Genomic DNA, 63,689 nt, shown 5'->3' with positions numbered 1-63,689 from the left:
ACTTTATCCATTAAACGGCATAACCTTTGGGCTGCATTGCGCAGACCAAAGGGCATGACGGTAAAATGGTAAAGCGGTCGTCCCGGCACTGTGAATGCAGTTTTCTCTCTACTTGAAGGATCCAGTGGAATTTGCCAGAACGCATCCTTCAGGTCGACACTAGAAATAAAATAGCGTTAGTGCATTAAGTTTGCGAGCGTCCAGGCACAAACGGTTCTTTTCGCCCCTTCGGACTAGAGTAACCGGATGACTCCATGGACTCTCGCTCTCTTCAATCACACCTAGCTCTATCATCCTATCCAATTCCGCATACATAAGTTTCTGCACAGCCGGGGAAACGGGATAATGCCTATCTTTCACCGGGGTTGCATCGCGGGTGTCGATTGAATGGACCTCAGCTTTAGTCTTTCCCAAGCCATACTTGGTAAAGCAAGGAAATTTGTCCTTCACTATTTGCAAACGAACTCGTTGCTCCTCGGACAAAGAATGGCTGTTAACATCACTGATCTCTGGCTCACCACAGAGACTCACTTCCTGGAGTGACAAACCGTCCACCTGAGCAAACATTTGGAAACGTTTCATGAAGTCTACCCCCAGAAACAACTCACGGCTCAGAGAAGGAACAAGATAGAATATGATAGGATGCTCCTGCTTTCTAAATTTTACATTAGTCGTCACCCTGCCAACTATTTCATGTGGGCTTCCATCTGCTGTTTTAATAAAAGAATGGAAATGCTTAATTTCCAATCCCGCTCTCTCCACAAAGCTAAGGCAATTTTTCCCCAGACAGGAAACGGAGGCTCCGCTATCTAGCAATCCCTCTATTTCTTCACCATTGATATGCAGTTTGGTATATAAACGATTATCTTCGCCTTCAAATAGGGTAGCCGAGGCTATTTCCTGACGAATGCGTCTTCTCCTCTTATATCGCTCTCTAGCCTTCTTAATTTTATTGGAAACTTGACCAAAAATTCTTTCTCTCGCCTCGCAATATTCTCTTACTCTGATATGAAGTGGTTTCAACTCTCTCAATCTCGGTTTTACTTCTGACTTTCTACTTTCTTGCTCTACATTCTTCAAAATAGAAACTTTAATACTGGAACTACTACTACTCTGCTCTGGGCTTAAACTGGGGTTGACCTCACCTGCCCAGACTGAGGTGGGTTCCTGTGCCGGTTTCCCTGACACTTCGGACAATCGGGGACGGTAACACCTTCTTGGCCACACCTATAGCAGAAAATCTTTCGAGGCTCCCGGCACTCCATCCAGCTATGACCCATAACACCGCAGTTCCAACATTTATACTTGGATGTCATGGTCACGGCATCAACTTCAATATCGCCTCGAGGTTCCTCTTCCATCTGCCATTCAAGCTCATGCACTTTCTGTGGTGTGTTGTAGCGTTGCTGTCTTTGGGTCCATACCAGATTTTCGGCTTTCTTCACCTGCCTATAAAAATCACCCAAGCTATTTATCTGAGCCGAGAAGATCATTTGGGCTAAAGACGGCTTAAGGTTGCCTCTCATTATTTCCACTATCTCGTGCTCCCTGTATGGCGACTTTTGCTGTGTCCGTAGCCGCAGTACATCATTATAAAAATCTTCAAAATTCTCATGTGGTAGTTGACGCCGATTTAAAATCTGCATTTGAAGCTGGAATTCATTTTCAAATCTTTGGTATTGCGCCAACAAAGCACTTTCCAACTCCTTCCATGTGCGAAACTGGACCAATTTCCGGTGGTTCCAATACCAATCGAGAGCTGGTTTTTCCAAAAGTTGGTGAAATTTGGTGATCAATACTTCATCAGGGCAATTATAATCTTTTTTAAGTTCACCCACTCTGAAGATGAATTCTTGGACGCTCATGGTTTTGTCGGTACCATCAAAAGATACTCCCCATTTCGCCAAATTAAAACGCCCCGAGATTTCTGAGATGATATTGCTGGGATGTGGACTGGTATGTGTCTCGTGTGGCTCTGTCCGCATGCCTCTGCTGTAGATATTAGGCAACCTCTCGACCGGCAGTATTGTGTGAGTTTGGACTCCGGCGACTGGTGGTGGTACCGATAAGCTGGTTGGTGGTTGTGCTGGTGCACCACTTGATGCGAACCCTGGTGGCGGTTGGTTAAAAGGACCAAGTGATAACGGTCTAGGATCGTGAATCGGTGGTGGATTTACTCGCTCCGGATATTTTAGTGTGTAACCCCTTGCTAAATTAGGCTGCTGAGACGTTAAGCCTGACGCCAATGCATGTGAAGACAGAATGACTGACTCCCGGGATGTGCGCGCGGGTGCTTGTGGTGCCGCTGCTGGCATCGCCAAGCCGGCTTGTGAAAATACTTGATTAGTGCCGTCATTGTCTCCCAACAACGAACGCTTGGCCGCTTCAGCAATTCGAGGTATCAGAGCTCTCAATCTTTCTTCTTCCTGTTGACGATACTGCAATTGGGACAGGGCGATGGCAGAATTAATAATTTCCCTGACTCCTGCGCTGACTGCTGGATCTGCTGGCGGGACAACTGGTCTATTCTGCAACCCGGTCAAAACACTATAGTTTGGCGAGGCAACGCTTCCATGTGACCAAAAAGACGTGTTAAACGAGTTAGCGGCCTCTTGCATGCTTAATGGAACTGGTGGCGGTGCCGATGAATTGGACATTGATGATGAAACACCTTGAGCTGGGACGTCCCCATGTGCTAAATGTGCGATATGAGAAGCAATGGGACCACTATGCGCGGCAGTTGTAACCTGTTGTGCGTTAGAAGGTGCGCTGTGAACCGCGGTAACAACACTGCTTACGGCTGTAGATTCGGAAGTGGTTACCACCCCATTTTGCCCTAATATCGGTCTACCTGCCAAACCTGCACTCGCAGCTCTAGTAAGAGGCATATTGCTTTTTGATATAACCAAATTAGTAAACAAAAAAAATTCAGAAAAAGCGATAAAAAATCAAAAAGAAATCTGTCAAAAGAATTTGCTCGAAAGTAAACCACACGATGGTTTGAATTAAAGAAAAAAAAAATAAAAACAATTGTGGTAAGTAAACTAAAAAAATAAATTCAATGTAATTCAGTTCTTTCACAATTAATTCACACTTTTCACTTTTACAAATTCTATTATCCGGCAGAATAATTTTGATGAAAATAAACTGGAAAAATTCAAATAATGTTAGGTGGTGGATTTCTGGTCAAAATAGTGGTAAGTCAAGGTCAAATAAACTGTTTCTGTATGAATTTTAATATGTTTCACTTTTTACAGGGATTTGGTGAGCTACACTGGCAAAACTAGAATTGAAATGGACTGAAAAATTAAAATGGAATAGGCGGCTTACTCAGACCTCCCTTAAAAGATTCCATGACAATACGACCAATGGTCGGAAGCCAAAATTGTCGCAGGACCGAATGGAAACTCTAGGTAAGTCTGAGATCAGCTACCAAATTCCGGGTACTGAAATTAAATATAGACAGAAACTAAAATCTAAAAAACCCAAATTAACAAATTCGTTTGAGAATAACAATTCATATTTGCGTAGCAGCGCGTCACCTGCCTTCTTATAGGCTGCTTGGACGGGTCTCCACAAATGAGAACTGATAAACCAGACGAATTTCTTCAACGATATAACTTTAAGAAATCTGAAATTTTAACTTTACTAAAATATGAAAGTTTATTAAAAAGCTAGTGCCATTAGAAGTATTAAACTAGAACGACTAAGCCACTAGAAAAAAAATAATAAAAATCATATTTTTCCCAAATATAAATGATGTTTACCTGAGTCTTCGATGAAGCAACGCGTCAGGACTCTTAATTAAACCTAGACGGGACTCATAAAAGATTCATGGTAAACACATTTACACAATACGACTAAAAATTATTAAAAGCTAACATGTCTCGTGCCCCACGTTGGGCGCCATTTTGTAACAACCGTGTTCAAGAAAAACGAAATGAAATCGCTGTGTTGACCATTAAGTGGCGTTGCCGGTATGCTGGCGTTTAGCGCGGCTATGGCTCGTCGGATTGGGGGTTGGTTCTTGCCACTTGCAGATCTTTTCGGTTGAACAAACAAAAAAAATCATACCGGACTTCAAACTAAATCAAAAAGGGGGTAAAAAGAAGCCTGAAACATGTCAACAAAAAAAATTAAATAGAAGAAAACGTTCACCTAACTGCAACCAAATCCCAAAATAACATTAGTTTTCTTCACAGAAACAGTGCTCCTGGCGGCTGACCAGCCAGGAGATAGCCCTCCCTCCGAGAACACCTCTCGCCATGACGTCTACTCATACTGGACGTCCCAGATCTGACCCTTGACTTACCATATTTTATCCCATCTTTACCACCCGCCTAAAATATCCCTCACACTAAATACATTTCAATCTATTTACAGAAAATCATATCATTAATTACCATCTTTTTTTCTCCACTATTTTCAGGGTAATCTTCCCCAAAGCTCGCGTATGGTATGTTCGTAAGTATATAGTAGCCTTTTTTTTAATACATTCCAGTATTTTTTTATATTTTCTTGTTTCTTTTTGTTTATATTTCAAATATATAGAAAGGGGCAACCAAGGCGTATCTGCCTTTACACATTGAAGGCTGTCTATGTTGGTGGTCCCTAATCCTGGCCTGAGCTCAACCCCGAATTAGAACGAAAAAAACAACAGGTGACCACAATTGATATATATAAAGTAAATGCACTTGTTCACCCTTTAATTTTGTTCAATTTTTTTTTTATAGCAAGATTAGCTTTGGAATATATTAAATTCGAAGCTGGTCGTCCGTCTGTCCGTCCAGAGTTCAAAGTTGGTAGTCGCTTTGGCAAGATACCTGGGCATGCCGGACTGGTCATGCCATAAAGTGATGATTCTCCCTCGTTGGATTGGATGCGCGATGCTGTGGCTCCGGATATTTCCTTTTTTAATTTTATTTTAAGCAAAATTGTTTTTTTTTCCAAATGTTCATGCACTTTCAGTTGGTTTCTGTTTGTATTGTATTGCTGTTTTGTGTTGTCTTTCAAGTTCAAAAACAATATTCCACAATAAAAAAGTTCGAATTGGAATTTAAAAACGATGTATTTTCTTCACTCTATCAGGGCCACACAACCAATCTTCATCAAAGGTCAAATCAAAAAAGGAACGAAATTTATCCATTTAATCAGGAAGAAAGGCTCCTGTCATCATATTTTTTCTTTTGTTTATAATTTATTCCATTTCTCTCAGTCGTGTTTTGTTTGACATTATTCACAAACATATGGTTTGACTATTGTGAATGATCGTAAATATGCATGCTTCTTCTTATTTTCAATAGCAAACAGAGGCGCACCCCACAATATATATGTGTAACACATATGAAAATGCTGGGAATAGCGAGTTATTCCTTGATGAAAGATGTGCTTCCTCAAACTTTCCCAGCAGGCAGATTGAGTAAATTGAATACTGGAGCACATTTAATTTCAATTTCAAATTGTATCCGTTCCCATTTTTCCTGTTGGGTCATTTTTAAAAACATAATTTGTCAAATTAATATTGACACTAGTATTACGTTGGATTCAAATCAGCTGGGATTTGCTGTTACCTTTTATAATTGTACCATGCTTTCTACTCAAGACACTCGAAAAGTTACTAGACTTCATAATTAGGAATACCCTAAATTCGAACGAGCCTTCAACAATGTGAAGCTGGAAGATATCAATTCTGCTCTCGAATGTTCATGTGTATCTTCTTCAATAATGGAATGCATTGATAGAATGCTGGAAAGCGCAATTATAAATTCATCTATTGAAGAGAGTAACGTGGCTGTACGCAACGGTTGTACTCCAGAGGTCAACAAGCGTACACTGCTGGCCAAAATAAGTAGCGATCAGCGTCGATCCTAATTACCGGAGCTGAGAAGTACGTCAATATGGCCTTGAATGAATACAAAATCCCCATTTTAGCCGGCTACAGAAAGAAATCAAAAATTCCAGAAGAGCTGAATCGTTTTGTGTGTGAACTCATCTTTGACATAAGTTGCATTCATGACCTACCATTGTACTTCCAATACGAATTTAGATAATTACTACAATGGTTTACGTTCTTCAGTTGTGATGGTTGAAGGGTGGACTTTGGGGAGTATATATAATACAGTCGTGGGTAATAAATATAGCATTTCCACATTAAATGAAACCTTTTACAAATTAAATGAACCCTTTTCCAAATTAAATGAAACCTTTTCCAAATTAAATGAACCCTTTTTCAAATTAAATGAAACCTTTTCCAAATTAAATGAAACCTTTTCCACTTGAAATGAAACCTTTTACAAATAGAATGAAACCTTTTTCAATTGAAATGAAACCTTTTACAAATAGAATGAAACTTTTTCCAAATTAAATGAAACCTTTATTCTTACCTAAGGAAATATAATATTTGCACTAATTTTAAACCAATATTTGAAAATTAAATCAAAGAATATTAACAAATATAGTTGTATGGCTATGTAATTAACATAAATATTCTTTAATTCGGTGTGATTTCATTTAATATCTTTACTACATAAAACTAAATATATAGTAATACAAACTGGGGTATTTCTTGACATTTTAATAAATAAATATTTAAGAACAAGAATTGAATACCCGGTCCTAAATGCGAAATACATATTTGACTTAATAAATTGTTGATGATAAGATAACTGCTTATCTTAATGAAGGGGTTCCCGACTTGCAGCTTGTGGGATTTTCAAAACCATGTCCATAACGTAGTTAGAACAATCTTGCCGAGTAAGCTTTTGAATACTTCGCTCGATTACATCAACAATGTTATGTTCCATTGAAACGTCACACAGCTCAGCTCTTGCACATAATTTTATTTTTGAAAATGCATTTTCAATTGGATTTAGCATTGGAGAATAAGGCGGTAAGAATTTAAGGTTGCATCTTTTGGATTCGATCAAATTTTTTATGTCATGTCGCTTGTATATTTGAGCGTTATTTTCCAACTCTGGATTGATTTTCTCAAAAAAAAATATCTATAAATAATTTAAATCTGTCTGCATTGACACTGGAATTAGAAACGATTGTGTGACATTACCTCCTCTGACCGTAGGCAACACAATGTGTGCTCTTGTTCCTTGTCTTGAACGGGCTTGGGTTCTTCGTATGTGAAGATTAAATCCACACTCATCAATGAATATTAATTTTTCTCCTTGTTGGGGTATCCATTTTGTAAAGTCTTGAGCATATTTTTGTCTCAAGCCTAATGTTCTGGAGTCATTCTTTCGTTCTATTTCGATAGAGGCCATCTTCAACGTAATTTTTAATTTCCGTAATCCATATTCTATGCAGCTTGTGGAAATATTTATATCATTTTCTCTCAACAGTTTAGTTTTTATGGCTTTGAGGGTAATTCTACATAGAACTCGATCAGACTTAAAACTTGTGATGTCAACAACTTAATTCTATTTCCTCCACGCTTATTTTCCTTCAATGTTCCAAAATTTTGTTTGTATCTTCTTATAAATGTTTTTTCGGAATTTAGGTTTATGCAGGTTAAATTTGCAGCCTCGGAAATGGTTCTCCCCTCTTCATAGAATTTAAATAATAACAATTTCATGTATTTTGTTATTTTGTTATACTGACCCAATTTGTTTCGGGGTCTTGTAGATGTAGCTTCGGTAGGTTCTGGAGCATTTCCACTTGCAATACTTGGCGAGGATATTGATTCTTCCTCAGGTTCCCAATTATCAGAGCTTCCCGAGCTAAAATCAAGTTCGCATTTATTTTAAACGTTGCTATTTTTAAATACAGTGAACTCTCGATAATGTGAACATCCAAAAAAGTAAACTCTCGACAATGTGAAGTAATTACAAACAAAATTTTGGAACATTGAAGGAAAATAGGCGTGGAGGAAATAGAACTAAGTTGTTGACACCACAAGTTTTAAGTCTGATCGAGTTGTATATAGAAAGTCAACCTGGAATTACCCTCAAAGCCATAAAAACTAAACTGTTGAGAGAAAATGATATAAATATTTCCACAAGCTGCATAGAAAATGGATTACGACTTTACAAAATGGCTACCCCAACAAGGAGAAAAATTACACAAATACACAAGCGACATGACATAAAAAATTTGATCGAATCCAAAAGATGCAACCTTAAATTCTTACCGACTTATTCTCCAATGCTAAATCCAATCGAAAATGCATTTTCAAAAATAAAATTATGTCCAAGAGCTGAGCTGTGTGACGTTTTAATGGAACATAACATTGTTGATGTAATCGAGCGAAGTATTCAAAAGCTTACTCGGCAAGATTGTTCTAACTACGTTATGGACATGGTTTTGAAAATCCCACAAGCTGCAAGTCGGGAACCCCTTCATTAAGATAAGCAGTTACCTTATCATCAACAATTTATTAAGTCAAATATGTATTTCGCATTTAGGACCGGGTATTCAATTCTTGTTCTTAAATATTTATTTATTAAAATGTCAAGAAATACCCCAGTTTGTATTACTATTTATTTAGTTTTATGTAGTAAAGATATTAAATGTAATCACACCGAATTAAAGAATATTTATGTTAATTACATAGCCATACAACTATATTTGTTATTATTCTTTGATTTCATTTTCAAATATTGGCTTAAAATTACTGCAAATATTATATTTCCTTGGATGAGAATAAAGGTTTCATTTAATTTGGAAAAAGTTTCATTCTATTTGTAAAAGGTTTCATTTCAATTGGAAAAGGTTTCATTTAATTTGGAAAAAGTTTCATTCTAATTGGAAAGGGTTTCATTTAATTTGGAAAAGGTTTCATTTAATTTGGAAAAGGTTTCATTTAATTTGGAAAAGGGTTCATTTAATTTGTAAAAGGTTTCATTTAATGTGGAAATGCTATATATGGCAATGGCTCAATTAAAGGAAAGATGTGGAAGCGATAGAAATATAAATTTGATAGATTTTCATTCATGTTTTTCAATTTTTATTTTGAGGATTCGAAAATATTCCATTTTCAAAATAAAAATAATTTATAATTTGATGATAATTTGTTTCTTTGTTTACATTTTTCTGTCAAATGAGTTGACACTAGTAGAACTTATAACAACAAATTTCCATGTGGTTGTTGTATCGTTTTTTATACAACAACACTTGCTGTTACCTTTTATTATTATACCATGGCCATGGTCGTTCCCAAGGTAGATATACAAGGTAGCCGCATCGGCGAATTTCTACAACAAACATCGGTTGTTGTATTTTGATATGTCAAAAATATTTTGCAAAAACAAACAGATTGACAAGATTTTTTTACAAAAATTCTTGTAGAAAATGTTAATAAAAGTAGTGCCAAAAAAGCTTTTCGAAATTCGGAGATTTTCATTTATAATTTTGTTTTTTAATTTTTTGGTTCAACATTACAACAACATTTTTGACATTTATTTGTCCAACAGCTGGGCCGATGCGGCTACCTTATTAAATATACCTTGGTCGTTCCAAGGCCCATTTTTAAAAATTCCAAGCAAAAATCGATAAACTAACATCTCAAATTCTCTAATCGATTTATCGAAAGTCGATTTACTTATCCCTAATCATAATTTGCCTCAACCTCATTCGTAAACAACACGGTTTCCATTTAGTCTCTATCCCACCTCATTAACTTTCGGTTATACCATTTTGAGTTCATCTTTATCGGCCATTTTGTCTTCTCCTCCCATTCGTTAGCAGGTGGAACGTTTTTCAATTTTTTCAGTCGTCGTTTTTATTTTAGCTCCGTTCCAAAACCTAAAAGAATCTACTAATTTTACAAGTTTTGCAACTTTTTACTCGAAAACCGTTCCTGAACCCATAAAACTGGTAAAGCATTGAATCAAATTTAAGAGAGCACAAAACAAAATGGCTTTCTCTTTGTAAACTTTTTGTTATGTTGATTTTGAAGTATTGCCATCTAATTTTGGCATATTTACTAGATTTGCGTTCCCGAACTTTTCAAATTATTTTGTACTCTGAGACTTGAAATGTTTCCCTTTTACTAGCTTTACTATTAAACAAGTGAAAAAGCGTTAAGTTCGGCCGGGCCGAACTTTGGATACCCTCCACCACAGGTATACTGACAGGTATTTGAAATGAAAAAGTGGACCGATATTTATAATTTTAAATAGAGATATTTGGTACCCAATATGAACCCACTGTACCAAATTTCAGCGAATTCGGTTGAAAATCGCGCTTAAGAACCTCAAAATACCGAAAATTTGGGGTGCCCATATATGGGGGCTACCAGAAAAAATTGACCTATATTTAAATTTTTTTGTGGAGAGATTTGGTACCTGCTAAGAACTCAAAATACTAAATTACAGCCAATTCGGTGAAAAATACGATAAAAACCCAAAAAATACTGAAAATTAGGAGGTACCGTTATATGGGGGCTACAAGAAAAAGTGGACCTATATTTATAATTTTTTGTGGATACATTTACTACAAATTCGCTTGAAAAACGCGCTCAAGAACCCCAAAATACCGAAAATTGGGGGGTACCCTTATATGGGAGCTATGCCTAAACGTGGACCGATATATCCCATCTTCGAACTTGACCTGCCTGCAGACAAAAGACAACCCTATGCAAAATTTCAGCACCCTATCTCAATTCCTTCAGAAGATGTGATTACAACAGACGGACATGGCTAGATCGTCTTAGAATTTTACCCTGATCAAGAATATATATACTTTATAGGGTCGGAAATGAATATTTCGATGAGTTACAAACGGAATGACAAAATTAATATACCCTCCATACTATGGTGGAGGGTATAAAAAGTACTGGAACAGACCATTTGTTGGCGAAGGTTTGCGTACGACGTCGCTTGAGTCTTGGCAGAACGACGATTAACAAGCGAATTTTATGAAGGCTGGAGTCTTGTTCTTTTGAATCTCTCTCTCTCTCTCTCTTGTATTATTTTTTTTTCGTTTTTCCAAGGTATATTTAATAAGGTAGCCGCATCGGCCCAGCTGTTGGACAAATAAATGTCAAAAATGTTGTTGTAATGTTGAACCAAAAAATTAAAAAACAAAATTATAAATGAAAATCTCCGAATTTCGAAAAGCTTTTTTGGCACTACTTTTATTAACATTTTCTACAAGAATTTTTGTAAAAAAATCTTGTCAATCTGTTTGTTTTTGCAAAATATTTTTGACATATCAAAATACAACAACCGATGTTTGTTGTAGAAATTCGCCGATGCGGCTACCTTGTATATCTACCTTGCGTTTTTCCATATATAGTTCCTTTGCTCCATATAGTTCCTTTGCTCTTTATAGTTCCTATGCTCCAAATAGTTCCTTTGCTCCATACAGTTCCTTTGCTTCAAATAGTTCAAAAAAGGAACTGGATCAGAGAAAGGAATTATATTAATTAAAGAACTGGAACTAGTTCCGTTCGTTCCTTTCTCGGAATAGTTCCAATGAACTAGTTCGTTCCGGAACTACCCAACTCTACTATTTATTTCTCTTGCAATTCAAAACAAAACAATAACACTACACGTTTTTTATTTTTCTAACAAAAATTAAAATTTAATTTCAACAATATGGTCCAAGGCAAATTCAAAAAGGCTAAGCTTCCAGCGAGTATCCAGAAGAAACAGAAACAAAAGAACAGTGCCGCTTTTACAAGGAGATCAAGTAATTCTTTTTTTTGTAAACATAAAGAACTGAATTGATTTCATATTTTTTGCTTACAGATGCACCAATTCAGGCCAAGAAATCCAAATTCAATGAACATCAAAAAATTAAGCAGGCAATTTCGAAAACCCTTAACAAATCCGTAGAAGAGGAGATGCGTTCACGTGCCGCCGAGGGACAACTAAAATTGAGTAAAGCCCAGGAAGCGGTTGCCAAACACAATAAAACCGTAGAGCCATCAACATAAAAGGGATGTGTATGTTGATTGTTATTATTGCGTCTTATGGATCTTTGTAGTTAATTTGTTATTGTAAAATATACATTTTCTATCGAAAGATTTCGAAAGTAATGTAAAATAAAATTAAGCTAATAGTTTTCTCTCCATACTATGGCAAAGTATATAATAATGAATTTGTACATCTGAAGGAATTGCTGGAATCACAGAAGATTAATAATTTTAACAAACCAACGTTATGGAACTTACAATTGCGCTATGGAACTTACAATTAGAAGCTCACAATAGTCTACTCCAATGTCATTCAAATAAGATGTGACAGACCTGATCTTGCAGAGCCATGAGGTAGATCCACATCGTAAACCTTGCGGTCAGATGGATTTTGAAGTTCGGCACACCGGATACTCAAACCATCGCAGTACACCTTATTGCATTTGCTTTGAATTCCCTGTTCGGAATAATTATATTGAAATGCTAAAAGTCGAAGATAGGAGATATGTAGTCACTTTCAATCAATTATTCATTCATTCACGTTTTCCAATCGTGTTAAATATACGACCATGCCAAGAGTGTTATGTTTACTAAGATCCCGTTACTTTAAACCTCGCAGCACATTCTGTTGTTTAGATGTGAAACCCGTTTCTTTAAACCTCACAGCACATTCTGTTGTTTAGATGTGAAACAATTCATCCAGTGGCTGGCGATTAAGAATTACTTCCAAAGCAGCTTCCTGTGTATTTCTGAAAGCCTCAACTATAAGGAGCTTTGCCCATCACTGCACATTATTTAGTTTGGACTAGAGAGTTCATTTGAACTTGCAAATAATACGGTTAGTATAGAGAGAACAACCGTAACGTCCATCTAAGGTGCGATCTCCAGTTTTAATCTACAGCTCTTACCTATGGAGTTCTTGCATGAGTAAAGTGGCACTAGAACTCTCGTAGTACTTTCCTCTATATTAATTTTCCATGTTTATTTGTGGTCAAAGACTGTTCCTAGGTATTTAGTTTCCAGTTAGAGCTGCATACAAGAAGAGCAGAGGGAATTTTTGGGATCTTACGTTTCCTAGTGAAGACCATTGACTTCGGCACAGTTTGATAAAATTACTAAAGCAACCTGCATTTTATCTGATAAGGTTGGCAGAAATTGGCCACTTATTATGAAAACAACAGATGATCAATCTTCACAAGGACTTCATTTATTCCGAGGAGCCAGAGCAAGGAAGAGAGAGAGCAGCTCTCTCATCATCAAAACAAACATGCTTTTTTGGTGGCCAAATCATTTCATTCCGTTCGTAATTGTGGTTGCTTAATCGACCAGAAAAAAATTCTTGGTCCTAAATATTAATCGATCATTACAGGAAAAATGTATGTGTCGCCTTTGGTCAGAGCGGAACCTGCATGGTATTTTTTATTGATCACCAAAGTTGATCATCAGAGACCATTGCAGAATAAGGTCTCTTTTTGTATACCCTTCAGTACACTGTGGTACAGGGTATTCTCAGGAGCCAAAGCACCACAAAACAAACATGCTTATTTGGTGGCCAAATCCTTTCATTCCGGTCGTAATTGTGGTCACTGAATCGACAGAAAAAAAATTTTGGTCCTAAATATTTATCGATCAGTTCGTCTTCGGACGGCTCAAAAGAAGGACGCGATTAAAAAAGTTTAAAAAGATTAATACGCCCACGGGCTTAAAAATAGAATTTTACAAAATGGCGATTTGTTAAGTCGTCGCTTAATACGGATGCATGTAAATTTTGATTGATCACCAAAGACCGTTGCAGAATCAGGTCTCTATTTTATACCCTTCACTACAGGGTAGTAAGCCCTTTGAATATATTTGTAACAGGCAAAAGGAAACGAAAGAGACCCATGTTTTCTTTTTAAAATATCCATAGAATTACTTTCTGAGTCTATTAATGATTGTCCGTTTGACAGATTAAGATTTTGGGTTCAGATTTAGCTCCGATATATTTGTTCATCCGATTTTATATAAATTGTGCACTAAACTTCCTATATATACTTTCGACCGATTTTATTTTTATGGACCAAAGTCTCCATATTTCTTTCAATTTACACGAAATTGTGCATAGAGTATTTAATTGAGCCATGAATAATGTGTGATAAGATTCGTTGAAACCGGTTCAGATTTAGATATAGGCTCCCATATATGATCTTCCGATTTTATGTAAATAGTGCACTAAACTCCCAATGTTTGTCCTATTAAAACGAAATTTGGAATACCATACTATAATATAATATACTATAGTAAATGGTGTACTAAACACCAATATTTTGTCCGATCAGACGAAATTTGGATTATCGAACTGAATCGAGTCTAAATTTATTTTCAGGTTCAGATTTAGAATTGGCTCCTATATACTCGTTCGTCCGATTTTCTGTAAAATGGTGCACATGTCAATACGTTTGTTCGATTTCATATAACGACTCTATTCAACCGAATTGACATGAAATCTTGCATATATCAGAATAGCATGTATTTAAATAAATTAAAGTAGGTTTATATATCTATATAGATCACTAATTTAATTTTGTCCGATTTCAAATCAGTGCTGCGTTTATTCTATCGACAGTTTATTGTACATATACGACAGAAATTATTAGATAAGGATGTTTATCGTCATATATCTTACTGCCACTAAGAATTCAGCAGTCTATGCGGCGATAAAAAAGAGACGAAAACGATCGAACATCAAATGTTTGCTAGATATGAGATAAACACTCTAACCTTTTCAACCACAAATGATTAAGAGAGGTCTATCTTGGCCATAAACTCTCCGCCATAAGATGGAGTGAATATTAAATTGTTTGAGACCCCATGAATTATATATATTCCTGATCCGAATAAACCTCAATGTGGATTAAACAACGTCCGTCTGTTAAAATCACCATATTCGTATAGCGCCATATAACGCTACCACCCAATATTCGGTACCTTGAGGATTTTGTGCTTGAGACCCCATGGATTATATATATTCTTGATCCGAATAAATCTCAATGTGGATTAAACAACGTCCGTCTGTTGAAATCACTATATATCTCAAAATTGGATGTATCACTTTTTCGTATAGCGCCATATAACGCTACCATCCAATATTCGGTACCTTGAGGATTTTGTGCACGTTTTACGGTATGGTATTTTATTCCAATTTTAAAACCTAAATTTGAATATTTCATTTCCTGTGGACATAACAAAACCAATTTATAAAAGTCCCGTTGGATTTTAAGTATATTCAATGTCCACCTCATGGAGGACGGTATAAAAAGTTCGGCCGGACAAAACTTAAATACTTTTTCACTTATATTTGAAATTATCAATGACTGTTGTTATAATTCAGAATATACGTTTTATCGTCATACGTTATACGCTATCAGCTATATTTAAGCCAAACCTTTGATATTACTTTTCCTGCTATTTTGTTAAAAAGAGATAGCAAAGAACAAAGCAATTACCAACTACAAAAGGTATGTATTGACAACAGTTAGAGGAAAAGAGACAACAATAGTGCGATTTCAATTCATCGATTAGTAATAACAAGAAAATCAAATTGCTAAATACCAAATACTCAGTGCGGCTAAGTTACATGCAACGCTTTTCTGGCGTCTCAGCTGATTAACCATTTATTAAATAAATGAATAAAAAATCACTATTTAATAAAAATAACAGTGTAATTGTAATTAATTAATACTACTCGAACACTATATACTATATTGTTAGTATGCAATTTTGTTTTCTTACCATTTTATCTCAATTCTAATCCACATCAACGTTCCCACGCTCCAAACGCTTGCCGTGTACCCATTCGGCAGTTTCTCTACCGAATACTTTATAATCAATTTGTTAGTTTCCCCAAAATATTAGCACTGCTGATGGAAATAAAAAAAGTTACTGAAGGTTAACGTGTAGAATTATTTATTTATATGAATTGCCGTATATACATATATAGAAGAATACCAGGAGCCCCTGATTATTGACATTTTTTGCATAAACTCAACGGATTTTTATAGGTTTGTTGAATGAGATATTGATACTCCCCCTCATTAGCCTACCAATCAATGATATTGACAACACTTTTCTTAACTGTGAAATAGTTGTGTCACCACAAACATATTCATCGTCGTCGTAGTCGTCGTTGTTCGAGAGGGTCCGAGAAAATCAGTTTTTTGTAATTCAACGAGATCGAGCGATTTGGGAAAAACTTTTCTTCGTTGTGGAAGAGAGAAATCCCAAGACAAGTACAACAATCCGATCAAAAGGAAAACACACATCTTTGCGAATTTAGCGAAACGAGCTCTGGAAAAGGAGAAGAAAAAATCGAAAGAAGAAGAAGACTTTTTTAGAGTAAGAAGAAAACTGTTGATTGATTGCTGGCTTGCTTGCTTTTGTGGCAGAGTAACCAATCAACCATCAATTCATCCATTCGTTGTCGCCGTCGTCGTCGTTGTCGCCCAAAGCAGCAACAACAACAACCACAGCAAAAGCAACGTCAGTAACTCTTTCGCTCTTTCATAGACTTTCATCCCGAGAAGTTGTGCTGCCCGCCCTACTTCCTGGAAAATTTCGACTATGAATAATCTAAACAACACTGATGAGATTGTGGAGTGCCCACTGTGCATGGAGCCATTGGAGGTTGATGATCTCAACTTCTTTCCCTGCACTTGTGGCTATCAAATATGCAGATTCTGCTGGCACAGAATACGTACCGATGAAAATCAGCTGTGTCCCGCATGCCGCAAGGAATACCCCGAGAATCCAGCTGATTTCAAGCCCCTCAGCCAGGAGGAAATGGTTGCCTTTAAATTCCAAAAACGCCAACGCGACCAGAAGCGCAAGCAGGAGATCACCGAAAATCGCAAACATCTGGCCAATGTGCGTGTCGTGCAAAAGAACTTGGTATTTGTGGTGGGCTTGCCACCCAGGCTGGCGGATGCTGAGATCCTCAAGAAGCACGAGTATTTCGGCAAATATGGTAAGATTCATAAAGTAGTTATTAATCCTAGCACAACGTATGCGGGCGTGCAGGGTCCCTCGGCGTCAGCCTATGTGACTTATGTGAACAATCCGGATGCTCTGAGGGCCATACAGAGCGTCAATAACATAATGATCGATGGCCGTCTGATAAAGACTAGTTTGGGCACCACCAAGTACTGTAGCCATTTCATGAAGAATCAACAATGCCCCAAGAGCGATTGTATGTATCTACATGAATTGGGCGATCCGGAAGCTAGCTTTACCAAGGAGGAAATGCACCAGGGTAAACACCAGGACTATGAGAAACGTCTGCATGAAGCGTTAATAGCTACAACGGGCAGTAATTCGACATCAAGTGGGGGTTTGGTATCGACAACAACAACATCTTCATCTGCATCGTCCGCTGGCATACTGAGTGGCAATAGTAAATCAACGGATTCTGGTTACAAATCGAGTGGCATTGTGACCAGTAAATCGGCCAATGCCATTAACAATGGCCACGACAGTTCGGGAGGTGGTACAACCGCCGCAGTGGTCAATGGCGGAGGCCAACATTCAACAGCGGAGGCGTGGCCCAGTTTATCAGTATCACCGGTTAGTAAAAAGGAGAATGTTAATCCGGCGAATGGGGGTCCCAAAAGTAAAAAAGAACGACAAAAACAAGAAAAGGCAAAACCGGAAAAGAATGGCAAAACGAAAAACAAAAATTCCAATTCAAACACCACCTCCAACAATAACACCAACAACAACCACAACAGTAATAACAGCAATAATACAAATCCTGCAAGCAAAGATTCCGTGGAGGCAACACACAGCAACAACAACAAATCAGCAGCAGCAACGGCCGGGGCGGATAGTGACAAGACAAGAACAACAGACAAAGAACGGGATCGAAAACAACAACAACAAAGCCACAGTGCATCCAATAATTCCCAAAATCAAAGAAAGGAAGAACAGCAGCAAACAAGAAGCGAAACAGTTGAGACCAGCAAAACCAACTCCAAAACAAAGACCAACAGCCAGCAGGACAGTAACTGCAAAAGTCAGGCTGCAACCAGCGAACGAGACAAATCTAAAAATGAATGCAAACAGGAAGTTGCAGCAACAACAACAGCAGCAGCACCCACATCAACAACAACCTCAACAACAGAAAACACGATGTACGTCTCTAATAGCAGTAACAGCAGCCTTAGTAGTAGTAGCAGCAGCAGCAGTAGTAGTAGCACTAGCAATAGCAGCAATAGCAGTACCGCCAGCAACGGAAACCTAAGTTCGGAAACAGCCACACCTCAACAAATACAGAAATCCAATTCCATTGAGGAGTCTTGCAATACCAACAGCAGCAGCAGCACAACAACATCAGCGACATCAACTGCAACGTCACCATCCGCAACCACACAGATCACAGCAACAACAACAGACTCCTCAGCAGAAAAATCTGCTACATGTCCATTCACAGAAAGCATTGAGCGCACAGCTGCCAATATGCCCGATAACTTTTCCGTTTTTGGCAATAAAAACAAATCGCCCATGTATAATGGTATAAATTCCTTAATAGACAATGCTGAAGGTGATAAACCCAAGAATTCCATAGATAATACACAGCCTGTGACACCTCCCACAACAACTGTTGCCGCCGATATGCCCAAGCTGAGCCTATTCGATGACAGCAGCTTCTTTAGTTTGAATTCTGGCAAAATGCCCCAGCTGCCTCCGCTACAACAACAACAGCTGCAACAACAACACACCGCTTCATTATTAAACAACACCGCCAAGCTACTGGAAGATCCCCTGTTGACGGGTCGCACCATGCCCAATTTACCCGACCTCATCAATGGTATTGATGGCTATCAGAGTAATTTGAATTGCAGCAATGATTGGGAGGATGCCTTCAAGAGTGTCATACTTAAGACAAACAAACAAATGGAAGAGAAAATGCAACAACACCAACAGTTCCAACAGCACCTCAACAGTCATCTGCACCTCAAGACACAGGAAGATTTACGTAAATTACAGGAATTACAGAAGCGCAACATTCTCCTGAATTCGATGCGTGCGTCACAGTTGGGTGGACCACTGGGTCCCTTGGGAGCAGATCTGGGACGTCATTCGCACTTTATGGCCCAACAAAATCCCTTGTTGCAACACCAACCAAATCTGTCCACGGAAAATCTTTTGCAAAATTCAGCGCAGCTGCAATTCGAAACAAATATGTCGAAATTCTTCGATTTTCACAAGCATCAACAGCAACAGAAACTGCAACATTATGGCGGAGGTATTGGTGGCCCTGCAGCTGGAGGTTTGGGATCGCTTAGTGACAATTTCCACATGATGTCCTTATTGGAAAATAAACCATTAAATTCACAGCTTTTGGATCCAAATTCTTTACTGAACTCACATCTGCAACAACAGCAACAGAAACAAAAACAACAACAACAACTCTATGGTAAAATGGATCCCATGATGCACCACCAACAACAGCTGCAGCAGCAACAACAGCAACAGGCCCTTAATAAAAATCTCTCCAACATGCACGGGAATCAGAATCATCTGAAATCACAATATCTACAGAATTCCAATGCCGATGATGACTTGGGCTTTGATCCGTTCATTGAAACACAGAAGGCTTTGGCCGAACTAATTGAGAACGAGGAGGAACAGCAGCAACTGCAACAGCACAATCATGTGCCCACGTCCCACTCCAATCCAATTGGTCCACCCAAACAGCCACAGACACAGCCAACGCCTCCACATCAAGATCCCATGTTGGAATATATGCAAAGATTACGCATGCCTCCGCCTGGCTTTGGCCACCACAATAGCAATATGCCCGGCTATGGGGGCATGGATCCACGCATGCACAGCAATCAGAATAGTAAAATGTTGCCTTTTATGAATTTGCCTGGAACAAATAATGTCGGGGCTGGTAATCCTCCACATATGGCACCACAGCAACAACAACCAGCACATCCCTTACAGATGCCCAATCCCAATGTATGGAGCTCACACTTGGGCAATATGCAACAACAACAGCAACCGGGTATGGGGGGCTTACGTCACGATAACCTTGGCCAACCACAAAATATGGCAAATCAAAAGCCCGGCTATAGCAGTGGTGGCGGTGGCAGCGATTGGACCGCCATGGATCCAGCCATACTATCTTTTAGACAATTCTCTTTTCCCCAACAGCAACAACAGAATCAAATGGGTCCCCCACAAATGCCACCACCACCACCACAACAGCAGCAACAACAGCCACCACCACAGGATATGTTCTTGCAACATCTTAGCCAACAAGCAGCTGCAGGATTTGGCTTAGGTGGCGGACCACCAGGTGGCAACGGACAAATGCCAAATGGTCAGCATCATAATTCACAGGGTCATCTGAATGTCGACGCCAATGTCCAAGGTATGCTGGAATTTCTAAAAACTCATCAATTTGTTTAATTTAGAAATCAACCCACACACACACACACAAACATACAAACGATATATCAAAACAATAAAGAAGCGGCGGGAGGATACAAAATGTAATCATGATGATGATAATGAAGAAGATGAAGAACGGCTTGTTTTATTTTAATCTCTATTATATAAATATATTTAATCAAACCCCCCAAACAAAAAACACACACACTCTTTAATTGAATTATCGAAGCGAAATTAACTTTTTTGTCAATATTATGTAAAACTAATTAATCAATTTAAATAAAATTATTCAACAACAAAAAATATAAAAGAAGGAATTTTGTTATTAAAGACTTGAGTATGTCGTGTCTAGATTATTCTGGAGTGTTTGGGTTACTGCAAAGACTGGATGGGATGCTGCAAAATAATTTTTATTTAAAATTACTTTCTTCAGTTGAGATAGGGAAATAGCAAGATATATCTAATGTATCAATATATGCATTAACTGTAACTAAAATAAAAGGTTTAGGTTTAAATGTTTCGTGACCTTCTTTAAAAAACAACCCTTTGAAGTTCGTATATTGTCTTAGCAGGACTACCAAGTCCAGGTATACTTAAAATTTATTACTTATATATTTCAAATTGAACATAGGTTTAATACTTTACTCTGGTCTTTGCGTTATCACTGGTACTACATAACTGACAACAGAGATGTATGATCAGTGGGGTGTTCAACATTGAAATTGATCGATTCACATATGTAAGCTTCAGTAGCTGATTTATATTTTGCGATTTGTATTTACCGAAATTTCAGTACTCAGTTGGTATAAAAAACAGAGGGTTAATGTAGATACCAATAAAATTCTCATTGACTTGAGTAACGAAACGTCTTTATACATCCACCATAAGATAATTCCTATTACAATACCTTCAAATATTTGTCGGAGATCCCATTGAATATATTGAACAGAGAGAAATTCGACTTTCATTTGTCTTTTGAAATCAAGATAGAATATATTTCAGACTGGTAAATTGTCGGTCCAGTATATCCTATCCACAAAATGTCCAATAAGTGCTATGTTTCAACATAGCCTCCATAAAATTTCCCCGACCTATTTTAGATCGTACGCGCAATTCCTAATTCCAGTTAACGTCGTTGAAGGTTGCCTTGTAAAAATGTTTAATATAGGTACATATTTTGACATAGCTCTCTAAAGTTTCCGTCCCATTTACCGATATTTTGAAGCAACTATAATTAAGAATTTCGAGTTATTGAAGGTTAGAAAACTTCATCCATAGAATTCAATGTAGGTGTATGTTTTGACATTACCACCCAACACAATATTGTGGAGTGTATAATTATCTTTCTGTTTGCCACACCTGCACTATTCACCGGAGACCCCACAAAGTATATATATTCTTCATCGGAATAAAATTCTATGTTTATTTACGAATGTCCGTCTGTTTATCCGAGTGTTGAATCACGATAGAGATCGCAGTATTTAAGACATAGCTCTGAAATTTTCCACAGACATTGCTAGTACTCATAGGATGTTTGGTATTGCATATGGGATATATCGGTCCACGTTTTGGTGTAGCCCCCATATAACAGTACCAGTACAGTATAACACATCTCCGCCCTAAAAATTATAAATATTGACCCAAGTTTCAGGATAGCCTCCATATGGTACCCCCAATAATCGGTATTTTGGTCACTTTTTTCAACTGCATTGGCTGTAATGTGATATTTTTTATACTCATTGGGTGTCAAATATCACTAGCGAAAATGATCAATATCGATTCCCATTTTTGTATAGCGCCATATAACTGCACACTACTATTCGGTATATTGAAAATCTAAAACATATTTTCCCTCGTCTTTCTTCTCGGTATGTTCAAGGTCCTAATATAGTTCTTTCCTAGGAGACCCCATTATTTTAAGATGTGGTGGAGGTTATAAAAAGTTCTGCCCGGCCGAACTTAACATCGTTTCTACTTGATTTTATACTATAGTGTGGTATAGTATAAGAATAAACTTCTTACATCATTCAGGGGTCCTTATTAAATCTGTGCAACGAAGACTGTAATGGTACTCTTCACTAGGGAACGCAAGCTCCCAAACATCCGATTGCCATCCTTGGGTGGAGTTATATTAGCCCTTTGTTTAGAAGCAAAATACCTCGGTACAGTCCTTGACCGGAAGCTAACGTGGAAAAGGAATCACACTACAGTTTGTGTCCTCCAACCACTGAATTTTCTGTTTAAATTTCAGAGAGGAGTAAACTATGCAAAGAGGTCAGAGACCATACACATCCTCTTATAACGACCATACTCCCTCTTATAACGACATTAACGATATTAGAGCAGAGTTTCCTAGTAGGGAATCCTGGACAAGTGACTCCTTACCGGTCTGTCAATATTTACAAATGGTTGGAAAACGGAGGAAGGTACTGGTACAGGCGTTTACTGCAATGAACTAGAACTCATATAAAATTAACGATCTTTGCAGCGTGTTCCAGGCACGAAAGCGGCTGAGATAGTACAAAAAAATTACTGCCGACAACATAGAACCGGTGACGATATGTGTCGATAGTAAGACACTCAAGTCGTATACTATTAACTCAAAAGCGGTTTGTGACTGCAAGGATGTTCTTCGTGATGTACGACACATAGTTAAATTATGTTGGGTTCCAGGACACAGTGACATACAAGGGAATAAGATAGCCGACGAGCTTGATCGAGTTGGTTCGCAGTCGTCAAATCTACCGATTGAGACTACTTTATTTTCAAAATCCGTATGAACTACTGCGAGGTAGTCGGAAACAGATGGTCAACAGAACCTGGATGCACGATTTCGAAAACCATCTGGCTAGAATTCTCTCGCCGTAGAACTTCTTTGCAGCCGTCTCATAGTAAGAGGAATATAGAAATCGTTGTGGGACAGGTCACTGCAGGATTATATCTCTCATTTCCAAATGGGACATTAACGGAGTGGATTATTGCGGAATAGACCCCAAGAAGATACTAAGTTTTGTAAAGATTTTGACATGGCGAACCAACCAATTTTCTACTCTTTAAACTTACTCTATCGCTCCTTTTTCCACTTGCCTTTAATCCTTTCTATTCAGATATCCTGGATGAGTACAATGGACAAATGTCTCTGTATGAACGGCTGTAAATTAACCTAACCTACTGTGGTACAGGGTATTATATCTTTGTCTATATGTTTGTAACAGGCGAATGCATTCAAGATAGATCTGTAGTTACTTTCGATAATATTCATAGAATTACTTTTCTATCAGATTGTGATGAAATTTGGCACACGAACCCAATTACTAAAAATTTGTCGAATTAGCTGATATTTATGTCCATTTTCCTGTAAATGGTGCACCAAACTCTCAAAATATGTACCATTGCGACGAGATTTAGTATAGCGTATCGTTTTGACTTTAAATTTTGGTTGAAATCGATTCGCATTTAGATATATCTCCCATATATATTTTCATCCGATTTCATATAAATGGAAAGTAGTTCTTGAAATAGGTTCAGATTTATATATAAGTTCCTCATATATTTTCAAACGATTTCATGTAAATGGTGCACAAAATACTCAACGTTTCTCCGATTGACACTAAACATTGCATAGTGTACCGAATTAATTTTGTTATTGCAAAACAGTCATGCGTAATCCCAATTCACCCAATCGATTCGATCCTAACGGTCCAGCTTATGTCAAGTTTGCTTTGAATTGGTTCTAAGTCTGTCCGATTGAGTCTGTAAAGTATTTTATTTTTGTATGGATATAGTTCCCACATCAATATGATTCCTAAAAACACCTCGACTTAGGTCATTTCTAAACCGATTTTTTATACCACACTGTGGTACAGGGTATTATGTCTTTGTGCATATGTTTGTAACAGGCAAAAGGAAACAAGATAGACACATGGTTCCTTTTGAGAATATGCATGGAATAACTTTCTAAGTCTATTTATACATGTCCTCCCGTCCGTCTGTCCATGTTAAATTGTAAATAAAGTACAGGTCGCATTTAAGATCCGAATTAGATGAAATTTGGCATGCTTCACTTATTTGGCCCAAGGACAAACCCTATTGAAATTGGGAAAAATCGGTTCAGATTTAAATATACCTCCCATATACTTTTTTTCATCCGATTTAAGGTAAATGGTGGTACACCATATATCTTTCGATTTGCACGAAATTTGGTATAGCGTACTGAATAAAGTCTAGAATGATGTGTTTTAAGTTTCGTGAAAATCGGTTCCGATTTAGATATAGCCCTATATATATTTCGTCCGATTTAATGTAAATGGTGCACCAAAGTCCGAATATATTTTTCGATTTGCACGAAATTTGGCATAACGTACTGAATTAAGTCTAGAATGATTGGTGCTAAGTTTCGTAAAGATCCGTTAAGATTTAGATATAGCCCCCTTATATATTTTCGTCCAATTTTTCATAAATGGTGCACTAAACTCGTAATGTTTGTCCGATTAACAAGTAATTTTGCACAACGCACAGTGGGTTAGAGTACCATGTTTTCTTGGATCAAATCAGGGAAGCTATGTTAGAATAATTTTTCTTTATTTTTCAGTTAATACCATTAAAATAAGTTAAAAAAATGTTTTCTAAGTATATTTGAGTATAATTTTATTAAGTAGTACCAAATATCAGTGTAGGTATATAGTGCAAGGAGTACAATATGATAACTTAAACATTGAATTTTATACATCTTAAAGTTAATCATCCACATTGTCATCATCCGCAGCCGGGGATGGTCCGTATGACGAATTTTCAGGATTTCGACTGTCAAAAAGGTGTAAACGTCGAAAACGACATATACCTGTATAAAATGTAGTAAACGTCATTTATTTCAATATTATCACCATATACAGTCATTTTCAAGAACATATATTATTTTTACTGTATATCTGGCTATTCTTTACTAGAACTGGTAAAAAATTCCGATTTTTTTTTAAGAAAAAAATTTTGATATTCGATATGAATTTGAGTAAAGCATACGTTATTTCCAACTCGATAAATGTTTATAAAAAACATAATGGTTTTGAGTGGGTGTATGTCATTTACGTCACAGTTTCTCACAGGCCATCTCTGTCCGCAGCATCACCAACTTCTGATAATTGCTCAATATGTAAAAGGGCATTTGACACAATTTCGGGTCCGTGAATAAAAAACTTGTGCAAAGTGGTAGGCATATTATACAAAGGATACGTTTCAACAAAAAGTCGTCCTGCATTGTGTGCATATATTTGAAATTTTTCATTATTAATCTCATGGCCACTGGATACAGCTATAACCGACACGTGCATTTTTATTAAATTAACATATATTTTTGTTATTTCGGCAGATTTTTCTAGCGTTTTGGTGCGTTTTTTTGATTTCTTTAGCTAAAAATGTCATCTTGTCATTCATTGTTTGAGCGCTCGAATTCATCATAAGCTTCGACGATTATAAAAAACAACGTTCGAATTTGTACCTATAAAAAAATGCTAATAAAGAACGCTTTTACCCGACTACTTGAAACTGCACAACACAATCACTATTTGTCAAAACAATGAATATTATTAAAATAAACAAAAACAAAATATTATTGTAACAAAGAATATCATTAAAAGAAACAAAAATAACAACAATAAAATAATTAGAAAAAATAACATGAAAAACAAGAAAACACAACACTCAACAATAGCACCAGCCACGAGATCAATGTGACTTTTAGCTAATTTGACTGCTACAACACTTGTATTAAACAACGCATAGCTTCTAAAAGGCACAAAAGGGCAGCGTAAAATTTTGCAATATAACACAGATTTATGTCCTCTTTAATATAAACCAAAAATTATGACACGAATGTGGACGAATAATAACTATTTATCCATTTAAAATATAAAAATATTAATTTTTTTCGCATTTTCAATATAAATAACTAAATCTTAATCACTTCCAAACACAATTTCATACTCAAATGTTAACGAAGTATTTGCAAAATAACCTAAACTTCATGGTTCCGTTGAAAAATGTTTAACTTTTACAATACTTTTTAAAATAAATAAAATTTTCTACGGGAACGTTTTCACTTTTTTCAGCCTTTTTTGGCACAAAAATTTGTATGAAGTTTGACTTTGAAGTTTCACTACAAAAACACCAGTCCACTTTTGACATTAATTTCAACGACAAATGATGTAGAATTTTATAACACCGAATGGCGTGTATCAATTTTTCTATAAATCGTTTTCCATAAATTTGTCCCATGGTACGCAGACGATTCTAAATCTGCCCGGATTTATCATATGTTGTAGAAAGACATGAGTATGTTCCTTCGGGGGAACATTGACATACACTTGTCAGGATACATATGTACAATATCTCCAAAGTGGTGAAGGGTATCATATAGTCGGCCCAGTCCGACTTTACTACTTTCCTTACTGGTTTTAATTTTAAAATATACAAACTTTTTGCAATTTTGAGATGAGACGAAATTTTTTTTTGCATATTAGTGTTGAATAATGTGTGTCCACCTCCTCCGACTTAGATTCTGTACTTACTAGGTTTTAACTACATTTTAATCAAAAGTTAGAAACAATTTACAAGAAATACCATTTATATGTCATTTTCAAATATTTACCCGATAACATCGTTTAAAAAATTAGTTCAAATAAATCATTTACAAATTGTTCTTATCAATATTGTCCAAGTGAATCGTGAAAATTGTAACAAATACATTGTTGTTATAACTTTTCAAAGTCCCTACAAGCAACATCTTTACTCAAACTCTAAGGACATACTGTAAATATGAACAATATAAGGGGTTTCCTTTTGTATATCCCTCTTGCTTTGGCAAAACTTTTCCATTGCGTTCATACTGGCACATAAGCACTTAATGTGTGAGTTTGTGTGTTTGCAATATTTCCTCTATCTTAAAATGCTATGAATTGACTTAATTTTTGGCATAGGACAGGACTGTCGTTGTTTTTGTTGTGCTTTTTGATTTTCACAAAACTACTGTTGTGTCGATGTTTTCCTATTACTTTTGATATGCGGAGCGAGGGAGTTGGTGAATAAAGTTTCGTTTATCGATTTTTTTTTTCAGTTTTATTTTTGACATTTTCAAAGAGAACCCGATTCACAGTAACTTGGTCCTTGGTTATCTATAACGGTAAACTATTTCCAGGTTTCATTGTTATGGCTTGAAAATTTGTCAATGTGTAGGATATGAGAAAATATGTGTTGGAAGAAACTTACCTAAACACTTTTGTTGCCCTAATTAGATAATAGTTTTAGGAGGGATGAAAGGAGGGAGGAAATGAGGGCATTTATTGTGTGAAAGTTTTCAAAAAATATGAATTATTACTTTTAATGTTGCTCCAGAAGTAACGTGTCTGATTTGTTTTCAAAAAAATATGAAAATCAGCTAACCAAAATATTTAGTAAAGTGGTTTTCGAAATCTGTAGCATAACTACACAGCCACAATTGAATAAATTGCTCAATAGAATGGTTTGGTTGTTTAGACCTGCATACTTTTCTGGTCCATAACATATCAGGGTATTATATATGGGAGCTACTTACAGCCTACAAAAGCGTTAATGTTTATCCGATTGAGACGAAATTTAGCATAGCGCACCAAATTAATCCTAGAATGGGGGTATCAAGTTGGTTTAGAAGTAAATATGGTTTCCACTTATAATTTCGTCCGATTTTATGGGAATGGTACACAAATTTGTATTTATTTTTAGTGGGGTAGGTTATTCATTAACTGTCACTGCGTCACTCGAAGATCTTCCGGTCCATTGTGATCATCCAAGGGAAAAATAGATTGTAATCGCTGTAAACGAAACCTATAAGATTAAGACAGAAAAAATATAACAGAAACAGGTAAAAGAAATGTTAGGATGATAGGATGTTATAATGTTGTAGATTAAACCCGGCTCCATTGTTAAACCAGTAAGGAAAGTAGTAAATTCGGACTGGGCCGACTATATGATACCCTTCACCACTTTGGGTATATTGTACATATGTATCCTAACAATATCATGTCTATGTTCCCTCTTTCTCCAACCTATCCTAACTTTTATTTCATTCGAGCAGATTTAGAGCCGTCTGCGTAATATGGGGAAAATTTATGGAAAACTATTGATAGCAAAATTGATACACGCTATTCTGTACCCCGCGTTGTCAAAAATATAATCTATATGTGGGAGCTATATCTAAATCTGAACCGAAAATTAACACACATCTTTCTAGACTTAATTCAGTACGCTATGCCAAATTTTGTGCAAATCGATGGATATATATAGGAACCTTGGTGCACCATTTACATAAAATTGGACGAAAATATATATGGGAGATATGTCGAAATCTAAACCGATTTCGCCGAAACTCACCACTCATCATTCTAGACTCAATTCAGTACGCTATGCAAAATTTCGTGCAAATCGAAGGATACAAAGGGAAATATATATGGAATCTATATCTAAATCTGAACCGATTTCCACGAAATTTAACACACTTCGTTTTAGACTTAATTCAGTACGCTGTGCCAAATTTCGTGCAAATCGAAAGATATATGGGGACGTTGGTGCATCATTTACATAAAATCGGACGAACATATATATGGGAGCTATATCAACATCTCGACCGATTTTTCCGAAACTCACCACTCATCATTCTAGAGCCAATTTAGAACGCTAAGCCAAATTTTGTGCAAATCGAAGCATATAAAGGGACTTTGGTGCAATATTTACCTAAAATCGGACGAACATATATATGGGAGCTATATCTAAATCTGAACCGATGTTCACAAAATTTAACAAGCATCGTTCTCGACTTAATTCAGTACGCTATGCCAAATTTCGTGCAAATCGAAGTATATATAGAGATTTTGGTACACCATTTACCTTAAATCGGACGACAATATATATGGGAGCTATATCCATATCTGAACCGATTTTCAGGAAACCTAACGCACATCATTCTAGACATAATTTATTACGCTGTGCCAAATTTCGTGCAAATCAAAATATATATAGCGACTTTGGTACACCATTTACCTTAAATCGGACGAAAATATATATGGGAGTTATATTCAAATCTGAACCGATTTTCAGGAAACTTGACACACAAAATTCTAGACCTAATTCATTACGCTTAGCCAAATTTCGTACAAATCGAAAGATATATAGGGGCTTTGGTACACCATTTACCTTAAGGGAACCCCCCCCCCCATTCTCAATTTTTTATTTTTAAGATTTTAAATGGGCTGGTAAATGAATACCAATGCTTGTTAAGGTTTGTAACTTTGCACACATATATTTGAAGATTTAAAAAGGAAGAAAAATAATTTACAAAAAATTTTTGTTGTTGTTTTGTTGTTGTTTTTTGTGATCAAAGAAAAGTCCTTATTTTTGATGGCGGGCATGATAACTCCTCACTGGAACATCGGAATCCGAAAATTTCAACGGTGTTAGAAAGAGTACATGTCTGGCTCTCGTATGAACTAGGATAATTGACCTCGCTCTAAAATTAACAAAATGGCGGACCTTTGAAAAAATATTTTTGGAAAATCTCCGATTTTTTACCAAAAACCAAGTTAAAAAATAAGGAAGATCTTCACCGATTGGCTTTATCCTAGTTCATACGATAGCTATACACTCACAGAGAAACGTGTAAAAATTTGAAATCGATTGGGTTATTAGTTTTTGAGTTATCGTGCCCGCCATTCGCAAAAAAATGTTTAGAGAAAAACGCGTTTAAAGTTTGAGAAGCCCTTCAGCCGTCACTTGATGCTGACACAATAAATCAGCTATATCTTCAAGAGTTCTTGAGATTTTAACTTGAAATTTTGCAGGGACATTCTTGAATTAGTGTAGATTGGAATTAAGTCAACAAAAATTTTGACCCCGAGAATGGGGGGGTCCCCTTAAATCAGACGAAAATATATATGGGAGCTATATCCAAATCTGAACCGATTTTTACGAAACTTCGCACACATCATTCTAGACCTAATTCATTACGCTGTACCAAATTTCGTGCAAATCGAAATATATATAGGGACCGTTTACATTAAATCGGACAAAAATATATATGGGAGCTATATGTAAATCTGAACCGATTTTTCCCAATTTCAATAGGGTTCGTCCTTGGACCAAATAAGTGACCTGTGCGAAATTTCATCCAACTCGGATTATAAATGCGACCTGTACTTTGTTTACAATTTTACATCGACAGACAGACGGACGGACGGACGGACATGCATGAAACGACTCAGAAAGTGATTCTATGCATATTCTCAAAAGGAACCATGTGTCTATCTCGATTATTTTTGCCTGTTACAAACATATGCACAAAGACGTAATACCCTGTACCACAGAGTGGTGAAGGGTATAAAGAAGGTTAGATATTGTGGAAAGTTAACACCCACTAATCTATGCCGTAACGTAACAACATCGTCCCAATTGATAGTAAAGGACCTGATATAGCAGTGCCTGGTAATAACTCCCCTCATTGACACTTATTTCAGCTTTGCCCAAGTTCAACAGTGAAATTATTCTTTGCACCTAGGTTCGTTATGCTTATGGCATAACTTTTCTTGCTTTTTTGTTCGAGAACGTCTCAATATTTCGAAAAAGGCGACAAAAGGGTGGTTTGATTTAATCAGCGATTGCGATATCTGTAAATTGCAATACTCGTATAGCTAATTGGTTTGCTTTTCCATTTCCCATAAAATCGCAATGTCATGGTACTCAGCGGTTTACCCCAAATCGGTTCAGATTTTAAAGTAAAAGGGGCATCGCAGACCCAATGTTTGTCCGATTGTCATGAAATTTTGTAAAGTGTACCCAATTAATCCGTAATGCCGAATACCATGTGCTACCTATGTGGTGTAGTCGGTCACGTCCGACTTTGGTATATTCCTTTTTAGATTAACAGTATCGAAAACTAAAGGTCGTTGTTTTTGTAGCATGTTGACTGTGGTCAAATTTTCTGTCCTGAAATAATTAACAGAAAATTGAAAAAGATAAAATCAACTTTTTATACTCTCCACCACTTGGGTGCATTTAAAATTCGGGACATTCATATGGGGCTATGTTATGGTGTTATATTAAATCAGGCTGTTCATGCTGTGAACAAATATTGTTCCAATTTGATACGGTTGAATTTAATTCGTAGATGCAATTTCGCAACAATATCGACATAAATACAACTTATCAAGTAAAGATATTTGTAAGCCTTATTCCCAAAATGTCTGATGAGCCGCTTAATCAACGGCGAAACGCGTCGCATAGTGGTGGGAATGTAGTATCTCTCTGGCTTTCTTTTTCATTGCAACTCCGATCATGTAGCTCATCTCGAAAGAGAAATTAATAAAAAACATTTACATGAATGATCCTTCGTCCTAAAAAGGCATAAAAACAAAATATAGACATTCTAGTTGGAAAACTTAAACGACCCTAAAAAATATGTATTCTTGATCAGGGTAAAATTCTAAGACGATGTAGCCATGTCCGTCCGTCTGCTCTAGTCACGCTATCTTCTGAAGGAACCCTTTTGCATAAGAAATTACAGCCAACCAAATTCGCTGAAATTTGGTACATTTGGTTATTTTTGGGTACCAAGTTTCCACAAAAATTATAAAATATTCTGAGCTGTTATCGTAAATGGGCATGTATGAATTGTGCCCACCAACGAAATATTTGGGAGGAATTTGAGATAAAGTACCAAAAAGTTGTGTTTTGGACAGCTAAATCAAAACTGCTGAACTCCATAGATGGCTGAAATATTGCGCGATCGCTTTGAAATTCCTGGTATGGTCAAAGACGACTTCTATAATTTTCTTTGATGTTCACATGATATTTAAGGGATGGAATGTATTTATTTTTCCTATAGGCCGAAACACAGGGCATTGGACTAATATTGCAATGTCCGGAGAGCTCGAGCAATCAGAAGTGGCAGAGGATTCCTTGTTGATGAAAGAGAAATCGGATCCGTCAATCTAGTTCGCAATTAGGATACTGTATCCTCGCAATGAGCTGAAATTCTCATAACCTCTAGGAATTACACGGATTAGCAAAAGGTGGAGTGTATATTAAATTTGACATTTTGTTTGCAAGACATCGAAATATTCACCGGAGACCCCACAGAATAAAATTCTATGTCTGTCTGTAGAAATCACGATAGAGATAGCAATATTTAAGATAGAGCTCAGACATTACTAGTACTCCTAGGATGGTTTGTATTGCAAATGGGATATATAGGTCCACGTTTTGGTGGTTATCATTGAATAGCACATCTCCGTACCAAAAATATTTATATTGACCCAAGTTTCAGGGTAGTTCCCATAGAATGATACCTCCCAATATTTGGTATTTTGGAGATTTTGGACACGTTTTCCAACCGAATTGGGTGTAATTTAGTATTTTGGTTTCTCATTGAATTTATTAATATTGACCCAAAAATTATTAATATTGATCCAAGTTGGAGAGTACCCCCATATAATGGCTCTCATAAATACTCGGTATTTTGGGGATTTTGGACATGTTTTCCAACCGAATTGGCTGTATTTTGGGTTCTCATTGCGTAGCATATCTCCGTAATAAAATTATTAATATTGACCCAAGTTTCAGGGTAATTTTGTGTTCTCATTATACAACATATATCCGTACTAAAAGTTTTTATACCCTACACAACTATGTTGTCAGGGTATTATAGGTTTGTGCAGCCCCAAGAGTTTGTAACGCCGCGAAATATTGGTCCTAGACCCACCTTTAAGTATACCGATCGTCATATCTCGACTAGCTGAGTCGATCTAGACATGTGTGTCCGTCCGTCTGTCCATTATAATTAGTAAACACGATACAGGCCACAGTTATGGACCAATCTTCACGAAAGGGGATTGAGCCAAAGAATAAGCATGCCTGTTTTGAAAAAGATAGGTCAATATTTAGCGGGTCAAATGGACCCTGACTTTTGTGTGAAAAATTATAAAATGTGTATTCTACAGCGTATTTATTTTCTCCTGAAGGACATAGAGCCGAGAAGTTAATAGTTTTTTGGCCTTTAAATTGATACGGTGATGATCAGATAATTATTTTGGGATGAAGTGGACCGAAAACTTATTTTTTGTGTTTTTTTTTTCGATTCGATCTATAGGCTACTATTATAAGCCGAACATCACAACACAACCCACGGTGAAGGGAAGGAGGACAAGTAATTAGAAGGGCTGTACTGAATATTGGTAATATTCGGAAAATATGTCAGTGTAAGGAAGAGGTGCTGTTGACCTCTAATCGGTAAAGAGGGTGAAACTATCACGAAATATTACCCAGGCTCGGAATAAAAATCCGCAAAAAAAATTCTGTGCTCCGCTAACTGGTTTAATATTGATCCACCTTGACACGGGTAGCTCCCATCATATGGTACCCCCAATATTGAGATTTTGGACACGTTTTTTTATGAAGGCCACATAAAACGGTAGTCCCACTATTAGATATTTTGAGAATTTCAATCATCTTTTTCTCAGGTATTTTTAGGTCCTATCATAACATGAGTTTCCTCCCAGGTGCACCCCTTAATTTCAGATGTTTTGATTGTCATCCTCATAGTGGAGGGTATAGAAAGTTAGGCCGACTGAAAGTAACATAGTTTTTACTTGTTTTTAAAAAAAAAATCCTTCATTCTGAGCACGAAAATAAGAACGCGAGTCCAACTATGGCCTATCCGTCGAATGCTGGTGGTGCGTTTTTGGAGGCTGACCTATGAAATTATTCAGCGAATTGAAAACCTGCGTGTTTCCTTGTCGTCTGGACCTAGACTGAAATCTAGAAGACTTTCAGCAACTCTACTGGATTACGAGGAAAACATGCCCAAAATGGTCAAAATACCCAAAATTGAGGGATCGATTTAATGTAGGGAGATTTACTAACAAAAGTTTTATTTCAAAATGTGTCTGTGTCTACTTCATGTTCAATTTTGTTTTATTTTAAATATTTATTGTGGTTACATATCTTAATACAATGCATATTATCATTACATATGTACTCCTGCACAATTGTATATATGTATTCACAACTATCGTATTTCAAAGAAACTTTCTTTCACAACAGAAATCATATGCACTCAAAATGAACGATAAAGTGTAGGAAACGAGCTGTGGTTCCAAAAAAACACAAAAAGAAACAGAAATAATGGAATTTTATTTTTGAAAGTTTTTCAAGCTTTTATTAACTTTGTCTGGAACCGACAATTTTGAGAATAGCATAATAGAATAGAAAAGTCTCTGGAGGAAGTTTTTCGGATTTTGTTTTTTTTTTTCGTATGGAATTATTATAGGAAGTGAACATAATGCCATGTGCATTTTGGATAGTGATATATGTTTAAGATAAGGACACTATACATTGTGATATATTTAAAAATTTTAATATTTTTTTACCAATTGTGAAACAATCAAATTATGATTTTTTAATACGTTAACATTTTTTTATGATTTCGAAAAAATAGTAAAATTAATATATTCTTGCTGTACGGGAACAGTCTAAATATCATCCAAATGCTAGCCCGATTTATGACACTGAGGAATATTTGAGTTGGAATATTGTTAATTAACTTTAAATTCAATATATCTGAATCACTGTCATATATTTTATGTTAAGAAAAAAGTTTCACTGGGTGTGGCGCCCAATTAAAATAGGGACAAACGCAATTTATCTATGCCAATATCTTTAACACACATTTTGTTTTGAGAACATCTTAATCTCTTCTTAAGGCATGTCAATAGTCCATTCAATTATCTCAAATTACAAACATATAAAATTGCCGTGAACATACATACATATGTACATTCAATATAGCCACTATCTTAATCTACTTTAAATGTTGTTTGCAAAATCCACTCTGAGTTCAATAAACCTTTCGATAGTGTTTATTTAGAGAATTACCACAAGATAAACAATTAAATCGTAAATATCTGCTACACTATGATGATGTGTCATATGTGTCAATAACATGTGTATTAGAGTGGGTTTAATATATAAAACTTTGAAAATTTGTAAACTAATGTTTATACTCTTAGAATATTAAATACAAAATTACAGACACTAAGGTTAGGCGGGACATTTGTATTTATTTACAAACATTGAGGAATATTGAACATTTTCTGGGAAGACGTATATTCATTACAAAGAAACTGGAATACCAAATTACAGTCTTTTCGGTTTGAGAATGCGGATAAAATCTAAAAACAATACAGAACATTTTGTTGGGCCTTTATAAGAGGGCTATAACAAAACATTAACCTATATTTTTAATTGACCAAATAGAAATGCGAGTTTCCAAAAATTCTGAATACCAAATTAGAGCCACTTTAGTGAATACCAAATTAGAGCCACTTCAAAATATCGAAAATAGGACAGATCGTCCATCCGTTCCTATGCCACAACATCAACCTATATTCATAATGTTCTACATAGAAATATGTCCGATTCCAAATACCCGGAGTTCCAAAATATTCCGCTTTTGGTGGGAAAATGTGGTAAAAACCATCAAAATACCTAAAATGTCAAAACTTGAACCTATAATTATACCCTTCACCACACTGTTGTACAGGGTATTATGTCTTTGTGTATATGTTTGGAACAGGCAAAAGGAAACGATATAGACCCATAGTTCCTTTTGAGAATATGCATAGAATCACTTTCTGAGTCGATTTATGCATGTCCGTCCGTCCGTCTGTTGGTGTTAAATTGTAAACAAAGTACAGGTCGCATTTATAATCCGATTTGGATGAAATTTGGCATATGTCACTTATTCGGCCCAAGGACGAACCCTATTGAAATTGGGAAAAATCGGTTCAGATTTAGATATAGCTCCCATATATATATTTAACCGATTTAATGTAAACGGTCCCTATATATCTTCCGATTTGCCCGAAATTTGGTACAGCCTAATCAATTAGGTCTAGAATGATGTCTGACAAGTTTCGTGAACATCGGTCCAGATTTAGATATAGCTCACATATATAGTTTCGTCCGATTTCATGTAAATGATGCACCAAAATCCCTATATATCCTTCGATTTGCACGAAATTTGGCATAACGTACTGAATTGAGCCTAGAATGATGTCTGCCAAGTTTCGTGAAAATCGGTTCAGATTTAGATATACCTCCCATATATAGTTTCGTCCGATTTCATGTAAATGGTGCACCAAAGTCCCTATATATCTTTCGATTTGCACGAAATTTGGCATAACGTACTGAATTGAGCCTAGAGTGATGTCTGCCAAGTTTCGAGAAAATCGGTCCAGATTTAGATATAGCTCCCATATATAGTTTCTTCCGATTTCATGTAAATGGTGCCCCAAAGTCCCTATATATCTTTTGATTTGCAAGAAATTTGGCATAACGTACTGAATTAAGCCTAGAGTGATGTCTGCCAAGTTTTGAGAAAATCGGTCCAGATTTAGATATAGCTCCCTTTTATTATAGATTGATTTTAAATAATTGACGCACCAGGGAACCAGGAACGTTCTGAAATTAGTATAACCTGAGCTGTGACAAGTTTGTTTGAAATCGCTTAATATTTGAATAGAGCTTCCATATATATTTTCGAACGATTTCAAGTAAATTGGGCATCAAATGTGATTGACATCACATTTTGCACAACGTACAAAATTGAGCATAGAATAACGTAGTTGCGTTTTCTAGAAGTACAGACATAGATGACCTATTTATATTAGTTTGAAGTCGATTTACATACTTTTGTCCCATTGTAACAAACGAATGACATGTTTATGGATAGATCTAGGTAGATTCACATTTAGAAAAATATCACATATTTTATTTCATCCCATTTCATGCTAATAGTCCTGTTTAATATACCCATAGTGGTGAAGGGTATCATATAGTCGGTCCCGTCCGACTTTACTACTTTCCTTACTGGTTTAATTTTGCGATTAAATTTAAATTTTGCACATAACATGCTACATATGTTGTCTTTCCATGTATCAATTTGAAAATAAAATTATTCTAACAATTTAAGAGATATTTGAGAAAATATTTGAAATTCCATTAAAAGTGATTTTAAAAAAAGTGAAGGTAATGTGGTATACCACATGATGTTAATGTGGTATAGTATAATTTTCACTTCCAATTGATATCTTATATAATTTATTGTTTTTAATGAATGCAAATTAGCTCGAGATTTATGTCTGTTAAGATTTTGAACGGATAGGTTGAGTGGAACTTTAATTTTTAATATGTAATAATGTCTACACATGGCAATATTTAATTTTTGTATGGAGTAGTCGTTAAAACTCATAGCCTTTGGTTTTCATCCTTGTGGTTCGTGGTAGACTCTCGTAGAGTATAAATGTTTCAAATAGTAATGAGATTTTGTCTAGTGCTGGCTTTTTTCATGCAGACTCAAGGTATACCACATAACCTGCACTTGTGTTTACTGAAGAAATGTTTAGTTTTTTTCCTAAATTGGTGATTATGTGGTGCAATCGCGCATATTATTTGATTTTTAGTTTTTACTAATTATTTTAATGCTTTAGTAATAACGATTAAATTACATCCGTAAAACAAAAAAATATTTTGAAACATGAACCGAAAAAAAGTCATTTTCATGAAAAATTTAATTTTTGGTACTGATTCTCGACGTGATTTAATTAAATTAAACAGATCATTGGTATCTTATTTTTTGAGAACAGCAAACTATAGAACATGTTTCAGTTATTCTAAAATGTTCAGTTTACAAAAAAGTGACTATACCACATTACCAACCTATACCACATTTGCATCATCTCCACTATAAGACGAGGAGTAAACTCGAACAGGCCGTAAGATCATAAATAATATAAAATTAGATGGGATCATGGTAGCTAAACAAAAAAACTTGGACCTATATTAAACAGTTTCTGCTATGATGATTTGTTCACCCTGTAATGGCAAATTATATCTATCAAAATAGGACGGTAACGGAAAAGTAAAGTGTTGTGATTTCAAATACAGAATGTCCTATTTGTAATAATATACCCACTTTAACGTTCATAGAAAGCATAGCCAGCAAATTGATTGACACCTTTTACTTATGACTGGAGGCGACATTTATATTTCTTGTCCAGAAAACCACAAAGTGAGAATTTCAATTTCTCAAAACAGACACATCAACTATGGACAGACTGGACACACAGACACACCGTCAGAGAAAGATAAATGTGTCCATAGATGGTTTGTAACATTAAATATTCAAATGAATGACAATTTAATTGTTTTGGTCAATTACAATGAATCTGTTATGGCTATAATTGTGTTGGTAGTGAAAAAGCCAATGGTAGCTAGTAGACATCGGATATGCTTGAAGTGTAAATTATAATGAAAACGATTTAGATTTGCAATCGTATTTAGAATGTCGAACAGGTGAAAGTTTGGTTTAGATGTCTTTCTTAATAATTGCAACGAAAATTAGAAACAAGTAAAAAATCGTTGAGTTCGATTAATTTGAACTTTTAATATCCTCTGCTATAGGTATACTGACAGCTATTTACAATAAATTTTGGTATATATAAATGATATAGTTATTTCTAACTCCGACTATTTTCCATAGATATTTAATAACCCACATACTAAATACTATCTATTTTCGATTTAATTTTTTTCTAAAATTTCAATGTGCCGAAGATTAGGGGTGCCGATGAGTGGACACTTAATTTGACCACCGCTCTGTGTTGAAATTTATTTGTAGTCAAATTTGTATGTATATAGTAATGTAGTCAGAATGAAGTCCGGAAATTTTAGCAACAAAACCGAAGGCTTTGGTGCAGAGATGAAGAAGGAAACCTGGTGACAGATATAGACATCGTGTTGAGGATCTGGAAGGAACATTTTGTAAAGCTTCTGGTATCAAATAATAATTGTGAAGAAGATACCCAAGAACCAATAAGAGATGACGGCATAGATTCTATACCTCTTAGCCAAGATATGGTCAGAATAGCAATTCATTAGCCGAAGAGTTATAAAATAACAGGGACCGATGGATTACAAGTCGATCTCTTCAAGGGCGCTGGTCAGACGCTGATCAGGTGCATGCACCACATGTATCAGGTGCATGTGATTAGTACAATTTGGCTAGAGGAATGCATGCCCCGTGATTGGAACCTCTGCATACTGTAGAGGAAATAGTCTCCTTCATATCGCATATAATGTGCTATCCAGCGTGCTGTATGAACGACTGAAGCCAAGGGTCAATGACATTATTGGACCATACCGGACCTGGCATATCCACCATAGACAAGATTTTCACACTGTGCCAAATCCTGAAAAATACGCAGGGAAAACACATCGGCACATTCCACACACATCGACACAAGATAACTTCATGTCGCACAAGGTCAACAGTTAAAGTAGGAAAGGACCTTTCACAGCTCTTCAATACTGAATGAGAATTCAGACAAGATGACAGTGTGTCGTGTTTAACATCCTACTGTAAAAGGTCATACGAGAGGCAAATGTGAACAGACATGAAACTCTGTACACCAAATAACATATGTTACTCTCCTTCGCCGACGACATCGACATAATGGATCGAACACTGCGAGCGGTAATAGCTACCTTTGAACGAATTGAGAAGGAGTCTGCCCAAGTGTGTCTGGCAATAAATGGCGGAAAGATCAAGCTGATGGTATCAACGTGCAAGACGTCCAGTAGACTCGGACCAATTGTGGAACCTGAGAACTACAGCTTCGAGGTAGTCAACGATTTTATATACCTTAGTACCATCATAAATAAAACTAATGGCATCAGCTTTGAAATCCGATGAATGATGAGGCAACTCTTGGAATGTTTGAGAGACAAATTCCCCGGAAGATCTATGAGCCGATCTGCGTCGACGGTGAATATCGCCGTCAAATGAACAATGAGTACCATCTATTTTCGGACATCGACATAGTCAGACGTATCGAGCTGCAGCGACATATAAAAGCGGACCAGCTGATGGTTCACACAGAAGGGAAAGGCCACGAATCCGATGAAAAGATCAAGACGAAGACAACATCTCGGAACATGGTATTTTAAAATGGATGAGCTTCACACAAGATCGACGCAACTGAAAATCTTTTTTAGGCTGGACTTTCTCAAGCCAGCTAAGTAAAGTAAATAGTACAAACTGTGTCAAAAATCCACAAAATACTAAAAAAAGGTTCCCATTATAAGGTGGACCTTCCATGCCTCCCTTTCCTAAGAACTCAGCAGAGTTACTTTCAAAAGTTGCATGTGTAAACCCCGACGTTTCAAACATTGCTGATGGTTACTTTTTTCATGTAATCGCACAACTTTGCATGGTATCGTCAATAATCGGAAGTCGTCAATAATTCAGTCATTTCACTTAAACCTAATTATGGCGGAATCAATACTGATATTGGGTTACTTGGAAACTACATCTCGTCATTGGCGGGAGAAGCGCCTTCAGTGTCTTTCTAACTGACGACAGAGATTAAAAATGTCTGCTGACTTGTCACACATCCTCTCATCGAAACCATCTACTTTATTTTGCGGGTATATTTATCGCCAATCAATATATTAATTAATTTAAAATATAATTTTAATATATTGTTATTGTAATAAATAATTGTGTACAATAACCTGGTGGAAAGATGATTAACACAAAATAAATTACTTTTTTCAAATAAATTATTGAAGAAAACATCGATTCAGTGTAGAACTTACAGGTTACACAAAATTTCCAAAACAATTTTTTAGCAAAAAAATTAAAAAAATTAGTTTTGGAAAGAAAAAAAAAACAACATGTGTTACTTTTTTAAGTTGTTGTTCTCTCCGAAGTGTTAAATAAATTCCCTCGTGATGTAAGAATTTTAAAAGATATTCAATTACCAGAGAAAACAACGACAGCGAAAGTTTTTTCCGAGTGTTGGGATAAAGAAAAGTTAAGATTGTGGATGCGTATGAATGGGTAGAAGTTCTAAGAAAGGAAAAAACAACTCTTTGGCACCTGTTATGTGGGCGTAATGCGTCAAGGGAAAGTGATGTTTTTACTGAGTTGGATGTTTGGTGCGTCTTCCGTTGTCACCACCAGCTAACATTCATCAACACTTCATTTTATTACGGCGTTTAACGTTTCCTTTTAAAAAAAGGAAATGTTATAGCAGTTTGTGTAACATTTCCTTTTGTTTTATTTACTCTCAAGAACTGTTAATGGAAAAATGTTACCTTAGAGGCAGGTTATGCCTTCATACATAGCAAGATTTAACACCCAATGTGATCAAAATAAGTACACATTCGATTAAAAAAAACGCACATAATTCCCAAAATACCGAAAAATAGGGGCTAATGGGCCTATCTAATAATAATTCAAAATACTAAATTATAGCTAATCCGGTCGGGACTTTGGGCTGGCGTATCCAATACTGTGCCTTAGTTATAAAGAATCCACATCCGCACTATATGTGACCTAATGATTAGGATCATTATTCTTAAAACATTTAAAAGGCGGCTTGTTGTCCCTGATGAACACAAAATTCATAGCACTGCACCCCCATATCATTATTGACATTTTTCCAAATTTAACTGTTGGGATGATGCCTTCTAGTGCATAGGCTCATACTATACCACATGTGGTACAGGGTATTATGTTTATACCCTTCACCACATTGTGATACAGGGTATTATGTCTTTGTGCATATGTTTGTAACAGGCAAAACGTACCGAGATAGACACATGGTTCCTTTTGAGAATATGCATAGAATCGCTTTCTGAGTCGATATATGCATGCCAGTCCGACCGTCTGTCCAAGTTCAATTGTAAACAAAGTACAGGTCGTATTTATGATCCGAATTGGATGAAATTTGGCACAACTCATTTGTTTGGCCAAAATTTTGCACAACGTACCGAAGTTAGTATTACCTACCGTGTGGAAAGTTTCGCTGAAGTCGGTTCAGAGTTAGATATAGCTCCCATATATAGTTTCATCCAATTTTCAGTAAAAGGTGCAGCAAAGCCCCAAAATATGGCCGATTGATACAAAATGTTGCACAACGTACTGAAGTTACTATAATATAACTTGTGTCACGTTTTATTGAAATCGGTTCAGATTCAAATATAGCTTCCATATATAGTTTCATCCGATTTTAAGTTAATGGTGCACCAAAGACCAAAAATAAAGCCGATTGAGACACAATTTTGCAGAACGTATTGGTGTTAGTATAACCTAACGTGTGGAAAGTTTCGTTGAAATCTGTTCTGATTTATATATAGCTCATATATAAATTTAAGTAAATAACGCGTCAAGAACTAGAAAATATGGCCGCTATGCACAAAACGTACTGAAGTTTGTATAACCTTAATCGATGAAATCGGTTCGTAATTGGATATAGCTTCGACATATACTTTCGCTATATTTATGTAAATGGTGCACCAAACTTTTCATGATATAGTCGATTTATTGTGTCAGCATCAAGTGACGGCAAGAGTGATTTAAACGCATTTTTCTCGAATCTGTAACTCAAAAACTAATAATCCGATGGATTCCAAATTTTGGGACGTTTCTCTATGTGTGTATAGCTATCGTATGATCGGTCGAGATCTTCCTTATTTTTTAACTTGGTTTGTGGTAAAAAATAGGCGATTTTTTAAAGATATTTTTTTAAAGGTCCGCCATTTTGTTGATTTTTGAGTGAAGCCAATAATCCTAGTTCATACGAGAGCCAGACATGTACCCTTTCTAAAACCGTTGGAATTTTCGGATTCCGATGTTCCAGTGAGGAGTTATCATGCCTGCCATAAAAAATAAGGACTTTACTTCAATCGCCAAAAACAACAACAACATTTTGTATTATTATTTTTCTTATCTTTTAAATCTTCAACTATATATCTGTAAAGTTACAAACCGTAACATGCATTGGTATTCATTTACCAGCCCATTGAAAATCTTTAAAAAATAAAATTGGGAATGGGGGTTCAAAGGGTTAATGTACTCAAAGTGTAGTAAAGGGTATGACACAGTCGGTTCCGTCTGACTTTACTACATTCCTTACTGGTTTTATTAAAATTTTCAACATTTGTGTGTTTTTTTATAATTTTTTGTGGTCCAAAGTCGGTTACAATTGATTCAAATATCATTGGACTTATAGTACGTTGTCAATCGTACAAAGGAGTTTGGTGCATTATTTACAGAAAATCTAAGGAAAGTATGTATGGGGGATATATCCAAATCTTCACAATTTTTGTGCTTGAGCGAAATAAATAAGCTGTACCAAATTTCTTCTCATTCGGATCATAAATGCAATCTGTACAATTTTTATATAATTATATATTAATAGACGGACAAGCACAAATCGACTCATACATATCCTCAAAAGAAAGTATAGGTCTATATCGTTTCCTTTTGCATGTTACAAACATATGCACAAAAAACCCAGTGAGCCGACCATACGATACCCTACACAACTACCACAGAACTCTATCTTTTTGCGGATTTTTATTCCGAGCCTGGGCAATATGTCGTGATAGTTGCACCCTCTTTCCCTATTGGAGGTCAACAGCACCTCTTCCTTACACTGACATATTTTCCGAATATTACCAATATTGAGTACAACCCTTCTAATTACTTGTCCACATTCCATTCACCGTGGGTTGTGTTGTGATGTTCGGCTTATAATTGTAGCCTAGAGTAACTTTGTGTAATGTGGACCACCATTTTCTTTTTTTGATATTGTGAGCGTAACATGGGTAAAAATAAAAACAAATTGTTTTCACAACATAGTAGATTTGTTGGCTAAATATATTCCAGGTCAAATAATATTTATATTTGTTTATAAAAATGTTATTGCATTATATTTCAAAAAACTCTAAACTGCGAATAAAAATAACTTGGCGGGTAATGAGGATCAGTAAGTTAAAGGTAGGTTGTGGATTGGTTGTGATAAATTTCAATTTATTGCACTCTTGGGTAACAATGAATGCAAAAATATATGGGCTTATGTTTTGGAATAGTCCCCATTTAAGGGTACCGCTCCATTTGCGGTATTTTGAAGGTCCTTGCTTCATTATTCAACCGAAGCACCTGTAATTTCGCATATCGAGTTTTCAGAGGATAGAATACCTACTCGCATATTAAATGCGCCCATGTTTCGAACTCATCCTCATAAAATGGTCCCAATTTTTATATTGGTCCACATTACCCGACATTGAATATTTTTTATTTAAAAATAATTATAGGCTTCAAAAATGAATAAAAATTAAAACTCGCCGATTATAATTACTGCTAAACGTATATTTTTGTTAAAGAAAACAAGAAAACCACATAACTTCTTTATATTCGAGAAAAAAAAAATGTGTTTTGCAAAAACGTTCGACTATTGTGCTAAAAAATTTTCAAATCACACTTTTACAATTAGAGCTAAATTTTCTACTACTAAATTTTCAACTTTGCAATTATTTATTAAAAATAAACTTTGATGTTTGTTTTCACTAATTAGGAAAACATTTATCAAGGCGGCATTGGCATATTTCAAGCATTTTCTTAGATATGGGGGGTGGTCCACATTAGACGCCTGGTCCACATTACCCGAAGTTACTCTATAGATTGAATCGAAAAAAAAACAAAAAATAAGTTTTCGGTCCATCCCAAAATTATTATATGATCATCACCGAAAATTATAGGCGCTGTCCTTGACCCTAACTGGAACCTCAAGGAACATTTCAAAGCGATCCGCGATATATTTCCGCCCTCCAGTGTGGTAATGGTTTATTAAATAACATCTGAATACGTAAATACCTGTAAATATTTACGTATAACTCCCGCATCCGAGTACATAATTGGTATCAATTTAAAGGTCAATTACTCCTCTTGGATATACTATCAACTTCTCGGGTCTATGTCCTTCAGGCGCAAATATATACACCATAGAATACTTGTTCTCTGTCCCAATCCCCTTCTCCATGTAAAGATTCGAGATGTTTGGGCCAAAATTGCGGCCTCTGCAGCGACAAGAAAAACCGACAAAAATTAAGTTTTTGGTCCATTTCATCCCCTAAATATTAACCGGGTTTTACCAAAAACAATAGGGGTCTTCATTGGGCAGAACCCATCCTACGTCCAAAATTTCGTGAAGATTGGTCCATAACTGTGGCCTGTATCGTGTTTACAAAATATAATGGACAGACGGACGGACGGACTGACAACATAGTTGTGTAGGGTATAATTATACATTTTACCACAGGGTAAAAAACTCAAAATCACAGCAATTAATATAAAAGTCCGAGCGGACTGTTCCGTTGACAGAGCGTTTATTTTCGTGCTACATTCTAACAAAATACTACAATTTTGGCGGACTCTCTGCCCACACCTTTAAATTCGTTATCTTCAATGTTATTTTCAGTGTGTAACTTCCAACTAAACTAAAAAACTGTCAAATACGCAACGTTTTTCTTATCTCTCAATTTAATTAATAATTAACAAGCTTGTAATGAGATTGTTAATCGGCCGTTGTTTTGACGTACACTCCCGCTTGGAGGCTTAAATTATGACTGTCAAAGTCCGAATGATGGGTGTCATATGCGTGCGAAAAATATGAATGATTGAAAATGTGTCGTTTCTTTGAACCAGTTATGACAATCATATTTATGATAATTGCCAAAACGAACATGTTTGGCATGTATGATGCATAAGGGGCGTTTATTCAGAACATTTAATAAGACGTAAACGTCAATTTGTGTTTTTGAGGATGAAATAAATTATCGGGAAAAGCAGGTGATTTGGAAAAAAATGTGATTTGCTGTAATAAACACACAATTATTGCTTGTAATAAAATAAGAGAGAATGAATTGTTGTTAAAAAAATCTGAAATATGTTGTCAACAGAATAGTAGGGAACTGGTTTGTATTAAAAACATAATCATTTTAAAATTGGTACTAGGTTAGCCTTTTAGAATAAATATTGTCATGTATTGATTACCGGCCTTGCAGCTAAAAATTATAATTTAAAAATTTTATATTACATTTCGGCACAGATGATTGGTCAATACATAGGGAATCAATGAAATTTGACTTATTTTCTAGTCGCTTTACCGACATTGATCCGTACCACTCCATTTCAAATACTTGTTATTTTTAGTGTGTAAAATATTTCATTGCAAAAATTACATGCATCTCGTTCCTGTTTGTATAATTTAAAATACTTAATTCTCAGAACCAATAATTATTTTTTTAGCAATTTCCGGTCTCTGAAGTTCCTGCTATTATTTTGCAAACACGACGATTGTATTTTTAATTTATCCATTTTTTTGAATTTCATAATCGCTCAAAAAACTCCAACCATCTTTGCGTATTCGGTCAATATTATCATAAATTATAATTATTATCATTGTTTGGGAATATATTAAAACATATACAATATAATATATATTTTTCCAAGTAACAATAAAACCGGTATAAATAAATATAATTGATAAATAATTTTGATTAAAATATGTGTTTTTAAGTAGAAAGTAATATTTTAATTCAAACCAGGTTTGAAGCTTCTTTTATTTCATAAGCAGTATGGGCAAATTTCTTCATTTGGCAATAAATATATAACTTAAAGAAAGGTGGAGGGAACATATATTCTTCATGGTGTAGAACTAGGATTTTTGACTTAGCTCTAAAATTTGCAAAATGACGGAACCAAGAAAACTATTTATTTGGAAAATCGGATATTTACTAAATAGAATTTATCCTAGTTCATAGGGTAGTTATCTATCTCCTGAATAACGTGTTAAAATTTGCAAGCCATTAAATTAATAGTCTTTTAGTTATCGTGCCCGCCAATAGTAAAAACAAAATTTATTATATCTTCAACATGTTTTTTAAATATTCACTAGAAATTCGATAGAAACGTTCCTAAGAAGTTATAAGTTCAAATTAAAAAATTAAAGAAAGTTCATCACATTGGCTACATACAAGAAAAGCTAATATGTAACATATACGGAGTCGGACGAAATTTAATTTGTGTTCTACATAGTTCATATATATGGAAGCTATCGGAGCGAACATACATAGGCACATCGGTGCATCATTTGCATGAAATCGGACGAAAATATATATGGGAGCTATATCTAAATTTGAACCAATTTCTACAAACATAACACATTTCATTCTAGACTCCATTCGATATGCTAAACATAATTAATTAATTAAATTAAAAATTGACAAATTTTGGGAGTTCGGTGACCCATTTACAAACCAGTAAGGAAAGTAGTAAAGTCAGACTGGGACGACTATATAATACCTTTTACCACTTTGGGTATATTCTACATATTTCTCCTAACAGACACCGCCTTTTCGAAAGAACATTGGCATGAAATTGAACGAACTTCAACATAAAATATTTATGCCTTTCTGGAACCTATGCTAAATTTCATTTCATTGAACCGTTTTATGGACGAAATATATATGAAAGCTATATCTAAGTCTGGAACGATTTTCACGAAGCTTATCGCACATCATTCTACACTATACCGAATTTCGTGCAAATATGGACTTCGGTGCACCATTTACATAAAATCGGACGAAAATATATATGGAAGCTATATCTAAATCTGATTTTCAATTACACATTAATTAAATTAAAATATATAGGGATTGACAAATTATATGGGAGCTATATCTAAATCTGAACCGATTTTCCCCAATTTCAATAGGCTTTGTCCTTGGGCCAAACAAATGAGCTGTACCAAATTTTATAGGATTATAAATACGACCTGTACTTTGTTTACAATTTAACACCAACAGACGGACGGATCGACTTAGAAAGTGATTCTATGCCTATTCTCAAAAGGAACAATGTGTCTATCTCGTTTCCTTTTGCCTGTTACAAACATATGCACAAAAATCGATTTTTATACCTTTCACCACATTGTGGTTTTTTTTATGGACCAAAACAGATTCAGACAATTTGGATGTCCGTCTGCCTGTCTGATCAACTGGTGAGCACACAACTCTTGGGTTTGGTAATATTTTTACCAAGTCCAAATATCCATCGGTCCACTCCTTCTGGATTCGTGCAAATCGAAAGATATATAGGGACTTTGGTGCACCAATTACATAAAATCGGACGAAAATATATATGGGAGCTATATCTAAATCTGAACCGATTTTCACGAAACTTTGCCACATCATTCTAGACTTAATTCAGTACGCTATGCCAAAATTCGTGCAAATGAAAATATTTCCAGGGACTTTGGTGCAACAATTACCTACAATCGGGCAAAAATATATATGGGAGCTATATCTAAATCTGAACCGATTTTCATGAAACTAAGCACAAATTATTATAGACCCAAATCCCAGTACGCTATGCCCAATTTCGTGCAAATCGAACGATATATAGGGTCTTTGGTACACCAATTACCTTAAATCGGATGAAAAGATATATGGGAGCTATATCTAAATCTGAACCGATTGTCACGAAACTGTGCACATCATCATTCTAGACTTAATTCAGTACGTTATACCAAAAAATTTCCAGGGACTTTAGTGGACAATTTACCTAAAATCGGGCGAAGCTATATATGGGAGCTATATATATATGTGAGCTATATCTATTTCGTGCAAATCGAAAGATATATAGGGACTTTGGTACACAATTTACCTTAAATCGGACTAAGATATATATGGGAGCTATATCTAAATCTGAACCGATTTTCACGAAACTTTGCACACATCATTCTAGACCTTATTCATTACGCTGTGCCAAATTTCGTGCAAATCGAAAGATATATAGGGGCTTTGGTACACAATTTACCTTAAATCGGACGAAGATATATATGGGAGCTATATCTAAATCTGAACCAATTTTTATGACATTTTACACACATCATTCTAGACCTAATTCATTACGCTGTGCCAATTTTCGTGTAAATCGAAAAATATATAGGGACCGTTTACATTAAATCGGACGAAAATTTCAATAGGGTTCGTCCTTGGTCCAAACAAATGACCTGTGCCAAATTTCATCCAATTCGGATCATAAATGTGTCCTGTACTTTGTTTACAATTTAACATCTACAGACGGACAGACGGCAGACGGACGGACATGCATAAATCGACTCAGAAAGTGATTCTATGCATATTCTCAAAAGGAACCATGGGTCTATCTCGATTATTTTTGCCTGTTACAAACATATGCACAAAGACATAATACCCTGTACCACAGTGTGGTGAAGGGTATAAAGAGTAGCGATTTAATCAAGTTATTGCAACGTCTCGTGATACCTCCCTGCAGATGATCAACTCTCTCACAAAACATATACATTATATAATATAAAGCGAATGATAATATTTACACTAACCATAGATTTAGTGCAACTATCGGTTTTTAAAAATTATTAATTTATTAACAAATATTCTACATCGATTCCGTAGACCTCCACAAACCAACATAGCAAAGTGTCGATAAGTGTATACTATAAATTTCACTGACTGAACGATAAAGTTTTTAATTCTATTTTTAATGCAAAAATATTATATTAATCTTTGTATTTTATACATATATATTATTATATTGTCTTTTTTTGTGTCAGTGAATTAATAATGATGAATGTTATTTTGCATTCATCATTATTAATTCAGTATGTAGTTTATGGACATACCAGTTTTGGCAATATTAATTAGAATCATTAGAAACGTGACTTAGAAAAATTATACCATTTCATTAAAAATCGTAGAAGAAATCAAATAGAAATTTGTATGTTAATTTAATTTTAAAGTTTGGCCTGGTCGAACTTTGGATATCCTCCACCATAGATATACTGATAGTTACTTGACATGAAAGTTCCCACCCCACGTGGCTAATGTAATAGAAAATGGGTGAGATCTTTAGATAGGGGACATTAAATATGAATGAATCTATGCAAACAATGTTTTCCAATGATATCATCGACACCACTGGAAATCATAAATACTAAATTGCAGCAATTTTTAATGGCAAATTTCATAAAGTTTTCACCACATTGTATTGGCATTTAGTTGCAATGAACTATGTACACGAAATATAAGTTTCATTAACTTGTAATGAGGATTTTCTTTCTCAAAACTCCAAAATGTGGAACATGTATGGTAGGGTGGAACATGTATCTAAAATCCTCAAACTACTACAATTTATGTTTTGGTCATACCAAAAAAGGGACCAATATCGAATACCTTTTGTAGGAATTTTTCGAATAGAACCTATTAGTTTTGTATCTCGATACCATCCTCAAGCATAACATTTAAAATACGAAAATTGAGATGAATCATTATACGGGGCGGGTGGCGTAGGGGATGATAGATACCAAGCAACGGCACTGATTGGCTTTAACATGGCGAAGTCCAGGCTTATCTTGGACCCTCTTTCATCTCAATTGTGGACACTGACCTCCCCGCGGTGCCACCTGGGGAGCTATTATCATCACCCGATGAAATAGTGAGCTAATATGTGCCGCGAGTTCACCCATAAGAACTATAAAAAATGGGTTGAGGCGTCGGGTTAAGAAAAAGAAAACCAAACCCCCTAATGTTGACGACCCCCGCACGATCTGCGAATCTGCACTTGGAATGTGCGCACGTTGTACAGAACAGGCGCAGTGTTCGCTTTGGCGGATATACTCAAGAAGTACAAAGCCGATATTATTGCCTTACAGGAAATGCGACGAAAAGGGACAGGCGTAAGTAAATCAGACGATTACGCCCTGTATTATAGCAGCCATGAAACGAGACATGAATTTGGCTGCGGATTTATGGTTAACAGGAGAATAAAAGACCTTGTCTCCAGATTCACTCCAGTAGACGAGCGAATTGCTATAATCCGTAATTTGCGCCCATGCTCCGACCGAAGATAAAGATGAACAGATCAAGGACATATTTTACGAGCGCCTAGAAACAGCATATGACCGTTGCCCTGGCCATGACATTAAAATTCTGCTAGGAGATTTTAATGCAAAAATCGGAAAGGAAAATATATTTGGCCCCACCGTCGGAAAATTCAGCCTTCGTGAAGAAACATCCGACAACGGCATGAGGTTGATTGACTTCGCGGCAGCAAAAAACATGGTAGTTAGCAGCACCAGATTCAAGCATCTCGATATACACAAGGCCACATGGATCTCTCCTGATCAAGTAACGAGAAATCAAATTGATCATGTTGTGATAGACTGAAGGCATTCATCCAGTGTTTTAGACGTCCGATCGATCCGAGGAGCGAATATCGATTCGGACCATTACCTTGTGGCAGCCAAGGTACGCACCTGTCTTAATGTTGCAGCAAAGGTGCGATCTAATACAACACGGAAACTCGACGTCGAAAAGCTGCGAACACAACAGGTAGCCGAGGTCTACTCCGCTCAACTTACTCATCTGCTTGAAGAAAGCACTTCTTGTCCCGATAATAGTATAGAAGCACAATGGCAAAGAATTGCCCACTCCCTACAAACTGCAGTAAAAAGAACAATTGGGTACCAAAAACCACCACCAAGAAACTCATGGTACGATCAGAAGTGTCGTAATGCTACTGATGTGAAAAACTCAGCGTATAGGGCAACCCTGCAGACAGTAGCAACACGTAACGTAATGGAGAATTATCGGGAGAAAAGGAGAGAGGAGAAACGTGTTTTCAGAAAAATGAAGAAAGAACAAGAAAAACGTGAGCGTGAGCAAATCGAGATATACTGGAGCCAGAATTAAGTCCGGAAATTTTACCAACGAGTAAAACACCAAACCGAAGGCTTTGGTGCAGGCACATCCTCCTGTAGAGAGGAAGAAGGAAACCTGGTGACAGATACAGACAGCGTGTTTAGGATCTGGAAGGAGCATTTCGAAAAGCTTCTAGTATCAAATAGTGGCGATGAAGAATATACCCCAGAACCAATAAGAGATGATGGTATAGAGTGTATACCACCTAGCCAAGATGAGGTCACAAAAGTAATTAATCGGCTCAAGAACAACAAAGCAGCATGAGCCGATGGGTTACCAGCCGAACTATTCAAAACTGGTGGCCAGATGCTGGTCGTGTGATCTCTTTAACATCCTACTGGAAAAGGTCATACGAGACGCAAAGGTGAACAGAAATGGTACTCTGTACACCAAACAACACATGTTACTCGACTACGCCGATGACATCGATATAATGGGTCGAACATTGCGAGCGGTAACAGCCACCTTTGAACAAATTGATTGCCAAAGTGGGACTGGCAGTAAACGGTGAGAAGACCAAGCTGATGGTATCAACGCGCAAGACGTCCAGTAGACTCGGACCAACTGTGGAACTTGAGAACTACAGCTTCGAGGTAGTTAAAGACTTTATATACCTTGGTACCGCCATAAATAAAACGAATGACATCAGTTTTGAAATTCGGAGAAGGATTGTGATGGCCAACAGATGCTACTATGGTCTAAGTAAGCAGTTTAGAAACAAGGCCACCTCCCGCCAGACCAAACTCACACTTTACAAGACGCTGATACTACCCGTGCTATTATATGGATCAGAAGCATGGGTACTTGCGCAAGCAGATGAGGCAGCTCTTGGGGTGTTTGAGAGAAAAATTCTCCGAAAGATCTACGGGCCGATCTGCGTCGACGGTGAATATCGGCGTCGAATGAACCACGAGCTATACAATTTATACGCGGACATCGACATAGTCAGTCGTATTGAGCTGCAGCCACTACGGTGGCTAGGCCATGTTGTGCGGATGAATGAAAATGCCCCAGCTCAAAAGGCATATAAAAATGAGCGTACTGATGGTTCCCGTAGAAGGGGAAGGCCACGAATTAAATGGAAAGACCAATTAGAAAACAACATCTTGGAACGTGGTCTTCCAAATTGGTGGACTTGCACACAAGACCGACGCGCTTGAAAATCTTTTTTAAGCTCGGCTTATGGAACAACCGTTCTGTAACAGCTAAGTAAGTAAGTTAGTCATTATACGGGGCAACGCCTAAATGTGGACCCATTTTCGAAACAGGCCTCTCAGTTTTGTATCTTGATATCCTCCGAAGGTGGTGTGATAACAATAACAATAGATGTACAGTCGGGCGGAAATGGCTAAATTGTCATTGAATACCACACTTTGCACATTATGAATGGTGAAATACGCTTATATGAGGTAAACCCTAAACATGCGAAATAAATAAGTTAACTATTTTAATATAAACAAGTGAAAAAGGCCGGGCCGAACTTTGGACTCCCTCCACCATAGGTATACTGATAGTTACTTAAAATGAAAATATTGTAAACCATATGGTACACCAAATACCAATTTCAGCAAGTGAGATTTTCCCTAAAATCTTAAAACCCCAAAACGTGGGCCGATATTGATAACGCATGTTAGGGCGGAACAATAAAATCCTCAAAATATTGAAATTTCATGCAAAATATTAAAAATACCAAAAATCGGTAGGCATCAAACCTGACGCTTAAGTTTTTTATTTCGATATCCTATGGTAGATTGATTATAACATATGGCTTAATCGGGTAAATTGTCTTAGAATTCCATACTTTGTATCACAAAACTGGAATACTCCTATAGGGAGACAACCCCAAAACGCGAAAGAAATCAGTTGACTATTAAGAACCCAGTGTACCAAGAACCACAAAATTCCGAAAATTGGGATGTACTCTTATATGAGGTCTACGCCTAAATGTAGACCGATGTACCCCTATGCAAAATTTCAGCACCCTATCTCAGAAGATAGCGTGATTACAACGGACGACCATGGCTATATCATCTTAGAAGTTTACTCTGATCAAGAATATTTATACTTTATAGGGTCGGAAATGAATATTTCGATTCGGAATGACAAAATTAATATACCCTCCATACTACTGTGGAGGGTTCAAAAAAGAGCTTGTGTAAGGACTCCCCCCAAAAAAGGACTAAAATTAATACTTTTTGGTAAGGAGATTTGTTACCTAGTGCGAATCCAATATAGGGATTACCCGGAAATGTGGACCGATAATGATAAATGTTTCGAATCAAAACAAATTCGGTCCAAAAACACGTTCAGAACCCGAAAATTTGGAGGTTACGTTATATGGAGGTTACCCCCAAAACGTAGACCCATATAGCCCATCTTCGAACTTGACTGCCTGCAAACAAAAACCAAAAATTCAACACCCTATTTCCTTCAGAAGATTAGATTAGAAGAGACGGATGGGGCGGATAGGGCTAGATCGTCTTAGAATTTTACCCTGATCAAGAATGTGTATACTTTATAGGGTCGGAAATGTATATTTCGATGAGTTACAAACGGAATGACCAAATTAATATACCCTCCAAATATGGTGGAGGAATTCAGAATACTAAATTATGACGAATTTTGTAGAAAGACGTGCCCAAAAACTCCAAAATACCGAATTATAGGGTTATACCAAAACGTGGATCCTTTACAGAATTGTACGGACAGACATGTTTCAAAACCAGTAAGTAAAGTCGGACTGAACCGCCCCTTACCACTTTGCGTATATTCTACATATGTATCCCAAAATGAAATTAAACGAACTTAAATATGTTATTTTAATCTATAAGTGAACCGTTTAACATTAATCCATACACTTGCTTTTCTGACACTTAAAATAAATTTCATTACATTCGGGCAGATTTAGAGTCGTTTGTGTGAAATGGGACTAATTAATTTAAAGCAAACTTGATACACGCTACTCTGTATGAAGCACTGCACAACTTTCAACCAAACGCAATAACGTCATTCTTGTTTCAATTTGATTGTGAATAATTTTGTGCCAATCGGAGAAACATTAAGAGTTTGGTGCACCATTTACCTAGAATCGGAGGAAAAAATATGTGGGAGCTATGTCCAAATCTGAACCGATTTCAAAGACATTTACAAGATATTAATTTACATTAGCTTCAATACATTGTACAAAATTGTGTGTCAACCGGACAAACTTTAGGTAATTAGTGCACAATTTACATTAAATCGGGCGAAAATATATATATGGGAGCTATAAATAAATCTGAACCGATATTCACGAAACTTAACGTACATCATTCTAGACTTAATTCATTACTCTATGCCATATTTCGTGCAAATCAAAAGATGTATAGGAGCTTTGGTGTACTATTTACAGTAAATCGGACGAAAATATATATGGAAGCTACATATATATAAGACGGACCGATTTTCACGAAACTTAACACACATTATTCTGTACATAAATTATTACGCTATACCAAATTTCGTCCAAATCGTAAGATATACAGGGACTTTGGTATACCATTTACATTAAATTGGACAAAAAAATATATGGTGCTAAATCTAAATCCAAATAAGTGACCTATGCCAAATTTTATCAAATTCGAATCATAAATGCGACCTGTACTTTGTTTACAATTTCACATGGACAGACATACGAACAGACGGACATACATACGTCTCTTTAGAAAGTGATTCTATGCATATTGTCAAACGGAACTATGTGTCTCTCTCGTTTCCTTTTGCCTGTTACAAACATATGGACAAATACATAATACCCTGTACCACAGTATAGTGAAGGTTATAAAAATATGCTTCTTAAATGGATTTTTCAGAAGACCAACGGTCCAACGCACGCATCTTCATATGTCGTGGTTTAAATTCAAAATAAAAGTGGCTGCGAAGAATACTAATAATACAGGGTTATCCATTTCGTGAATTCAAAAGTATGAAACAAAAATTCGACAACTATGCTGTTAATCCAATATTTTCTTTTCAGTTGAAGTTTGACATTGACTAAAATGGATAAATGGACTTTAAATACACTCGAGTGTATGTTTTTTATATTCCTTGTTCGAAGCAGTTTATAATAGTCAGTAAATTGAAACTTATAGTACTTTGTGATGTACTGGCTTACAAAAAAAGTTTTGTTCTAATGGTAAAATTGCATAGTCATACTTTTTAAAAGCTTTCAATCGAACTCAGCATCTGCAAAAAAATCTATCGCATCAATTATATGCCAGAGTTACGTTCTGGAATATAATTGATGAAATACTTTTTTTTACCAATCAACCAAATCACGATATTTTCAATAACGCTTTGGGGGATTTCCTTATGGCTCCATTTCTTTTTTCGCATAGTTATTATAATTTAATGATCAATTAGTCAATAGTTAAGTTGTTATTCTTTTGTTTAGTTGGGTGTTTGTTTGTTTCTATTTGTTTTTGTTCGAATTAATTTGTGAGTGGATTTCTCTGTTATGGGGGAGATACCGGCAACGATCGTGGTTTAGCGTAAGTCAACTTCGAAAGTGTAAACAAAAATAAAACAACCGAGAATTTGACAAATGAGAATTTGAAAAAAAAACGTAGCAAACATCAATGTTTATAAATTATAAAATGATGTTCGCATAAATAAATTATACACCAAGAGCAGAAGCAGTAAATATATATTTTTTATAAAACCATAAATTTATAAAAAAAATTTGTCGATTTTAATAAAGAAGCGAAATAAATTTCCAAGAGTACGGCAGATATTTCTCGAGAGAGAAAGGTAAGAAAAATTAAAATATGTAACAAACAAAATAAATAAACAGAAAATTTGAGAAGTATGGCAAATTTTTATGAATTTGTGTTAAAAGAGGGGGTTGTTTTCAATTCTGTTACACTCAAAAAATTGCTTAGTTCAAACTACGTAACTTAATATTCTTAAAGTACTGCAGATGACTCAGTATAGGTCTGCAATGAATAGAAGACCAATTAGGTCCAAATATCTATTGTGTAAAAACTCTTTTAACTAACATCAATATTCGAGTGTATACTGCTTAAAGAAAGTCAACTCTCACACACTGATCCGACGAAGATAATCTCACCCGTTTAACAAAGATGGGAGAGAGTTGGCAACAACAACAAATCAAATTTCTTAACAACTCTATATAAAATCTCCAAACTTTTCCTAATTTACAACATTCGGTGTTCGATATTCTAACGATAAGCACGAGAGTGGTCAAGAAGAGTCTGACAAACAAAATGTTTAAATTTATAACAGTTTTGAGTTTGGCATTAGTGACGGTTAATGCTTACGATTTTACGGATACATATTTTAGTAAGTTTTAGTGTTTTGAAAAGGATATAAAATAAAAAAGGACATACCAAACGAAATGATGTGTTTTACAAAATAAGTGTAAAGGACTAAAAAATAATTTAATGGTGTGTTTATTTTTATTAAAGATCAATATCTATTCGATGAATATGAATCGTTACAATCAACGTTATTATCCCGTCATCGTCGTGATGTTAGTGAAATTGTTCCTGCCGCGGAGGAAATGAAAACTAAGGATATTGTGAAACCAATGGAAGATATGAACACCAAGGATATAGTGAAACCTCATGAAGAAATGAAGAATGTGGATGAAATGAAACCCTCGAAGGAATGTGAAAGTCATTATCATCACATGATGATGTCGAAAAAGGATTTAACTTGCTGTGAATCGAATCATCATGATCCCAGTTATTTCTCAATGATCCGTGAAACGAAAAAACAATGTGCCATGAAATTGAGAACCAATAATCGTAAGTATCGGATATCTTGATGGGTATATATTTTCTTGTTATAACCTCCACCATTAGTTGGACACTTAAAATACCCGTAATCATTCGGTACCTTAACATATATCGCGAGCTGTGCTTTGGTAAAAGTTTCGTAGAATGATTTGAAGCTCAATGACAAGGAAACTACAGCCAATTCGGGTAACAAACCCCAAAATACCGAATATCGTCACCGTTATACGTAGGTGGACCAATATTGATCCAAAATACCCAATTACAGACAATTCTGTGGAAAAGCGTGTCATACTCCTCGCTATTGCAAAAATTGGACCAATATTAAATGAATGTTCAAATATTTATGATTCGAATGTGACGTACTGAATTAAGGTAACCCCCCATTCTCGATTTTCAATTTTTCAATGGACTAATAAATCAATGCCAAAGCTTGTTAAGGTTTGTAACTTTGCAGATATATATTTGAAGATTTAAAGGAAGAGAAAAATAATTTACAAAATTTTTGTTGTTGTTTTATGGGATTAAAGAAATCCGGATCGGTTGTTATGCGATGTACAAGTTTAAAATAAATTGACCCTTTGTTGGGGAGGTACTAGAAGGAATGGACCGATAAGTCCTATCTTCCAACTTGAATTAAGTTTGAAAGAAATATTACGATGTGCATATTTGGCATCAACATTCCATACCATTGTGATTGAATTACTTTGTGCATATGTTTGTAACAGACAAAAATAATCGAGATAGACCCATGGTTCTTTTTGAGAATATGCATAGAATCACTTTCTGAGTCGATTTATGCATGTCCGTCTGTCCGTCCGTTCGTCTGTCCATGTTAAATTGTAAACAAAGTACAGGTCGCATTTATGATTCGAATTGGAAGAAATTTGGCACAGCTAATTTGTTTGGCCCAAGAACGAACCCTATTGAAATTGGGAAAAATCAGTTCAGATTTAGATATAGCTCCCATATATATTTTCGTCCGATTTAAGGAAAATGGGGTACCAAAGTCACTAAATATCTTTTGATTTACACGAAATTTGGTATAGCCTACTGAATTAAGTCTAGAATGATGTGTGCTAAGTTTCGTGAAAATCGGTTCAGATTTAGATATAGCTCCCATATATAGTTTCGCCCGAGTTTAAGTAAACGGCGCACCAAAGTCCCTGAAAATCATTTGATTTGCACGAATTTTGGCATAGCGTATTGAATTAAGTCTAGAATGGTGGGTACTAAGTTTCGTGAAAATCGGTTTAGATTTACAAATAGCTCCCATATATAGTTTCGCCCCATTATAGGTAAATGGTCTACCAATGTCCCTATATATGTTTCGATTTGCACGAAATTTGGTATAGCCTACTGAATTAGGTCTAGAATGATGTGTGTTAAGTTTCGGGAAAATCGGTTCAGATTTAGATATAGCTCCCATATATAGTTTCGCCCTGAAAATCATTTAATTTGCACGAATTTTGGCATTGCGTATTGAATTAAGTCTAAAATGACGTGTGCTAAGTTTCGTGAAAATCGGTTCAGTTTTAGATATAACTTCCATACATAGTTTCGTCCGATTTTAGGTAAATGGTGCACCAAAGTCTCTGAAAATCATTCGATTTGCACGAATTTTGGCATAGCGTATTGAATTAAGTCTACAATGATGAGTACACCTCTTATTTATATTTTCGTCCGACTTTAAGTAAATTGTGCACTAAAGATCCACAGCTAGGCCGATTGACACAACGTACTGAAATTAATGTAAATTAATCTCTGGCAAGTTTGCTTCAATTCGGTTCAGATATATATATATATATATATATATATAATTTCGACTTCTTTATGTTAATTGTACACCAAATAATCAATAGGTGTCTGATTGATTGACTGTGCGCAAACGACTCTAAACTTGCCCAAATAGCTTCCAGAAAGACATAAAAATCAAATAAAATTCTTTTCGGATACATATGTAGAATAAAGTGGTGAAGGGTATCATATAGTCGGCCCAGGTCGACTTTATTGCTTCACTTACGGTTTTTTTAATTTTGACCAATTGTGGGGGAGGTAAGGAGTGGACGGTACCAACCGGTCTTTGGATTTGAAATATTACCATGTGCAATATTTGGATGCAATCGGTTTCTTCATTCGAGAGTTATTGTGTGCACCGGCCGGCCAGGCAGACAGATGTTTTAAAATCGAATCCAAATTGTCTGCAACGAAGTTGGTCCAAAGAAACATAAATACCGGCCGATCTTTGGGTATTGCCCTAATAAAAAAGTCTATTCGCTTTATAGGGGTGTATATGGTCCTAGGAGCATTTTCCAACCGAAGTGACTATATTAGCATTATAATATGGGACTTTGGTGTGAAAACGATTTCTTCACAGAGAATTTTTAATACAAGTCAATGTTTTAATATAGTCCCCATTATTAATATGTTTCTTAAATTTATTAATTTATTCTTAATATATATTATTTTTTATTTATTTCCAGCCGATGTTGAAAATTTCGATCCATTCAATTGTGAATATATGTCGAAAATTAAGGATTTGATTATTTGCGAAAGTGAATGCGTTGCCAAAAGCCTTAACTTATTGGACGATAATGGTGAGATTAACCGTGATGCTGTTATTGCCAGTTTCAAACAACACATGTCGGAGGACAGCGCCAAACAACAAAGCGTTTTGGAAGGCTATGTGGACAAGTGTTTGGCCAAAATTAAGAATATGGACACCAAAGTAGCTGGCAAATGTAGCAGTGCACCCATGGAATTACATCATTGCATGTTCGGTGAAATGGTCTCGGGATGTCCGGCTGAGGCGCAAGTTAATACTCCACGCTGTCAGAGGATACGTGAACGTTACAGCAAGGGTCAGACATTGGCATTCGGTAAACATGCTTTACACGAATTTTTGCATTCTGGACGTGGACGTGGCGGTCACACTCATCATTATGGCCACAAAGATCAAATGTAAATTTATAAAGGATTCTGTTTTTTTCTCATCAAACTGCAATTTAATAAATAAACATAAATTATTTTCGTTTTTGTAGAAAAAAAAATATGTCATGCGGGAATTTTAATTGCTATAGCAAATATTAATTTGATATAAAAACCCCCATGTTGACTTAATTGTCTGCTGTGTCTAACGGCAGTGGTTGCTATTTTTTCTAGTGGAATATTTTTCCATTAAATTTAGTGAATTAATTGGTGAATAGAATTAAAAAAATGTGTTTGTTAGTCTAGGTTTTATGGGTTTTGTTTTGGCCGTTGAAGATGTTTTATTTTGTCCTTTTTGGTGGCGTCAACATGCCACAGATGCTTAACGAAAAAATGGATGTGTTTCCATTATATTTAGCCAATTAAATTCCTATTCAAATCCATCAATTTTGTCATCCGTGTTATGTAAATGACCAACATGATATATTTTGTTCTTTTTTTTTGTGGTGCGAAGAACATTGGAGAATTTCAATGAAAGCAAATTAAATGGAAATACGAGGTCAGATCAACAAATGAACCGGAATGGTTTGATAAAAATTGGCCGTTTAACAAATAACAATCTTGTGCACTTCCATAATCGGATTAAATCTGGACCCTGGTTGACGATGTTCTATATTTTTTCATTCTATAGACATGTCGTTCTGAAATCCATTCAAAATGTCAGGTTATTTCGGTTGACATTTGTATTAAATCGAACAAAATTATTTATAAGGGCTATATGAAAGTCTGGAGACTTGGCACACATCTGTGTAGACTCAATTCAATACGTTATGCACAATTTCGTGTAAATCAAAAGATATATCCATAAAATCAGATCAACATATATAGTGGCGTACAGAAGCGAGTTAAGGTTTGTACTTTGAACACTTTTTACGCCTTAAAAATAAAAGTAAACCAGAAAGGAAAGTGATAAAGTAGGCTACACTAACTTCAGAACGTTATGAAAAATTTCGTGTTAAACGAACACACATGAGGAGTTTGGTGCACCACTTATCTAAAATCGGACCAAAAATATGAACCGTTGTCACCAATTTTTTACAAATCGGCCTTACTTTGCGTCCTTGGTGCTCCATTTACCTAAAATCGGATTTTACTTAGTTGGCTTGTGACAAAACTTTCGTTCCATAAGCCGAGCTTTTGCACAGTTTTTCCAGTTTTTTTTTTGAAAGACCATGTTCGGAAAAATATGAAATCGGACGAAAATATGAACCATTGTCACCAAAACTTGACACACGTTAGGCTATATTAACTTCAGTACGATGAGCCCAATTCTTTTTACCTAAAATCGGACTTTATTTAGCTGGCGTGTGACAGAACTTTCGTGCCTTAAGCCTAGCTTAAAAAAATTCCGGTATTTTGCACATTTTTTCCAATTTGAAAGACCATTCGTGGCCTTCCCCTTTCTGCGTGAACCATCAACTGGTTCGCTTTTATATGCTCTTTGAGCTGGGGCATCTTCATGCATTCTCACAACATGACCTAGTCAACGTAGACGCTGCAGCTCGATACGTCTGACAATGCTGATGTCCGAGAATAGCTGGTACAACTCATGGTTCATTCGAATTTCAAAACTGATATCATTAGTTTTATTTATGGCTGTACCAAGGTATGTAAAATCTTTGACTACCTCGAAGCTTTAGTTCTCAAGTTCCACGGTTGGTCCGAGTCTACTGAACGTCTTGCGCGTTGATACCATCAGCTTGGTCTTCTCAACATTTACTACAGATCCACTTTGGCAGACTCCTTCTCAATTTGTTCAAAGGTGGCTGTTATCGCTCGCAATGTTGGACCCAAGTGTTGTTTGGTGTACGGAGCGCCATTTCTGTTCACCTTTGTCACACGACAAACTGTAATCTTGTCTGAATCGTCGTTCGGTATTAAAGGGTTCCGAAAGGTCCTTTCCAACTTTCACTGCTGACCTTGTGTCACTCAAAGTTATCCTGCATAGCCGTATTAATTTTGCAGGAATGCCAAACGCAGACATGGCTTTAAACACTTCTGAACGAATAAGACTGTCAAATGCTGTTTTAAAGTCAGCGAATAGGTGGAATGTGTCGATGTGGGTCTTTTCCAGGAATTGGCGCAGAGTGAAAATCTGGCCAATGGTGGATTTGTCAGGTCTGAAGCCGTATTCGTATGGTCCAATAATGTTATTGGCTCTTGACTTCAATCGCGTTGACTCGTTCCAGCTCCTCAACACGCTGTCTGTATCTGTCACCAGGTTTCCTTCTTCATCTCTACAGGAAGATGTGCCTGCACCAAACTTCATTCTGACTCCTGTACATCTCGATTTGCTCATGCTCTCGTTTTTCTTGTTCTTTCTTCTTTTTTCTGAAAATACGTTTCCTCTCTCTCCTTTCTTCCCGATAATTCTCCATCGCATTACGTGTTGCTACTGCCTGAAGGGTTGCCCTATACTCTATGTTTTTGAAATCAGTAGAATTACGACACTCCTGATCGTACCACGGGATTCTTGATGGTGGTCTTTGGTATCCAAGTGTTTTTATACCCTTCACCACTCTGTGGTACAGGGTATTATGCCTTTGTGCATATGTTTGTAAAAGGTAAAAATAATCGAGATAGACACATAGTTCCTTTTGAGAATATGCATAGAATCACTTTCTGAGTCGTTTTATGCATGTCCGTGCGTCCGTCCGTCTCCCATATATATTTTTGTCCGATTTAATGTAAACGGTCCCTATATATTATTCGATTTGCACGAAATTTGGTACAGCGTAATGAATTAGGTCTAGAATGATGTGTGTGAAGTTTCGTAAAAATTGGTTTAGATTTGGATATAGCTCCCATATATATTTTCGTCCGATTTAAGGTAAATGGTGTACCAAGGTCCATATATATCTTTCGATTTGTACGAA

At 36.0% G+C, this 63,689-nt stretch overlaps 3 protein-coding genes across 3 annotated transcripts; all 3 read left to right on the top strand.

Annotated features, from left to right (window-relative positions):
- The first annotated feature begins 11,549 nt into the window (after window positions 1-11,549).
- On the top strand, window positions 11,550-11,890 carry LOC133335245 (uncharacterized). Its single transcript, XM_061543537.1, has 2 exons — window positions 11,550-11,643; window positions 11,703-11,890. Exons 1-2 carry the CDS (start codon window positions 11,550-11,552, stop codon window positions 11,888-11,890), a joined length of 282 nt encoding a protein of 93 aa, XP_061399521.1.
- Window positions 11,891-16,451: 4,561 nt separating this feature from the next.
- LOC133335243 (putative mediator of RNA polymerase II transcription subunit 26) lies at window positions 16,452-20,344 on the top strand. The gene has a single exon (XM_061543536.1). It carries the CDS (start codon window positions 16,469-16,471, stop codon window positions 20,318-20,320), a length of 3,852 nt encoding a protein of 1,283 aa, XP_061399520.1. The 5' UTR covers window positions 16,452-16,468; the 3' UTR covers window positions 20,321-20,344.
- Window positions 20,345-57,291: 36,947 nt separating this feature from the next.
- On the top strand, window positions 57,292-60,790 carry LOC133335242 (uncharacterized). The gene is made up of 4 exons (XM_061543535.1): window positions 57,292-57,370; window positions 57,496-57,572; window positions 57,669-57,837; window positions 60,309-60,790. Exons 1-4 carry the CDS (start codon window positions 57,295-57,297, stop codon window positions 60,788-60,790), a joined length of 804 nt encoding a protein of 267 aa, XP_061399519.1. The 5' UTR covers window positions 57,292-57,294.
- Window positions 60,791-63,689: the final 2,899 nt, after the last annotated feature.

The sequence above is a fragment of the Musca vetustissima genome, unplaced genomic scaffold, assembly GCF_032173495.1.
Source record: "Musca vetustissima isolate MV318-11 ecotype Yass unplaced genomic scaffold, APGP_CSIRO_Mvet_v1 utg3046, whole genome shotgun sequence".
Classification (NCBI taxonomy): domain Eukaryota; kingdom Metazoa; phylum Arthropoda; class Insecta; order Diptera; family Muscidae; genus Musca; species Musca vetustissima.
The sequence above is the reverse complement of the archived record's forward strand: the minus strand, read 5'-3'. Positions and strand labels throughout refer to the sequence as shown.

Coding starts and splice junctions, on each gene's coding strand:
- LOC133335245 (XM_061543537.1), top strand. CDS start 11,550: ATGGTCCAAGGCAAATTCAAAAAGGCTAAGCTTCCAGCGAGTATCCAG. Junction 11,644..11,702: donor CGCTTTTACAAGGAGATCAA/GTAATTCTTTTT, acceptor TTTTGCTTACAG/ATGCACCAATTCAGGCCAAG.
- LOC133335243 (XM_061543536.1), top strand. CDS start 16,469: ATGAATAATCTAAACAACACTGATGAGATTGTGGAGTGCCCACTGTGC.
- LOC133335242 (XM_061543535.1), top strand. CDS start 57,295: ATGTTTAAATTTATAACAGTTTTGAGTTTGGCATTAGTGACGGTTAAT. Junction 57,371..57,495: donor TTTTACGGATACATATTTTA/GTAAGTTTTAGT, acceptor TTTTTATTAAAG/ATCAATATCTATTCGATGAA. Junction 57,838..60,308: donor GAAATTGAGAACCAATAATC/GTAAGTATCGGA, acceptor ATTTATTTCCAG/CCGATGTTGAAAATTTCGAT.